The sequence below is a fragment of the Sorghum bicolor genome, chromosome 2 (genome assembly GCF_000003195.3).
Source record: "Sorghum bicolor cultivar BTx623 chromosome 2, Sorghum_bicolor_NCBIv3, whole genome shotgun sequence".
NCBI classification, from domain to species: domain Eukaryota; kingdom Viridiplantae; phylum Streptophyta; class Magnoliopsida; order Poales; family Poaceae; genus Sorghum; species Sorghum bicolor.
Genome location: NC_012871.2, coordinates 4,620,976 through 4,690,832, shown reverse-complemented (window position 1 = coordinate 4,690,832; position 69,857 = coordinate 4,620,976). Strand labels below are relative to the sequence as shown.

At 42.2% G+C, this 69,857-nt stretch overlaps 8 protein-coding genes and 1 long non-coding RNA gene across 10 annotated transcripts in view; 3 read left to right on the top strand and 6 right to left on the bottom strand.

Annotated features, from left to right (window-relative positions):
• Window positions 1-1,172, top strand: part of LOC8081182 (protein lingerer) — a 3,145-nt gene extending 1,973 nt beyond the window's left edge. The window contains exon 2 of the mRNA XM_002461482.2: window positions 784-1,172. Coding sequence (XP_002461527.1) covers window positions 784-886 — 103 coding nt within the window. The 3' untranslated portion in view covers window positions 887-1,172. The remainder of the gene's footprint in view (window positions 1-783) is intronic.
• LOC8060719 (protein ANTAGONIST OF LIKE HETEROCHROMATIN PROTEIN 1) lies at window positions 4,387-6,632 on the top strand. Its single transcript, XM_002461481.2, has 2 exons — window positions 4,387-4,687; window positions 5,224-6,632. The coding sequence occupies exons 1-2, from the start codon at window positions 4,435-4,437 to the stop codon at window positions 6,279-6,281; spliced, it is 1,311 nt and encodes a 436-aa protein (XP_002461526.1). The 5' UTR covers window positions 4,387-4,434; the 3' UTR covers window positions 6,282-6,632.
• On the bottom strand, window positions 8,403-9,837 carry LOC8060718 (non-specific lipid-transfer protein-like protein At2g13820). The gene is made up of 3 exons (XM_002459360.2): window positions 9,331-9,837; window positions 9,158-9,247; window positions 8,403-8,670 (listed from the first exon to the last, which is right to left on the bottom strand). Exons 1-3 carry the CDS (start codon window positions 9,674-9,676, stop codon window positions 8,567-8,569), a joined length of 540 nt encoding a protein of 179 aa, XP_002459405.2. The 5' UTR covers window positions 9,677-9,837; the 3' UTR covers window positions 8,403-8,566.
• On the bottom strand, window positions 17,113-18,471 carry LOC8060717 (non-specific lipid transfer protein GPI-anchored 2). Of its 2 annotated transcripts, none has more exons than XM_002459359.2 (3): window positions 17,973-18,471; window positions 17,763-17,870; window positions 17,113-17,460 (listed from the first exon to the last, which is right to left on the bottom strand). In XM_002459359.2, the coding sequence occupies exons 1-3, from the start codon at window positions 18,367-18,369 to the stop codon at window positions 17,321-17,323; spliced, it is 645 nt and encodes a 214-aa protein (XP_002459404.1). In that variant the 5' UTR covers window positions 18,370-18,471; the 3' UTR covers window positions 17,113-17,320. The 2 variants fall into 2 exon arrangements, with proteins under 2 accessions (XP_002459404.1, XP_021310448.1); XM_021454773.1 differs by having other exon boundaries at window positions 17,113-17,457.
• On the bottom strand, window positions 30,534-32,910 carry LOC8060714 (40S ribosomal protein S18). Its single transcript, XM_002459356.2, has 4 exons — window positions 32,761-32,910; window positions 32,495-32,655; window positions 31,212-31,400; window positions 30,534-30,914 (listed from the first exon to the last, which is right to left on the bottom strand). The coding sequence occupies exons 1-4, from the start codon at window positions 32,761-32,763 to the stop codon at window positions 30,809-30,811; spliced, it is 459 nt and encodes a 152-aa protein (XP_002459401.1). The 5' UTR covers window positions 32,764-32,910; the 3' UTR covers window positions 30,534-30,808.
• On the bottom strand, window positions 35,623-44,853 carry LOC8081181. Its single transcript, XM_002459355.2, has 11 exons — window positions 44,678-44,853; window positions 42,039-44,471; window positions 41,816-41,933; window positions 41,644-41,738; window positions 41,009-41,247; window positions 40,588-40,674; window positions 39,554-39,653; window positions 38,701-38,914; window positions 37,370-38,561; window positions 36,555-36,689; window positions 35,623-35,960 (listed from the first exon to the last, which is right to left on the bottom strand). Exons 2-9 carry the CDS (start codon window positions 44,400-44,402, stop codon window positions 37,393-37,395), a joined length of 4,386 nt encoding a protein of 1,461 aa, XP_002459400.2. The 5' UTR covers window positions 44,403-44,471; window positions 44,678-44,853; the 3' UTR covers window positions 35,623-35,960; window positions 36,555-36,689; window positions 37,370-37,392.
• On the bottom strand, window positions 51,321-53,840 carry LOC110433122. The gene is made up of 3 exons (XR_002450526.1): window positions 53,229-53,840; window positions 52,361-52,445; window positions 51,321-51,594 (listed from the first exon to the last, which is right to left on the bottom strand). It is a non-coding gene; the product is annotated as an uncharacterized LOC110433122 (long non-coding RNA).
• Window positions 54,163-57,800, top strand: LOC8060713 (FRIGIDA-like protein 4a). The gene is made up of 3 exons (XM_021453724.1): window positions 54,163-55,236; window positions 56,243-56,421; window positions 56,688-57,800. The coding sequence occupies exons 1-3, from the start codon at window positions 54,306-54,308 to the stop codon at window positions 57,432-57,434; spliced, it is 1,857 nt and encodes a 618-aa protein (XP_021309399.1). The 5' UTR covers window positions 54,163-54,305; the 3' UTR covers window positions 57,435-57,800.
• On the bottom strand, window positions 63,511-64,631 carry LOC8060712. Its single transcript, XM_002459354.2, has one exon. The coding sequence runs from the start codon at window positions 64,332-64,334 to the stop codon at window positions 63,801-63,803; it is 534 nt and encodes a 177-aa protein (XP_002459399.1). The 5' UTR covers window positions 64,335-64,631; the 3' UTR covers window positions 63,511-63,800.

The window sequence follows — 69,857 nt, the reverse complement described above, 5'->3', positions numbered from 1 at the left end:
CTGCAAATAGTTTAAGCTCTAGCTTGGGAGCTCCACCTTGTAAAGTATTTGCAGCAGGTAGCCTGTAACTGACTGTGAGTGAGTGACACCAATTGATCCCAGACAACCTCAGGATGCAGAAAAAAAATGGATTGAATACCGGCCCATTTTTTTCTGTGGTCCATGAACCATGACATGACATTGATATACAGATTGTGGTCGTGGATCTGGGGTCCCCGATCTTTGTCGATCATTTGTTGCCGGCCCTGAATTTGTCTCTCGAACAGTGATGTTTTTTTTCTCCTCCTTGAATTCGGGATCCCTGGTGAGATTGAGATGGACCATAGGTATTGCCACCGCCGTTGTCTGCTAACTATTCAGTTTCTTGGACGCAATGGGTTCATAATTTTTGTTCCTTTGGACTTTCTTCAAGCATATTTTTTTATTTTTTATTTTGACAAGGACTCCAAGCATAATAGTTAGTCTTAGTACGGCACATACAAGGCAAATTTTGGAGGATAGCTATATGTAATCATGTCTGAATGGACCGATAGCCTGAAATGCTACTTAATTAAATCTCCCGCTATAGCTGCCGCTATAGCCTTTTGAGGTAGGATGCCGCTATTTGTGTTCATGTACAATTTAGCCGCTACATGAACCGCTAAATTGTACATAAACCGCTAAACACCTTAGCCCGCTATTTAAAACCTTTCACAATTCACACACACAGTCAGAGTTTTACATGATGTTGTTTCTTGGATTTATAACAAGTGTATTTGTATGTACATCTATTTCGTCTTGCAGAGGTGAGAAGGAACTCTGCAGCAACCACCAATGGAACGAAGGGCTGCTGTTTGGTGAAAGGGCTATCGGTTCACTGGACTCATCGGTGAAACTGAAGCCCTGACTGAATTCTCCGTCCTGGATTTTGGCAGAGCCTATATATGTTAAGTGATGAACCATCCTTCTCTCCTTGTTGAGAAATTTTGATCTGAAATGGATGTATGACCTGTGCTGGGACCAATGTTATCCGTGATTTGTCCCTGCGTCTTTTGGCTGTACTAGGAACTGATGACAAATGTTGAGCAGTTCAACTTTGTTGCAGTCAGATACTGTTGAGTTGGTATGCCCTTGTTTCATCTGTTATAAGGTTCAGTCTGAGGTTCATGTATTAATTGGAATTGCGCACAAAATCATCCGTGTTCATTGGGAGGAATTCATTCTTCGGTTTTGTTTTGTTTTTCTTTCGTGAAAAAAAGTTTTGTTTTGTTTTTTCTTTTCGGGAGATGGGGAACAACATCTTTTTGTAAGGCAGAAGCAGAATTCTGTGTGTCCACCAGGACCGACCCAGTAACTTTCGGAATTTCATGGGACTTGGAGGCCCAGTAGCATGTTAGGCGCTAATAATGGGCCGCGGTGTCTTTTTTTTTCTCTTTTAATTTCACAAAACGATGGGCCGGTAGTATCACTGGCCGAGGGGCCACCGATCCCATGATGAGCCCGACCTGCCACCATTTCCGGTCAGCGCTCCCCGCGTCCACACGAGCCGCGTGGGCAATAGGCAGCCCTTTTTTTTGTTTTTTTTTTAATTATTTTACACCGTTGGATCTTGTAATGTGTTGGGGCCTTAGGTTGCAAATAGGGGTTCTTGATCACCTCTAGACTAACTGTGGTTCAAGTTAGGATTTTGATTGTTTTTTCTTTACATAAATTTGTCTTCAAAAAGTTGACGGTTTGTGATACTCCACGTTCGAGTGCTTAATCATTCATCTGCAATTGTTGCTTTACATGAGTTCTACCTTTTCAAGTTCTTACTTGTGTTTTTCGATTTGTAGGTACGTATTAGTCTTTGTGGCACGGTCAACGAATTGTAACATGGTTAATAACTAGAGAAGGCATGGCTAAGGTTGTAGGGTTTAGGTCTTGTGATTTAAAGCTAGATCGGTATGTCACTTTCTATCCAAGTCAAAAGTTATCTCCACTTGACAATAGATCGGGACCACCGGTCCAAGTCGAAAGTTATCCACCTGATGATATATCGTGACCCCTCTTTCAATCGCAAACCATGTAAAATGTGGGAAAGGCCTAGAGGCTATCAACAGAGCTACCAATCAGGAGCTTGGCTCTTGCAAGGGTAACAAGGACTAGGAGGGAAGCGTGAGCTTCTCGATATCTCAAAAAAATAGCTGTCAATGGGAGTTTGCATTCTGTAACTCATTTACATTTATACACTTGCTTTCTAGGTTGTGTGCCTTTGCTAGTCTAGCTTGCTACGTTAGTTGATAGGATTGGAACCTAGGGTGCATAACTCTTTGCATTAGAGATAGCAGCACTTAGCAAAATCATAGTGCACATTTAGGTAAGTATTTTGCATATGTTTTGATAAGTAGGTTTTAGTTGGCTATTAGTTTTAATGTTGTCTAATTCACCCCCTCAAGGCATCATGGTATTTCGCATGCCACGTTGGGTCTAAGGGACAAACGAAAGGGTAATGGACCTAGATGTCACTCCCTCAAAAATCACTTTAAAATTTTAGGGATCCAAAAATGCTATTTGAGTGTTGATGGACCTAAATGTCACTTCCCCAAAAGTTAATGAATCTCTAATGCATTTTTCTTTTTTTTCGTACAAATGTAAAAAATGATGTTGCCAAAAATGAATACGGCATAGGTAATTGATAATGCATAGTAAAAGAAGGTTATACAAAACCATACATAGAAATGATAAGCAAAGTCTTCAAACATGCTTGACCTTCTCTTTGAACTAACAAACATGCTTTACTACCCATTAGAAATCATATGTAGAGGTCTACACACATGTAAACTAGTAGGTTAAAGTAAGACGAGGCTAAACAAAAATAATAATATTTTTGGAAATTCCTAACCAAAAGCAATAAATTTCTAAAATAGTATAATATCTTTGACATTTCCATTTTCTCCAAAACGTGGTAAAAACCTCAAAAACTAGATTTTAGCCATGTTTACCATCCATGGCATAATCAAAGAAGGAGACCACTAGGACGACAACTTTGTTAGGCATTGGTTATTCACGAAGATGAATATCATTTTTATTAGGTTTAACAAATTTTGTCAGGGTCTAGTGAGTATATTATTCTGATAATGTAGTTTTTCACACCTGTGTACCATAAAACCAATTTTGAATCGTATGCATGCCTAGATATTACTATGGCTATGACACCATGAGAACTGGATCATTCATGGTCATCATGTATCCCATAGATGATTAGTAGCATCATAGAAACCGAACCATGATCACCCATTCATTCCATAAACTAGTAGTGTTACGATCATCGGTGGCGCCACGATAGTTGGATCATACTCATAGAAGAACCCCATAGACTACTAGTGTTACTACCATCAACGATGCTATGATAGTTGGATTGTGGTCATGGATATATCATATAGACTAGGAACCATGACGCCGTTACAACTGGACTATGGTTATCTATGGATCCATATAGTATTGGCTTACGTTCAGTGGTGATGCCATGGCACTTAGATTGTGGTCATCACGTATTCCATAGATTATTGATGCCATGACAGCTGAATCACAATCATTGATGCACCTCTATATACCAGTAGCATCATGGCCATCGATGACGCTATGATAGCTAGATCATAGTCATCGATACATCGCATAGACTACTAAAATTATATTAATTGAGAACACCATAAAAGTTGGATCATCGATGAATCCAACAGACTAGTAGCATGATGGATGTCAGTGACGTCATGATAGTTGGATCATGATCATCGATGTTTACAGTCCTCATTGACGCCATGGCAACCCATGTTTATAGTCCTCATTGACGCCATGACAGCTGGATCATGGTCATCAACAACTAGATCACGTTCAGTGACTCATCCTGCTATAATTGCGATGATGTCATAGTAGCTGGATTTTTGTCGGGCGTAATTATTTTCCATTACAGTTGTATCATGGTCAAAGGCGTGTCCCATGTACCCCGTGACAGCTATATCACAGATCAAAGGCGCGTCCCTTGTGCCAAAGTTGGCACGACGAATATAAAATAATGTTACTGCAATAGTTATTACATACTACTAAAAATATAATATTCTTAGATTTAGTTTTTCTACATACATTTTGTTTACTATGTATGTAGACGCAATATATATCTAAGTACATAGGAAAATAATGTATCTAGAAAACCAAAATATTTTATAATTTAAAACGGAGGAAATAATAATAAACTAAAGGGGAAAATAAGGGGTGTACGGGCACCACTACGCATTAGTCTACAAGGTCAATGACAAGTGGACCTACGTAATTCATGGTCCCACTTGCAGTCCGTCATGGACTCATGGTGGTAAGATCTCGTTGGGAAAAAGAAAGAAAAAAGAAGTCCCTCATTCACCATGCCAGGTAATCTGGAGCCTGGAGCCTGGAGGGGAGAGGCATGATAAAAGGAGGCGGATGGGGGAGGCGAACGCAGACTGCAGCAGGGGAGGAGCGGGAGGAGAAAGGGGAGGAGAGGTTCAGGGGGTTGGGGAGATGCCGCCCACGAAGAAGATCACGAAGAAGATCAAGAAGGGGAAGAAGAAATCCAAGGATGGCAAGCTCAAGGTCGCCAGGGTGCGGGGCGCGCCGCCGGCGCTGCCGCCGGAGCTCCGCGCTCTCGACACCGAGTGGTGGTACACCTTCCTCAACAAGCAACAAACCGAGCTAGGTATGTATACACCTACCCCAATCTGCTCCGATTCTTCTCTTCCTCTGCCCCGCAGCAGAGGCGTTTTCTTGAACTCTCGTCGCGGGTTGCTGCATTCGACCAAATCTGCACAGGCGGCCGCTCCAGCTGGGCATTACGGCGGCCGCCGCGGGGCGTTTTCTTGAATTCTCGTCGCGGGTTGCTGCATTCGACCAAATCTGCACAGGCGGCCGCTCCAGCTGGGCATTACGGCGGCCGCCGCGCCTCTCTTGTTGATTCGGGCACGCCGCACGCCGCTTGCCCAGATGGGTGTGGGTTCGCGCTTTAGCGTTGTTCATTTCTGGGGACTACAGGCCCGTATGTGAATGTGCCAAGATTTGGGGGTAGGCAGCCTTGGTCTTGAGTCTTGACGAAAGGCTAAATCTTTTAGGCTGATTTTGTGCGGAATTATGAGCTTGCATTTTGCAATCACGCAATGTACTAATGATTCTGTTATGATGTGAAATGATCTTGGTCGAGCTGTGTGTGGTTAAATTTCAATTTTCTCTTTTGGGCAGAACATGTTGTGCCTACAGATGAGGGGGAAGCATTCAGGCACTTCTTCAGGACTTCAAGGAGTACTTTTGACTACATCTGCTCCATTGTTAGGGAAGATTTGATTTCAAGGCCACCGTCTGGGCTGATCAACATTGAGGGGAGGCTGCTCAGTGTGGAGAAGCAAGTGGCAATTGCCATGAGGAGGCTTGCGTCCGGAGATTCCCAGGTGTCAGTAGGGATTGCTTTTGGTGTGGGTCAGTCTACTGTTTCTCAAGTGACATGGAGGTTTATCGAGTCGATGGAAGATAGGGCTAGGCATCATCTGTCATGGCCAGACCAAGATAGGCTGGAGGAGATCAAAGCTGTGCTGGAGGAAGTTTATGGCCTACCGAATTGTTGTGGTGGTGTTGATGGCACCCACGTAACCATGACGCTTCCTGCTGTTGAGTCATCTGAAGATTGGTGTGATCATGCAAAGAACTACAGTATGTTCCTGCAAGGGGTTGTTGATGATCAGATGAGGTTTATTGATATTGTTACTGGTTGGCCTGGCAGCATGACATTCTCACGCCTGATGAAATACTCTGGGTTCTTCAAGCTCTGTGAAGCTGGGGAACGTCTGAATGGCTCTGTCAAAGTTTCAGCAGAGGGTGCAGAGATCAGGGAATACGTTGCTGGTGACTCATGTTATCCTCTCCTCCCATGGCTTATGACTCCATATGAAGGAAAAAATCTGTCTGCCCCATTGCAAAACTTTAATGTCCGCCAAAAAGCTGCAAGGCTGCTTGGAACAAATGCGTTGGCACGGCTGAAGGGATCCTGGAGGATCCTACACAAAGTCATGTGGAGGCCTGACAAGAACAAGCTGCCAAGTATAATTCTTGTTTGCTGTCTACTTCACAACATACTCATAGACTGCCATGATGAATTGCTTCCGAGTGTTGAACTTCCAGAACATCATGATACTGGCTATACTCGAGAAAACTGCGAGCAGGTGGATCCTAATGGCAAAGTAATGAGAGAAAGCATTACAGCACATCTCCAACACCTTGAAGCTTCCAAGTATCTCACCTACTGAGCTAAGTTAGCTTGCTGTATTGCTGGGATTGTGATGATGCATCATTAATCCTTTTTCCCTATGCAATTTCCCTTAGTTTCTGTTATTGTAGTGAGAGTGTGAGACTTTCTGATTGCAATTCAGTAAAGATTCTCTAGAAGTGGAATGGTTCATTACTATAGAATATAGGTGGCTGGAAAAGTACAAGGACTAACCCTCATGCTTGGGTTTATGTTCTTCAGGATAATGCCAGTCCTCATCATGTTGAGTGCCATGATGTTGCATAATGTAACAAAATTCATGAATGGTCTGGTACCTGGTATATTTTTTTCATGAATGTTTTTCCCTATTTATATGATGAGACCTTTTGTTGTTGGAGAGGGCCTGAACTTGATTTCATGAGTTCCATACCCTGATAAGTGTGCAATAGGCAGCTCTAGAGGTGTTATCAGATATAGAATGAATTATTTAGCCCGACAAAGATATATTAAATTGGTCTAGTAAAGATTGCATGATCTTGATTTAGTTATAAGAGATTTGGATGAGATCAATTGAATTTCTGTTTAATTTCATGATTAGCCTGATAAGCAAGTAGATAATAGAATTAACTGGATTGCGATGATGGAATCTGTTACAGGTACAATAATGATAGTTCTCTTATCTTATATTGTGCTCAATCATGATCTGTAATTTCTTTCAATAACAAAGATTGAATATTCTTTAATGCAGCTGTGTAAATGCTTCAAGCGATATTTAAGAGTTTTTTTTAATTAGCTTCAGAAAACTTTTTCGCAAATGAGTTTACTCCATAAAAATAATATGGGCTTCTGCGAGGTTGCTTTCTATAAGTTTTCTTTGTGAATCACTGTTTATCCTCTTTTGCTCTTTAAATCCTTTGAATGAATGTTCCATGAGTATTTCATCAGAATGTTGCTCAAACAGATGCTAATATCCAATGAAGTGAAACCGTTTATAATCTTTATTGCTCTCTTGCGAGTTTTCAAGCAAAAGCTAAGTATGCATTACTGATTTTACATTGCACTGCATTTTAATTTTCAAATGTTCCAACAATCTGCATCTCTAAATTCACTGCCAATCTCTTCCCAACAATGTTTTTAAAGCATTTGAATGCTGGTTGCTGGTGCATAGATAGAGAGAAAACAAGATAACATGTAAGGACTTACAGGCTGCAGGTGAAAATGGAAAAAGGTTTGGCCAGCTCTTCCGCTCCTCTGTTCTTTTGCTGTGTCAGGGCATGATCAAATCTGGCGTTGTAAATTTTTTGCTCACGTACCTTATCCTTACCCCAAAATGATTGAATGCGCACATTTGTTACTAAATGCATAGGTATGTTGCCTTGGGAAATCGGTGATGCGCTGATTCAGTAGGCTTTCTTATTATATGCTGTTCTTTTAGGTATTGGTACTTAGGAGCATTATTTTTTCTGTTGGCTGTTGATTCCAGTCAGATGAAATTGAAGTAAGCCCATTCCACTATATGTACTCACAGTTTTGCCTGATTTAGAGTGGTACTAGTCATCTCAGGCACATACGAGGTTGGTTACTTTTGTTTGTGGTGACTCTGAACGCATCCAATACTTTTCTGCAGGCCTACCTTAGCACAAATAGCAAGAGAATGCCATTCAACTAACAGTGATTTCTTAGGAACCAAAGGCAAGCAATAAAGTATAGCCTTATCGACTAACCATTAGACAACCTATCCTCCTGTTTTTAGTTGGTGGGAACTTTATGTGATCTGCTGAGAAAATGCCTTTTATACGTCGAAGTTTGAAAATAAAACTGCATTTGTGTATAGACTGATAATCCTGTATTTTTATTTTATCCAGTATCCACTGAAAATCAGCTCATCAATTTAGCATGGCATTTTTGTTCAGGGCAATAAAATGTTGAGATAGTCTCTACAATCCACATAATCAACTGGCAATGCCACATTTACCATGCTACAGTTCATTTTCTTATTCTGAAGATTGTTTATTGTTTACCATGGACACTGTTCTTACTTTTATTATTTATGTAGTGATAACTAGTTCCACGTAGCATTAAGTGACTGCTGCCATAAGGATATGTTTTCTGGACTTTATACCACAAGTTTGAGAACTGTAAATCCTTTGGGTAGACTGGCTTGTAGAATGCATGCCGCTGAAATTGTTGAGAATTGATTTTTGAATTTGATGAAATTGTGACGCATAAGAAACTCATACCGTACAAAAATGTGCCGAGAATCATGGTTAAGTACATGGTCAAGACTCAGGAAAGACCTAATTCCCACTGAAGTTGTATGAACGCTTAGAAGGCATAGAGCAACACACAGATGGGAGTAATCATTGTGGCCATTAAACTTGCTGCATTCTTTGAGTTTGTGGAGCTTTCCGTCATTGAGGCTCCATATCCTGCATCAAATAAAATGTTGTTGTCAGGTTTGTTCATATGAGCTTATCTGCCGAATCTGCCAATCATTCAGCAGTGTTTTTCTTTCACAGTAAATCAGCAAACAGTATTTTCAGCCATGGCTTTTCAGCAAACCAGGCCTATTAGTATACCGAGCAAGTTGAAATAAAAGAACCACTACATGCATCTAGCTGCACTGAAATGTCGTAATTTGTAAGCATTCAAACTATTGCAGGTAACCTTAGAAGTGCTGCTAAGTTTTATCATGTAGGGACATGTGGTACACGCTAAAAGGATTCTTTGCATGTCCATCTGAAGTCCTAAAGCAGCAGAAGAAGTCATCTATTTTGCAGCGCAACAAACCATATTTTTCTTTTAACCATTGCAGACGTATAAAAATTTGGTCTTCTGTTTTGTATTGGAATAGCCCAACTCCTGTTTGGTCAGAAGCATCTAAATGAGAACATATAGGTTTACCAATGACTTCACCTTTTGGGGAATCTGCTGTTGCCTCAACTTCTTCCCCCTCTGCTGTTGCTGCCTCATTGGAAGGTGTTGGTGCAGGTGCTCCTTGGACGCCTGAAATCAGGTAAGAATTTAAAGGGGCAAATAGAAATTGATAATGATTTGCATTTGATTGATGATGACATGACATGACATGCCTGTGCAGTGGCTGATCGGTGGTGCTTTGACCTTGCAGACTCCAGGGAGCTCCATCGCCCTCGTCTGGTTGATGGAGATGCCAAAGGACGTCGCGGTGCCATCCAGGACCATGCAGAGGCAGCGGGGGTCGGTCTGGACCACTCCGGCGAGCACCGAGCAGCAGGAGATCCCTGGTTCCGGCGCCTTGCTGGAGATGAAGTCCATGCACGGGGAGAGGGTCATCATCACGCTGGAGCAGCCATTGCCCTGCGCCGCAGCCCTGGAGAAAGCCAGCGCCACCAGCACCGGCAGCACCACCGCCAGACTGGTCGTCACCGAGGCGATCCCCATCGTTCGTGCAGCCATCACCGAGCTGCACGAAGCGATGTTGAAAACTTTGGATGGATCGGTGGCGAGGTTTGTATGGACGTTGAATGAGAAAGGAGGGAGATGCTGTAGCGATGCCGGATTGTTGGAATCCTACTATACCAGGAAGGTTGTCATGCTCTTCCAGGCGCCACACGGGTGGTTGGGGATCGATGGTGGTGAATCCTGGTGGCCTCTACTTGCAATGTCCTATTTATGGAAAGAGTTGCTTGCCTATTTATGCATGAATGCAAGGGTTTGGTTGCTCGAAGCTCGTCTCAAAGCTCCAGCCACTCATTCTTTGATTCATTCATGGTTGGTTGTCAGTTTCGCGTTGTAGGAGTATTTGTAATGGTGCTGCTGAGAAGATATATGTGTGTGATCATGAGGACTTGCTGAGCTTGTAGGCATATCAAGAGTTATTTTTCACACTTGCTGTACTTCAGTCTGATGTACATTCAGGTAGGTGTAGCTTCTTGAATGGTACACAAACATGTCAACATGTGTCTGTCTTCTTATACAAAGGAAGAAAGAACAATTCGTCGATAGTTTCATCACCTGTTTATAACTTCATATACATAAGGAAAAACAAACTTAAGACATGTGACTGAACTTAGAAAGCTCTACATGCGTTTAAGTTCAACTCAACTTAGAAAGCCATCAGGGACGACACAGGCCCACGAAGCCGGGAACTAATCCGTTTTTTTTTTCTTTCTTTCAAATTCTTCCATTTCAGTTAAAAAGTTAGGAGCGATGCGCGCGTGAACTGCAGCACGACACGGCCCACGGCCTTCTTTCTCCCGTCACGGCTAGCTGTTGCTTTGGAGTTTGGACCGCACTCCTGCTCCGGTCAACTTGGCCTGGCTGCCTTTACCACCACCAAGGCCTTGTTTAGTTCTAAATTTTTTTTATAAAAAGCCTTATTTAGTTTTAAATTTTTTTAGAATAGCTATAGTAGTATTTTCATTTGTTTTTAATAAATATTGTCTAATCATAAACTAACTATATTTAAAAGATTTATATCACAAATTATAGATATAAGTAGTTATTATTTTTATCTATATTAAAGCTCCATACATACTCCCTCCATTCCAAATTGTGAGTCATTCCAAGAATCTTAGAGAGTCAAAACATTTTCACGTTTGACCAAAATTATAGAGAAAAATACTAAAATTTGTAACGTAAAGTGAATATACTATGAAAATATAATTAAGAAATAATCTAATGATACTTAGTTAGTACCATAATAATTATTATTTTATAATATAAATTTGGTTAAACTTAGAAAAGTTTGACTCTCCAAGATTCTTGGAATGACTTACAATTTGGGATGGAGGGAGTACGCGTAAGATTTGATATGACGAAAAATCTAATTTTTTTTTATAAATTTTTTTAGGAACTAAACAAGGCCCAAGACCCAAAGCTGCCCATCTCCAGCCTGTCTCTAGAACCCCTTCCGTACGATTTAGAGAAGAAAGAAGAGAGAGAGGCCAGAGAGGGAGGCCCATGGTTGTCTCCTTCGACTCCAATGGGGGTGTCGGGGTGGTGGGGCGTAGGTGTGGGTGCGAGCGTGTGGGAGGAGGTACGGGCGTCATTGCTAAAAAAATACCTCATATTTCAGTGATTCAGTCGACTAATATCTAGAAAGCATGAATAAATATATCTATCAAAAATTAAACCACACGCTAAAGAAACATGACGTAGTTTCGGAAGATAATGGCGTGATCGGTTTGTGTAAGGGCCAGTATGACCCGTCTCTACGAGCCAGGCTTCCGATGGTTAGTCTGGTTGAGTTGAATTGGTGTTTGGTTACTCACACTAATGCACGAGATAAAATTAGGGAAATAACCATCATGACAGTAATTATTATATGCAACTAAGCCTATTCGCTGGAACTTATGAGCCGAATCTACCAGTCATTCAGCAATATTTTTCTTTCACAACAAAACAGCTTTATGTCATGACTTATCGGCCAAACGAACAAGGTTGCTTTTACAGTTCTTAGGGCCTGTTTAGATTGGGAACGAAAATTTTTTGGGTGTCACATCGGATGTGTCGGAAGGATGTCGGGACGGGTTTTTAGAAACTAATAAAAAAAAATTAAATAGATCGTCAGGAAACTGCAAGACAAATTAAGCATAATTAATCTGTCATTAGCATATGTGGGTTACAGTAGCACTTAAGGCTAATCATGGAGTAACTAGGCTTAAAAGATTCGTCTCACGATTCTTAACTAAACTGTGTAATTAGTTTATTTTTTTATCTACATTTAATGTTCCATGCATGTGTCCAAAGATTCGATGGGATGGATGAAAAAATTTTGGGTAGGAAACTAAACAGGGCCTTATTCATCTTCCTAATTGTTTCAAATACAGTAATATCAATTAATATATCCTAATCATACACTAGCAACTTCGTCATCTCTTGAATTACGCACATCATGAGGACATATTTTTGCATGAATGAGGACGAATGACATATTTTTGCATGAATGAGGACGAATGGATAGCAAAAGGCAAGCTTGTTGAGGAAGCCTGGAAGGGATGTGTGTTCGTGTGAACACGGTTGCTGGGCGTGGGTAGAGTTGAGCGGATCAAAAGGTCGGATGTGTCGGAAGGATATCGGGAGGGATTTTTAGAAACTAATAAAAAAATAAATTACATAGCTCGTCAGAAAATTGCAAGACAAATCTATTAAGCATAATTAATCTGTCATTAGCACATGTGGGTTACTGTAGCACTTAAGGCTAATCATGGAGTAACTAGGCTTAAAAGATTCGTCTCGCGATTTTTAACTAAATTGTGTAATTAGTTTATTTTTTATTTATATTTAATGTTCCATGCATGTGTCTAAAGATTCGATGGGATGGATAAAAAAATTTTAGGTGAGAAACTAAACAGGGCCTAAGTATGGCATAGTTCGATTCCAACCGTGCCCGTGCTGACTCAAAACACGTAGTAAGCTATGCTTGGATCGACCTCTTGGCCTGCCCGGCGCCACGACCCGGCCCGCTTTTAACAACAGGCACGGTGTTGACCCGGTATTAGAAAACTTATAGAACTTGAAGTATCAAAATGTGACTTAGGCCTTGTTTACTTACACCTAAAATTCAAAAACTTTTAAAGATTCCCTGTCCTTGTTTACTTCTAAAAAATTTTGCAAAATAGGAATAGTAGCACTTTCGTTTGTATTTGACAAATATTGTTCAATCATGAACTAACTAGGCTTAAAAGATTTGTCTCGTCAATTCCGACCCAACTGTGTATTTGACAAATATTGTTCATTCATGAACTAACTAGGCTTAAAAGCCCTGTTTAGATTAGAGATGAAAATTTTTTGGGTGTCACATCGGATGTGTCGGAAGGATGTCGGGAGGGATTTTTAGAAACTAATAAAAAAACAAATTACATAGCTCATCTGGAAACTACAAGACAAATCTATTAAGTATAATTAATCTATCATTAGCACATGTGAGTTACTGTAGCACTTAAGGCTAATAATCATGGAGTAACTAGGCTTAAAAGATTCGTCTCACGTTTTTTAATCAAACTGTGTAATTAGTTTATTTTTTTATGTACTTTAATGTTCCATGCATGTGTCCAAAGATTCGATGGGATGGACGAAAAAATTTTGGGTGGGGAACTATAGGCCGTTCGCAAAAACTTTTGGTTCGGACACTGTAGTACTTTCGTTTTTATTTGACAAACATTGTCCAATTATGAAGTAACTGGACACAAAAGATTCATATCGTGGTTTACAAGCAAACTCTATAATTAGTTTTTATTTTCATCTATATTTAATGCTCCATATATATGTCATAAGATTCGATGTGACGGATAATCTTGAAAAATTTTGGATTTTTGGGTGAACTGAACAAGGCCTAGACAGGGCTTAAACAAGGCCTTCGATATCTGTGCGGCATTATTGTGCCTACCCGCGTCAGTTGTCATTTCCGAGGAGCGATTGCAGAAGCGTGTGATTCTTCTCCAAGCAAACAGCACTTTAAATTTTTTCCTAAAAGAAAAAATGGTAAGGAAAACAAAAACTTCAAACCAGGCAAATCGAAATGGCAGAGGCCTTGTTTAGCCAAAAATAAAAAAAAATTCAAAATTTCTTATCACATCAAATCTTGTGGTACATAGAGCATTCAATATATTGTCTGATCAACCATAATTTTTCTGCCAACCAGCAGTGTTTTTCTCTCACAATAGCCTACTTAATTCATAATTGGATAATAATTATTAAATAAAAACGAAAGTGCTACAGTATCTCAAAACAAAAAATTTTGAGAACTGAACGAAACCTAATGGGCACATGTATCGTTTTCCACCTTCACTGATCGTTCTTGGGAATCTAGACTAGACATTCCTGATAAATTTTACAAATTTTTTTCAGATTTCCTGTCACATCAAATCTTGTGGCACATGTATGAAGCATTAAATATAGATTAAAAATAACTAATTATACAGTTTATATATAATTGCGAGACAAACCTTTTGAGCATAGTCTATGATTAGACAATATTTATCAAATACAAACAAAAGTGCTATAGTGTTCATTTTGCAAAAAAATTTCAACTAAACGAGGCCTTACATTCTTCCCGGTATGGATGGAGTAATACGCAAAAAAAAATGGTGGATAGAGTTCTTGAAGCCAATAGGAGTACTCTAAAGTATTTGAGTGCTTAGGTATAGGGCTAATAGGACATTTTGCCAAAAAAAAAAACCAAAGACCAATGGACCCAGCTTTATAGAAAGCATTTAAGTTGGCTTGGGAAACCAGCTTACAATACCAGTTCAAAACAGTACTCAAAGCACACTCCGCATAGAAAACGAAAGTTTAGTAAAAACAGCTATTTAAGGGTTCAGCAACGTAAAACACCTGACACATTCTTACAAATGATCTAAACTGAACTTTCTACACCGCTAATCTTGGGCGTTTTGCTCCAAAAGTCTTGAAATCTTTTCCACTGTCTTCATAATCCAACCTTTCTTCTTCTCCCTTAGAAGAATACTCCATTTCTGCATAAAGATTATAGACCGGTGTACCACAATATTAGGATTGGGTATGACTCTATAGTTGAAAACATAGTTATTGTGAATCACCATAAACTCCAGCAAATACAAGAAAAAACAATTATTGTTATTCTACTTCGATGACACGCTACTATTTACGTTTTACAATCAGTGACACATATATTAGCTGCAATTTTGGGAACCTTGATTTTAGTGGGCCCTATGCGAGCTACTGTAAACATGCATAAATATGGGTTTGTTCTTTCCCGTTCCATGTCCTTTCTTTGAGATCCCTTAATATAATGGATCAGCTCACTGATATTTTGTTGCTGCAGTGTAGGGGACATTATGTTCCTCAGTGTTAACTGGGTGCTAAAATTCCTTCTCGATATAAACTCATGTACCCATGCGAGAAATGGAATGGACACAAACAATTCCAAAATATTTTGCAAAATGTGAATAGTACCAATTTCGTTTGTATTTGACAAATATTGTCCAATCATGGACTAACTAGGCTCAAAAGATTCGTCTTGTCAATTTCGACCAAACTGTGTAATTAGTTTTTATTTTCATTTATATTTAATATTTCATGCATACGTCTAAAGATTCGATGTGACGGAGAATCTGAAAAATTTTGCAAAATTTTTTGGGAACTAAACAAGGCCAGTGAGAAAGAAGTATTGCATCACCGTGGAGGAGGAAGAGGAGGGATTGGAGTGTTGATTGAGCTTATCATTGATGGTGTGTGTTTGTAGCCTAGAATGTTAGCTCCATGCATCTATGGCCCCTAAATGAGAGCCCCTACTTAGGGTTTCAGTTTTCCCTACTTTTGAGCCCTCAAATTCAACTATAAACACCAACAATAGCTTCTATATCCCAGCCCTCAAATTCGTGGAACCCACTAGTCATTGGGTTCAATGTTTTCATCTACTTCTCCCTCAAGCCTTGGGTTCACCAAAATACTCATTTCTCCACCCTTTTGCTCAGATCTCTACATTCCTCTCTTTCAACCTCATGTGGAGCTATTGGTGCCGCGTGACGCTAATCAAGCACACGTGGGGCCCGATTTGGTGGATAGCGGCATGGTGTGAGGCACATTAGTCAGACGGCACCGAGGATCATGAGGCGCTTGGGCAAACTCGTTTTGATGGATGGTGGAGGACCGAGATAGCTCGGTTGGCTCGCTCGCCAGGTGTGTCAGTGGCCGGGCGTGAGTTTGGTTCTCTGAATCGACACTCGCGTGCCTCACCTTGGGGTTTTTTCCCGACTCACATGGAGCTACAATAGAATTGTGATGTGCCCATTGTCTATGGAACCTATTGATTTTGGCGATCTTAAGAAGGACGCGATCTTCTGATCTGTATGTAGTTGTAGGTCTAGTTTTGCACGCATAGTGTGAGTGTGATCGTTTAGATCCGAAAAGTTTTTAGATTTCGATATTGTAGCACTTTCATTTGTATTTGACAATTATTGTCCAACCATAAACTAACTAGGTTTAAAGGATTCCTCCCGCGATATCCAACCTAACTGTATAATTAGTTATTTTTTAATCTATATTTAGTGTTCTATACATGTGTCGTAAGATTCGATGTGACGGGAAATCTTGAAAACTAGGCCTCAACGACGATTGACTTTGATTTAACGGGTTCCCAATCATGCGTCGCTGATCAATGACTTCAACGCCCATGTTCCCAAAAAAATAACTTAACACCCAAGGCCTTGTTTAGTTCATCCCAAAAATAAAAAAACTTTTCAAGATTTTTTATCATATCGAATCTTGCGGCGTATGCATGGAGTATTAAATATAGATGGAAACAAAAACTAATTGCGCAGTTTGTCTGTAAATCGCGAGACGAATCTTTTAAGTCTAGTTACTCTACGATTGAACAATATTTATTAAATAAAGAAAATCTAAAAACTTTTTGGATCTAAACAAGGCCCAAGTACGGCACGGGGAGAGTTTCTAGGATTGAGGCCTGAGGGGAGTTGATTGGAGGGCATCATCGTCCCTAATTGGAGGACTTGAGTATATATGGGCCCTATTAGAGTTATATTTTTGCCTAAACCCTTAAATTTTGGTTTAGAGGTCTGGGTGGGACTCGCTCTTAACAGTGTGACATTGCCATGTCCATTTGGTCCATTTTATAGTCCACGCTGCTTGGGGTTCCCGTGCAGAAACTAGAAACTAGAAAACCTCAAACCATCAGTGGTCTTGACAGATAGACCTTAGTGGTTGTCAAATGGCGTAGTATTGTCGATGTGTTTTTGCAGTAGATAACTTTGATGCATTTACGATCGATCCTTTCATAGTTTGTTATTATATTTTGTTCCACACCATGGAGAGTTTTCTTTTGTTTGCTAACTAATGGAGTGTGACTATTTTGCACCGTGTGGAAAACATATGGTTGACTAGGTAGAACAAAAGAAAAACCAAGACATGCATAAACCTGATTATTACTGTTACTGATCAAAACAATAATTATGAATACACAACTCTCTGTACACAGCGCATGACCTGGATAAAAACACTCCAGCAACAATTAAAAGACACCAAATTAAAACAAAGATGCAATGGATACATCCATATACAAGAGTACGTCAGACGAGAAGCACATCCAGAAATAATTAATCAAGCATGGAGTAGCGCGACTGCTACCGAGAGCACGACGACGGCGACGGGGAAAACCGACGTGGCCTTGCCGCCGGTGGTGCTCCCGCCGGAGGATTCCGCGGTCTGCTGCGTCGCCTTCATCCCGCCAGTTCCAGCTGCTGCGTGCATCAAGGGTACAAGGAGCGCCACACACGTACACGTCAGCTATTATAGCTCCCCTAACACATCTGCTACAATTTATACATTTTATATACGTATCCACCTCACACTCATATATATACTACTATTAATCCTTATATAACAAATAATGTACAATTCACTCGTACGTATCTGTTGCATCTACTTTTTTTTTTTGTCGAAAGGACTTATTAATTTTTTTTTAGAAAGGAAAAAACATCTACTGTACAATTTTTGTACAAGTACGACTCAGCACTGCAACAGTTAGATATATACGACGTACCAGCGGGAGCAGCTGGCACAGACGCCGCCGCTGGGCTCGCCGGAGTCGTTGTGGATGGTGTGGTGGTGGCCGGCGACGACGACGACGACGGCACGGGTACCCCGACGGCTGCAAGGAAGACAACGTCGCTGGCCGTTGAATCAACCGTGGCAATGGCAAAGAGAGATCAATAATCGCACTGAGCAAAGGCGGCGGCGGTGGTATACGTACACTTGCACTCGCTGGGCGGCGGCGTCTCGACGCTGCATGCGCCGGGGAGCTCGAGCGCGCGCGTGCTGTTGACGGTGACGCCGAGCGAGGCGGCGCCGCCGCCGAGCACCGTGCACAGGCACCGCGGGCTGGACGCCACCACGCCGGACAGCGCGGAGCAGCACGACGCGCTGGGCTTGGACGACGACGACGTGCTCGACATGTAGCTCAGGCACGGGTACAGGCTCACTATCTCCGTCAAGCAGCTGCCCGACGACGACGACGACGACGATGGCGCCGGCGCCGACGACGACTGTGCCGCGCCGGGGCCGGCCAGGAGGAGGAGGAGCGCGGCCAGGAGGACGACGACGGCCAGCGCCAAGCTGCTGCTGCTGCTTGCTCGCGACGACGACGCCATTGCGGGAACTCGAACTCTTTTTTTTTTGTGGGATCCTGTGATCCGGTCACCTGTGCACGTGTGTGTTGTTTCTTGTTTGTTTGTGCTTTGAGCTGCTGCTTTGGCTGTGGATTCTGCTGGCTGGCTGGCTTTTCGTGTGGTATATATAGGGGTGCATGGTGGTAGATTCGCGGCTTGGGATCGGTGAACTACTCTTTCCTACTAACAGCGCTCTCATCGATGATCTGGATGTTGTTAATTAATTAAGCGACATGATCCAAATTCAGAGGTGATATGTTTTTTTTTTAAAGATCCGGCAGTGCCGGCATTGATTAATAAGGAGAAGTGAACAACAAAGTTTTGCATGCGCGAGTTGCGCTACCCCACACTGCCTAGGCCTTGCAGGGGTTTTTACATGACTTACTACTCGCTAAAGGTTGACTCGACCCTAGGATGCCTCAAGGCTTTACATCCTGCGAGCGACCACTGCAGCGTTGTTTCCTTTATCTCCGATACAATCATCTGGGGTGTCTTTGTGCCTCCTCTGAAAATCTTATCATTTCTCCAATTCCAGATACTCTAGAGGGTTAAGATTAACAAGGTTTGGCATTTCTTTTCATTGCTTCTGAAAGCTTGACTGTACCAATCCTCAAGTTCTAGTTCATGGCCTCCTACCCCAGCTGTTTGGGTTGAGTGTGCTGCAAGCGCTCCATGAGGCTACTGAATGCCAGATCATCCGCGAGCACGGGCATTCGAAGAACAGGTGTTGCGCCGTTTCCAAGCTGCGTTGACAGAGTGCACAGAAATAATTATTTTCCCACCCGCGTAGCTGAAGCCGCGCCGCCGTCCATAGTCTGTTATGGAGAAGCAACCAGATAAAAAATTTACACTTCGGAGGTGCCCAGACCTTCCAGATCAGTGTTGGAAAATTTGAGGAAATTTGGCCTGCAAACTGTGCTACATAAGCTGACTTGGCAGAGTATACTCCCGAGCTGTCAAGTGTCCAGATTATTTTGTCATCCCCGCTCTCATCGTGGTCAAAGCCAACCTCATCAATAGTTGTCCATAGTTTAAAAAACTCACTTAGGAGGTCATGATTTAAATTGTAGGCTACATCTCGGACCCAATTCTGCCCAGTGAGTGCATCTCTGACCGAACGGTTCTTCCTCCTGCTATGTCTGTACAATAGCGGATAGAGCTTTGCAGGTGGCCGACCGTCCAGCCAACTAGAATGCCAGAAGGAAGCTTTAAGTCCATTTCGGACCGTAACCGTGGTGGCAGCTGCAAAGAGGGCCATATCCACTGAATCAACCGGCAATGTTGATGTTGAGCCACTCCAAGGTCTTTCTGGGTTTGTCCATTGAAACCACAGCCATCTGAGCCGCAAGGCTCTGCTAAATTTTTCTAGTTCAATTAGACCCAGCCCCCCAAACTCAATTGGTTTGGCTACTGACGACCATGCCACCTTGCACTTTCCCCCTGTGAGTTCCAAGTCGCCAGCCCACATAAACCTCCTTCTGATCTTGTCAATGTCTTGCAGCAACTGCTTTGGCGGCCTCAATGTGGTCAGCAGATATACTGGCATCGCACTCAGCACCGAACGAGTTAGTTCCCTTCTGCCTGCTTGGTTTAGTAGTCGCCCTTGCCAACCTGCAAGTTTGGACCTTGATTTGTCTACAAAACCTTGCACATGTGCCACTTTCAGCCGGCCCAAAGTTAATGGGAGCCCCAAGTATGTCAGTGGGAAGGTCACTCTCCTCCCTGCAAAATTCTCCAGGATGTCATCAAGGTTCATTCCTGCACATCTGATCGGGGCCACTAAGCACTTCTCAAGATTTAGTTTCAGCCCGGTTGTTGATCCAAACATCTCTAGAATTCCAAATAGAGCAGCAACTTCCTCCTTTATTGGGTTCAAGAAAATAACGGCATCATCGGCATATAAGGATAATCGAAGTCTTGCATTTCTACCATGCAAGGGCGAGAGGGTGCCATTCCCAGTTGCCAGCTCGAGTAACCTGTGCAGGGTGTCAATAGCCAGTATGAACAGATAGGGAGATAGCGGGTCACCTTGTCGTAAGCCGCGCAAATGGTCAATTCGTCTCCCCTCCGTGCCATTTAGGAGGACCCTTGAGTGCGAGGACCTGAAGATAATGGACAGCCACTCCCTCCATCTATTGCTGAAACCTCGGATCTCTAGCAGCTCCATCATGTACTCCCATGACACCATCTCAAAGGCTTTGGAAATGTCTAATTTGAAAAGTAATGCTGGAGTTTTCTTTCGGTGGTATGCCCTGACAAGGTTCCTTACATACATGAAATTGTCCTGTATACATCTTCGCTTAATGAAGGCACTTTGGGCACTCGAGATAAGTTTGTCCATGTGAGGACTTAGGCGTATGGCTAGAGTTTTGGTGAGTAATTTCCCAAAAGAATGGATTAAGCTAATCGGCCGGAAATCCTTCGGGTGTTCTGCCATATTGGATTTTGGGATGAGCACAATATTTGCACCATTTAGCTTGTCCATCGGGCCTGCCCTGAGTTCATGGATACAGTCTATTGGCATATTGTTATTTGACTGTTTTAGGGTTACCTGCATCGATAGACAGTAGTTGCCCTTTGTCACTGCGCTGCCCAGGACAAAATCCCTATTCCAAGCAATCAACACTCCACCCCTTGTATCATCTGCTGGCAAATAATCATAACTAGAGGAGAAATCATATCCCATGAATTCAGTAGCTACAGACCTATCAATAGTATCTAGTTTGGTTTCCTGCAGACAAATTATGTATGGTCTTGTTTTCTGAATAATCAGGTTAACAGCTTCTCTTCTGGCTGCACAATTCAGTCCCCGAACATTCCAATTCAGAATTTTTGCATCATTCACTGTCATTTCAGGTTTGCAAACAACAGATATGGATCGCATGTGGCCAGCAACCTTGCAATTCTATTAAAACAAACATCACAGAGAACATCTGCCCACAAAATACAAACTGGAAGTTCCTTCGCTAATGCTACTGCAACATAACCATCAAACAGCCCAACTGCCCACAGACCATAACAGTCATCAACAGAACAACTGACAAAGAAACCTAACTTAACCGGTTGAAGACCGGCCGGTGCTGGCACTGAACCTAACATAAAGAGTCGAAAGCGCTACAGAAGACACAATGACAGACAACAACTAGGCCTCCATCTCCACAGCATCAGCCTCCTGCACGATCGCTTCCAGAGCCTTGATCAGCTTCTTGTTGCCCACCCTGGTTGCCGCTCTGATTGCCTGCACCGCCATCTCCGGGAGGTCATCTGCATAGAGATCAATGTAACTGGCCACAGCCGCGTCTGGTGCCTGCTGCTGCTGGGAGCTAACAAACTCAAGCTCGCGCATGAGCTTTAGCGTTGCGCGCTCAGCGACTGGAATGTTTGAAGGCCTAGCCGCCTGTCGAAGGCTTGTGCGAGTGGCAGGCAAGGTAGTCTTCTTCTTGGCACGGGTCTTAGTCACCGGCGTCGAGGGCACCAGCTGTGGTGGTGCCTGCAGAATCGGCCCCTCGAGCTCCCTGAAGAGGCCGCTGTAGATGTCCCTTGCCGCCTCAGTGCCGGTCTCCCCTTGCCTCAGGGGGGGCTTGTGCGGAGAGCTCCCAGATGATGCTGCGGCGATGGCCCCATCACGGTCACACATAGGATCAATATCCATCCTGGTCACCATGTCAGAGATATCTCCCAGCGTCGGGTCGCCAATGTGTCCTTCCTTGGGCTGTAGCTGCACCCCTGGCCCGAACACTACCTCCCCGGCCAGAGGGCAGACACTGGTACATAAGATGGAGAGGCCGGAGCGGCACCCACACCCTCTGGCGAGTAGCAGAGATCCAGCAGAGGGGGGAGCTTCAGCTAGCAGGAGCGATGCCTCCATGGCCATGGGGTCCTCGTTGCGGCCAGGCAGGGGGGCTGACCGGGGGTGAGTCCCAGCCCCCAAAAGCCTCCGCGAGAGGGTCACAGCCCGCCAGATGGCTGCAGTGTTGGCGTCGGGCGGGCGACCTCGAACGGCGGCGTTCCCAGTCATCGGCAGCATGCAGAACGACATCGCGTGTTCGCGGTGTCCACCACCGTGGTGACCTCAGCGCGGTGCGGCCGCGCTCAGTGCAGTCCAGCTCCGGCGTCCCCACAGCCCGGCGGTAGGGGTGTGGGGAACGGGACTGCACTCTGACAGATCGGTCAGACGCACATCCAGGGAAGAGCTGGCGTACCCGTGTATTCCGTGGCACGTCATGTCGTCGAGGCGGGCCGTCGTGGTCGTCGGGATCGCGGTCCCGGCGCGGCTGGGGAGCAGCCGGCGCCCTGCACACATCATGACGCCGGGCCGGGGGGCGAGCTTGCATGGGGCGGCCATCCAGCACCCCCGCCGCCCACTCAAAGGGGATGAAGGTAGGCGGTAGGGCTGAACTGCGAGATAGGGAGTCCTAGGAAGAGAGTAGCTAGGGTTGTTGGTAGGTTTGTTGGATGTGTGTGACCTGTAGCGAGCGACTTTATGCATGCGCTCTAGGATGGAGCGTGGAGCGTGCTTCCCGTTACATAACTACGGGCAATACCCATGCATGTTTGAACCAAATAAAGTGGCATTCCACACACAACTAAGGTCTTGCTTAGTTCACAAAAAAGAAAAATTCTGAGTGTTACATCGGATGTGTCGGAAGGATGTCGGAAGGAGTTTTTAAATACTAATAAAAAAACAAATTACATAGCTCGCCTACAAACTATGAAACAAATTTATTAAGCTTAATTAATATGTTATTAACACATATAGGTTACGGTACAGCAATTATAGCTAATCATAGACTAATTAAGGTTAAAAGATTCTTCTTACGATTTACAACCAAATTGTGTAATTAGTTTTTTTTTTTGTCGACATTTAATACTCCATGCATATGTGTAAAGATTCGATGAGATGGATAAAAAGTTTTTAAGTGGGATCATTTAGGCACTGTTTCATTTACACATTGTTTTCCATGCATATGTCTAAATAGTGCCTAAATTAAACTTTTTTCAGTTTTTTCTTAAAATAAAGTTCCATCCATTTGGGATCGGTGCTTGACACATGGGCATGCACCTACCAAGCAATTGTGAATGAATTATTGGCATGCTCCCACGCGCTGGCAACAAACTACTCTCTCTGTTCATAAAAGAAAAAAAAATTACAATTCTCGGTTTTTATAAACCGAGTAGTTTGAACTTTAATCAAAGTTATATAAAAAATCTTAACATTCATGATACAAATTAAATATTATTAAATTAATTTTGGAATATATTTTTATACTAAATTTTATTGAAGATATAAATATTAATGCTATTAATTATACAAGTTTGATGGGCACGAACCTTATAGTTGTATTCTCTTATAGACTAGGTAGTGTGCCCGTGCGTTGCTACGGGATAACTAATATTTTATATTAAAAACACACGGATCACATGATAAGATAACAATAATATAAAAATTAGATATTAATATTAAAGTGATATTTAATCTAAAAAACAAAATTCATAAAATTTATATAATCATAGAGAGCACAACATCATAGGCTTACAAACTCTATTGTATATACCTTTACGTAATATGGTCAGTCACCATGCACACCTCTAGAAAAGGCATGTGAACGATAGGCAACATGATTCCTATGTGTTACAATGGGAAAAGATATTCACCGGGTAACATATATGTTACAATGGGAAAAGATATCCACCAGTCTCATAATGCCTCATAATGCCATGCAATGCACTCATGTTGTCTTTCACCAGGATGCTTGATATTCAAGTTTCAGTAACATCGCAAATCTTCTAGCTACAGTTTCATCCAAAGAGTTTTTCAACCAGAGAGAGAAGCTTTATTAGCTAGCTATCAACGAATTACAATCGGCATGATGTAAGGACGAAGCACATGCAGACACTTGTCCTCACCAAGTCACATAATGTTTACAACGTCTAGCTAAAGAAACTAAAGTATTTGACACTTAATTGCATAATTTCTTTACTTGGGAACACTTCCGATCACTCCTTAAGAATCATTTAACCGATGCACCCATCGAGGACGACGACAAACAGAGGTACTACCTATTGGTCTCAAGTTTTCCCTGAGGAATCAAGTTGTCCCTCCATATCCTTGTACTTCTCACATCACCAATTTTGTACAGCACACCATGTTTATCTCCAAGCCATATCCAATTCATCTCCATGTTTGGTATCTTTCAGCTGCTGGAACATTAACAAGTTACATGAGAGAAATATTTAGCTTTCAAAAGATGCGCACATAGACTATATGGGAAGGCCACCAGCCTCTGTGCTTGTCTAGCAAGTAAAGCGTGATTGAAAAGTCTTAAATCCTTGAAACCCAAAGCTCCAGAGCTCTTAGGAAGTATGATTTGTTCCCATGGTATTGATTGGATCTCCTACTTGCCATTTTTAGCTCCCCACCAAAAGACAATGCTCTTCATCAGGTCATCGCACAAGGTCAATGGAAGTTTGAACACGATCATGACATATGTAGGGAGAGCTTGTGCAACAGATTTGAAACAAGACATGCTAAAATTCATTAGAAGAGTTGTAAAATGACCTATAAGCATCATATATGTTACTCTTTTTATCAAAAACCAATTCCTCTACAAATGCTAAGGAAATGTATGATCTATAACAAATACTAACAAAATTAATGCCGAGCAATACTAAAATACTTCTATAATTTCAATGGTGCCTTATAAGGTCCAACACGGGTCACTAACATGCTAACCAGTCTGGATTTAATATTTAGATCAAATATACAATAGAAAAGATCTAATTGTAAGAAGAGAGAGGGTTTACCTTAAGAGGACAAATATATAGTGACCCATAATTTAGTATTGCAGCGATATCTTAATATTAATCTTGAAATGTAATTAGGAAGAGATTTTACTCTTGAAAAAATAATGGAGTGCACATGGAGGAAGAAACAAATTGCCAAGGTTGCCAAGATCAAGCCGAGACCTTTGGATTAGGAGGTGTGCAGCGTCTTGAAACCATGGCACAAATCACCATTGAAGATGGCATCACGGTTTCAGATGCTATTTCCATATTAGTGCTGCACCTGAAAAAACAAAAGTACAAAATTGAGTTAACTAAATCAGCAAGAGTGCAGTTAACCAAGTACTGTTTAATTCGATGCATTCTGAAAGAGTAATTATTTAGGAACAAAAGTCATAAATAATTTTAAAATTATAAAAAGTGTAATCAGCTACAAAGTGAATAAACCATGTGGATTTACTGCATACTCGCGTCGTTCAAGCCATCTGTGTGGCTGTTTCTTGGTTAAATTCTTTTGAGAATATAAGCATGTTGCTTTTTAGTACAAAACATGAGGCTAAATCTTATCTGGAAAAAACAGTAGTATTGCTCCAATACCTGCACTATTGCAGCTGCTAGTGTCAAGCATAGTATTGCAAGTATACCTGCTTGACCTCAGCTTAATTTTCTTTGGTTTAATATCCACTCATTTCTGTGGCTGGAATGCAAATATAGTTGAATCCAAAACTTAATAAGCAGAGCAAACAAAAATTAATATAAAAACTATAGCCAACTGACCTCTCATCTTGTTAGGGAATCGAGGAGATAAATCCTTAGGGTGCTGCATGTACTTGGATCAAGCTTACTTAGAGTACTCCAGTAAATTTAAGCAGATAAAAAGGGATGGAGAAATTGGCAATGATAACAGAACCATCACTTGGAATGAATATTAAATAGGCATGTATTGTTAAAGATATACGAGAGAACTTGTATTATGTTAACTGATACTGTCTTAATAGAATCAATAAGTGATATGTATTCACATATAGAGAAAAAAACGCCAATACAGAAACATAAGATTCCATGAGCCAAATATTTTCCATGCATAAACAATGAAAGAAAGGAGAAGCTAATTTCACAATGGGTTTCCACATATCTTAGCGATCAAAGACTCATACACTTTGTACTCAACAAACTAATCCTAAAAAGTAGCCGAATAATACTACAACGTTGCAAGCACTAACTAATAAGGTTATGTACTGCTTTGAAATCAGGATAGCATCATCATCATCGCTGAAAAATCTAGCACGAGTTCAAGCTGCTTTTTATCTATGCTTTTTATGATCTCTACATTGTCAAATCATAGAAAATAAAACAATATCAAACTGGCTTATATATATATAATGTTTTTTTTTGAATGGAGCTGTCAATTGCTGAAGTTGGACAGGGTAGGTAGAAATAAAACCATCGTAATGCAGACAACTTCAGTAATTGACAACTCCATTCAAAAAAAACATTAGGTATATGGTCATAAAATACTACCTTCTAATCTAGTAGTAGACACTAAAATATTGAAAAGCGACACTTTATAGAATCCAGTAAATTTTCTACCAAATAAGAATAAACTTTCACTGACACCCAAAACAGAGTAGAGTGAAAAGATCATTATGCAAAAACCACCACCGTCACTCCAAACTCTAGCTAGACAACAAATTACAAGATTAGCTTTTGAATTACCTAAATATCTCTGAGCACCTGGATGCATTTATTGACCATCAGAGTGAGGATGTTGAGCACAGCTGAGCGCTGCAGGAATGTGTTCTACATAATTATGGAGTAGAATCAGACAAAAGCTCACAACGAAATCTGAACAAAAGGTATTTAAACTGCAATTATTTTGACCATAAAAATCTAGCTAAGTCCAATACGATGGATGAGTAACAAAAGATATGACCACGACTTTTACACGAATCATTTGGTCAATTGGCCTCTGTCACCACTGTTCAGATCAATGATAGAGACATAACTATGAATTTTACATGAAATATTTTTTATAGACCTATTAAAATTGAGCAGGCATATTAGGGTGATATGATTTATTTTTTATGCACTATGAGGAATGCATGGACAACCCAAAATCTTTAATCAAACAAATAAGGAAATCTTTAGAGTTTCGAGGCAAGTGTTTGGATAAGAGAGAACTTTTTCATTTCAAGATAAACTGAATAGATTAGAAAAAACATACCATTCAATTAGCCAGTAGATAGCACAAAATAGTATGAGGAAACACATCAAATGGCTTTACAATAATGGAGTAAAGCAACATAGCATGACAGTCCTAATTCATAAACACACTGTATTATGGAAAAACTTGTTCTGATGGAAATACTTGAATGATTTAATTTTGCACTGAGCTTTTCAGTCTTCTCATTTCCCAACTCAGTTTTTGCACCTGCGGTGGGTTCTCTGACACTTGTTTGGTGTCCAGTTAGATGACATCGATGTAAACTGAGAGGAAAGAGGGGAAGCTTCTGGATTATAGGCACCACGGTAACATGATCTATTTTAATTGTTAGATCTGTTGGCACTGAAATTTTTGTATATTTATCTTTTAATTACAAAGGGTGTAGTATTTTCTTTCAAGAGTTAAAAGTTTTCGCTTTAAATGGACCAGGATGCTTATAAGTTGATGTCAAGTTTTAGTTGAATCACAGAACATGATGCAGTGTTCATCCATAAGATATCTTAAGCAGGATAATATTACATCAGCAGCACTCGGAGTTCACCTGACACTATTTCCCCTGTGACTCCCCTATTGCCTTCAACTTCACCATCATCACCAGATTCACGAGTGAGCGCAGGAGAGGAGATTGATGAATGAGGCAAAGGGGAGCCGAAAGGAACTTACCTATGTCATGGAACACATTTTCTGCCCCTGTGGATCTCGCGGATTCAACAGGCATATCACAAATTTGTTGTCCTCCAATCCTCTGTACCAGATCTTGCATCGATGAGTGGCGGCGGGGCTTCGCACCTGGGTCTCCCACATCTGGCCATCGCCGACATCTCACATGGCTACAGTAGGTCTATCAATATGCAGGCGCCGTCCACAGTTGCATCTCAATCTCTACCGCTACCGTTTGATAGATCTCCGGTGAGCCATCGCGGATCTCGATCAGGTCGCTCTTCTTGATGCTGCCTTGGTCATTTGATGGCTCTAGCAGGCGACAGGCGGACAGGGTAAGTGCGGGGGCAGGGGGTGACAGGACGGGGGCTTAGGGACCGGCAATGGTGAGGGTGGGGCGTGGGCGCCGTACGGGGAAGACGGAAGATATGGAGAGGTGTGCGACGTATGCTTGGATGGAAGGGAAAGGGAAAGGGAAAGGGAAAGCGAGGTGACAACGGCGTTGATTGAGGAACCCAGGAGCACCGTGATCTGCGGAGAGGAGGCGTCACGGTATCACATGGGCTCGCGGCGCGCGGGAAGGGCCCACCTGGCAGCGAGGAAATTGTCGCATCACGGAGTCATGGGATCGCACAGGCAGACGGAAGAACCAAAACAAATGTCACACCAAAAATTGTCCACACTTTGTTCTTTTTAGTTGTAGAAGACAAAGGAGTATTATCCGATCGTAGTCGAATCCCGAGAGTAGTAGAGTACAACAGCAGTGCAGGATGCAGTAGAATTTGACTAAGCAAGGATTATCTAAATGAATTCTACTAAGCATGGATTGAAATATCATCTAGTAGATAAAAAATAATGCATTTTATGCTTCTGTTCGACTATATCGGTACGTGGATCTTTCGAAAAAAGAGACCATCCGTCCTGTTTCGTCTAAAAAAATGTTGGCCCACGAACGCCTATCTTCCAGTCCGATTCCAGCGAACAAAGCCAACAATGGATATGTGTCATTAATAATAATGAATTTCATGTTTGGATTCACAAAAAGAAAAGGATAGTGGAGTATACTTTGAGCACATTTGTCGGCTAATTCGGCCACTGACTGGGTTGATTAATTAAAGGGGTCAGGGTTAGAGAAGCAAGGATGGAATGGGCTTCCAATATTTGGCCCATTTATAGCCACTGGCTGGGTTAGTAGTCAGGTGCCACGGCCTTTGCACAACTCCTCTGCTCCAGCACAGCATTTGTATTTTTTGGAGAAGGCTTTTTTTTTCTAAGGGAATAACGTTTCATAGCGACAAGGATTATAAGTGCTGCTAATGCTGCCACCAGAGCAACAATCTCGATCCGAGTCAAATGGTTGGAAATCAGAAAGACCAATCTCTTACAAAGGAAATCACGGTAATTCTTGTATATGAACAAAACTTATATATATGGAACACGTGACAAATACTGGACAATCTCAGAGACTGGACAGTCTCACAAAGGCCTTGTTTAGTTCCGAAATTTAAAAAAATTTCGGTACTGTAGCAATTTCGTTTGTTTGTGACAAATATTATCCAATCATGGACTAACTAGGATCAAAAGATTCGTTTCGTGATTTACAGCTAAACTGTATAATTAGTTTTTATTTTTGTTTATATTTAATGTTTCATGCATGTGCCACAAGATTCGATGTGACGGGAAATCTTGAAAACTTTTTGGTTTACAGGGTGAACTCAACGAGGCCAAAGTCACAAAAATGCTTATCATGCACCGTGACAATAATCACCGACGAACAACGCACAGGTTTTGCCCAAACTAGACTAGACAACCACAAAAATGCTTATCATGCACCGTGACAATAATCACCGACGAACAACGCACAGGTTTTGCCCAAACTAGACTAGACAACCACAAAAATGCTTATCATGCACCGTGACAATAATCACCGACGAACAACGCACAGGTTTTGCCCAAACTAGACTAGACAACCAAACTACAAAAGACCACGGAAAGGCTGCTTGAATGTAAAGTGATTGAAACATGTGCTTATGGCGTCACTAGGCAGATATACAGGTTGGCTCCTAATTCCTTTGGTGAAAACATTTGCTTACACACATTAAGGCCTTGTTTAGTTCACCCCAAAAACCAAAAAGTTTTCAATATCACATCGAATTTTATGGCATCAAATATAGACGAAAATAAAAACTAATTACACAGTTTACCTGTAAATCGCGAGACAAATCTTTTGATTTTAGTTAGTCTATGGATTGGACAATATTTGCCACAAACAAACAAAAGTGCTGTGCTACAGTAGCAAAATCTAAAAAGTTTTCACATCTAAACAAGACCTAAGCATTTATGCTAATTTAAACGACCAAAGGCCCACGGGGCCGCACTAGACAACTTTGAACTATCAAAATTTTTACCAGGTCCAGAAACTACTGAATATCGGAATCGAATCGGGAACACACGGATACAAAACAGATATATCAAAATTTCGTAGAACAAATCGGCTCTTGTCAGCTTTCACTAGCAAAATGACCTCCGAGGAAACACAGCAAAAACAAGCATATAAAACTTTTACCCGTTTCACAGAACATTCAATTCAACCCTCTTGGAACACAGGCAGCAAAAGATTGCTACAATATATAGAAGTCTTGTAAAGCGGAACTCTCATCTATCCTACAGATAATAAACATCCTGTGGCATATCAAAGCACAAATGTCTGCATACAAAAGAAACTCAAGATAAGACCAATATGCCTCAAGGAGCTTATCTCTTCTTTGACACACCGACAGTCTTTCCACGCCTCCCGGTGGTCTTGGTGTGCTGGCCACGAACACGCAGGCCCCAGTAGTGACGCAGACCACGGTGGTTCCTGGATAACACAAGGTTTTTGTGTCATATGACAAACACAACAGTAAAACAGATCTTCGAATCACAAGCATATTCTGTGTGAAGAGCAGATAACAGTTTCAAACAAAGATTTGTTTTCACCACAAAGACAATGGCTTTGTACAATTATGGAAAACATAAACAGCACTAACAGAGGAAAATGCAACTAATATTTTCAACAGTGTCATGACAATAAATATGTGTGCATGCTAACTTGTGTATAGCAGTACAGCATCAATCAACAATAATTAATAACAGAAAAACGTGATGATAGACTGACCTGATCTTCTTCAGCCTCTCAAGGTCATCCCTGAGCTTCATGTCAAGGGCATTGGAAACAACCTGAGAGAACCTACCATCCTTGTAATCCTTCTTCCTGTTGAGGAACCAGTCAGGGACCTTAAACTGGCGAGGGTTGGCAACTACAGTCATGAGGCGCTCAAGCTCATCTGATGACAGCTCACCAGCCCTGCACAAAAAAAAAATAATCATCATTCATTAGTGCTGAACTTCATGCTATGGGGGATTCCTGCAGTAACATACAATATCAGACTGACATCGTAGTAGCACAATTGGCTAAAATGGCACAATTAAAATTTAGTGGGACTGGGGCAGTCATGCAATAAAACAATCTCAAACTTCAGCAAACATGAGCAAACTGGAAACATTGCAAAAAAAAAAATCCTAGACAAGTATTTGTAATTCTACACTGGTTAGTCATATGGATGTCAAGGACTTCACAACACATTTTAAAATGGCGTTCACTGCATTTTCCCAAGTAGTCAGAAATGCTAATTTACAATCCACGCTGAGCCACAGATGACTACAGAAAAGTAGAAAACAACCAGTAAATACAGTATGTTCCACAGTTGACAAGCTTACACAACTATTGCACAAAATGTCCAAAAACTAAGCTAATCCTAAATTCACGATACGTACAGAAGCTGAACCACTTTACAACATGTTTCTTCATTGGATAGAAAAACATTAACAGGCATTTTTACCAAAAAACTGATAAAAAATATAGGTCAGTACTCTATGGCCATAGCATGAACTTTCTGTACCCAGAATGAAATCATTGCTGAGAAATGCATGTCAACAGTTCTGATAAATAGCAGTGGTTTTAGTGCATCCAACAAGTTGGAAACAAATTTCAGCATGCTCATCAATAAATAAAGCCACTAAATTGGCAAATAAATGGTGCTACACTAAGTTGAGCATAAGCATGATGACAAAAGGAACAAAAAGAAAGGATATTTAGATCCGCATAAAAGCACCAATCATCCAGCACTTATACTCGTTAAAACAGGATCTACCAACCTTAATTTCAAAGGCCTAATATTTCAATGAAAATTGAGTGGCGTCTACATTAAAATTCTAACTCACAAAAAACTGTTCGTCCAACCTAGGCAACTGCAGCCCAGTACATGTCCAAATGAGGCGATCCCTCCCCGAGGCACCCCCAAACTCCACAAGAACCCTCCACAATTCGCAATGTCCCCTTGCATCTCTTCCTCTCATCCCACTACTGAACCAACTACAAAAGCCATCGAGAGAACTCACCGCTTGTTCATGTCGATGTCGGCCTTCTTGCATACGATGTTGGAGAAGCGGCGGCCAACACCCTTGATGGAGGTCATGGCGAACATGATCTTCTGCTTGCCATCCACGTTGGTGTTAAGCAGACGCAGGATGTGCTGGAAGTCCTCCCCCGCGATCAGCGACTGCAAAGCCAACAACGCCAACCGCGCGTCAGAACCAATCGCCCGTCTCGTGACGGGCTCACTGGGGCCGATGAGGAGTGAGGGAGGGTGGGGCGGAGCTCTTACCATGGCGGCAGCGGCTGGTGGAGCTCGGGCACGCGCCGGAGTTCGGGGCGGCGACGGGCTGCGGCTGCGGCTGCGCGGGGTAGGGTTTCTCCTCTCGCTGGCGGCGGCGGCGGCGTCGCGAGGCGAGCTTTATAGTTGGGAGGGTGATGGGGGTGGAAGCAACCCTAATGGCCGCGGATCGACGGCCAGGATGGATCCGCTGATGCAGAGTGGGGTTGAGAGGGGGGGTGTGGGTTCAGTGGGCTGAACGGGCTGTTTTGACCTATTTTGGGCCGGCAAGGAGCCAACATCGTAGCCCATCATATAATTTTCTTCTAGTATCTGCCTGCGCCGTCTGAATTTTCCTTTTTGCTTGATTTGATTTGAAGTTTAACTTTTCTTTTGAGTGAATGGTTTGAAAATTGAAATTAATTAACTTAGTTTCAGAATACTGAAAATAAAAACAAATTGAATGAGTACATTTTCCAGTGATTTTTCTGGACAGTAGATAAAAAAATAAAAAGTATCATTATTTATATTAAGATTACTGTCTGTGATGTTAATATAATTATTAAAATTAGGGAAATTCCCCCATGTGTTGTCACGTGACTTGGGGAAAAAATATAAGCATAAACATCAAAGAGTTTGATTGGGAGTAGAGTAATTTCATCATGAGGTTAGTTTATGATGAGTTGGAGATATGAATAATGCAAATAGTAATTTGTTTCATCTATGTATATTGGGTGGTGGGAAGTTTTCTGCAAGGAATACTAGAGCACACAAGATGTTAATCCATCAAGTAAAAAAATAAAATAATACTACATAAATTTGGAGAACTCGAGAGGCCAATTTTCTTAGAGTCTCCGAGAACAATGACCATCGAGAAAATAAAGGCAAACAAAAACCATTTTAGGGCATGTTTGGCTGACGCCCTTGCAGGCAGATGCGCAATGCATCCTAGCCACAGGCACAAGAAATCGGCCCTTAGTGGCTTACACGAGCGAACGTCTCGACCCAAACAAACATGGGGTTTGCCTATGGGGATCTACGGCTGATACAATACATAGAAAATAGAGAAGTGCTACATCATACTCGATTACTCATGATAGTTCTTTCCAGACTGTTGCCTCAATAGGGCATGTTCTGTTGCCTCCAAATAAACCACCAAGATTTGAGGTGGCTGCTTAACATTGGATGGCCAAAACAATAATGATAACATAAAATGTTGTGGTGCAAGATAAAACTTTGTAGTAGGGCCTTGTTTTTTCAGAAATGATTTATTACAGGTGTGCATGCCCTAGAGGTGCACGCACGCACACTCCATCCACACCTCTTCGCGGGCCTCTCTCTTTCCCACTTATACCCGCACGTCTGTATCTATCTTCCACCTCTCCCTCCCCCCCTCTCTCTCACACACACCCCTAGAGATCTCTAGTGAGTTTCTCTTAGTGGCCGTGGAGCTCCAACGTCAACGACCTCCTCCCGGCAGCGACCACTCGCGCTCGCACCCCTACCTCCTCCCCATGCGACAGCTTTTTCTTTCTCCTCTCGGGCAGCGCCCGCTACCGGCATCCATGGTGGCAGCCATGGCGGGTTCCAGCCATGCAAAGGACCTACGAGCTCCTCCCCAACGGTGACCACCTCTGGCGAGCCCGCATCCCACTGCCTTCTCCACACCCCTACTCACGAGGAACTCATCGGCCATGGTGAATCCAACGGATCCAGCCCCAGCCATGGCAGATCTACCAAGGTAGGCCTTCTCCTCCTCCTTCACGTTAGGGTTTCGACAAGCTCCCCCTTCTTCTCTCCCAACTCCGGTGGGGTATAGAATGGTCGGCCAGGGGAGACAGGTAGGACAGGCGGTGGGGATGGTCAATAAGCGATTTAGGGTAGCTAACGACGAAAGGGGTGATCAAGTCAGATCGGGGGGTGGGGAGGCTCACCGAAGCTGGAGAAGATGGCGGCAGTGGGGGAGGGGAAGAGGGTGGCTGCCGCATGCACTAGGGTTCGCCGAACGACGAGGTAGTGGCCGGCAGCAGGGGCGAAGGCACCAGAGCCGACAAACCCTAGATCTAGTCTGTTCTTTTTCCTTTCTATTTGACAACTGAAATTATTTATTTTCTAAAATGGAGTCTGCATCCGAAAATTTGATTTCACATGCTTTAGTGGAGTCCTAGTTTTTTATATAAGGCTAATACCAATCCATGGTTTCATGCTCCAATATCCAATGCTGTCACATCATAAGAAGAATATTGAATTATTAGTTATTAGGGGGAAAAACATCTACAATGCATGATATCAGGTTACTATGTCTAATGTTGTTATAGTAATTAATTAATTTGTATGTTGTGTCTATGAACGTGGGGCAAAACTGTAAACATGAATGCTAAATTGTTGGATTAATGCCAAAACTACAAAGTACTAGAATCCAAAGAGTTTCATTCTCTCTTCTAAATTACTTCTTTACCACATATATAAGCAAAACATTCTACATGACATCTAATAAATAAATGTTATAAATTACAACCAACAGAGAGTAACCTATAAGAGATAAAATGGGTACATTGAGGGATCAGACCGCTTGAAAAGTCGAAATGTGGCGACAAGGGCACATCAACTCCAATCAGATACAACATTTACGGCTACATCCATCCTTCCTTCGGCTGATCCTCTGCAATGTCCATCGCACGAATCACACTGCAAAGATTCAACATATAGTACAGGCAATTTTTCCCCCCATCAAACAGAAAACACACAGGCTGCAAAGTGCTACTAGTAACCGCTAACCGCCCAGTGGTAACTATCACTACCATGTAAAGCGGCAGAACAATCTCGGTTGCTGCCCTGCAATCACAAAAGGAATTTCACAGTGCTACACAGATATAAACAAGCAACAATTTATAACCGTTAACACATGGCTTTTCTTTTTCATTCTCTAATTTCTGTACATGGTACAAAATTCCACATGCATACCATGGCTACCAACTCTTAACAAGGAGTTCGGGTCGACCAGGAGGCCAACAGAAAACTTCCACACATGTATATCTACAACAAAATGTTGACCCAGATTGTGGGTCGTATAGAAGAACCAAAAGTCAGGAAAGCTTCATGATCTACAGCCTCAGTATAGGAGAACCAAAAGTCAGGAAAGCTTAAGAACCAACTGTCCCATGCTTCTCACGGACCGTCCCAAGCTCCCAGCAGTGCCTCGCCCACGCCCACTGTCAATACAAATAAAAACAAGATCTTGTAGTTAAAAGATTGTGAGCAACAAGCAATTGAATGCCAAAGGATTTGACATGATTTTAGGAAATTTAAACAGACAGCAGCATCAACCTAATTTTGTTTCCCATCTAAAGTAACAATTAGCGATGGTTATTTAACAGTTGCTCATCAGCTAGCACATAGTGATCTAAAGAAAGGACCAGGATGGACAAGTCACGCTACTTCCCAGAGCTTCAGACGTTCTTGACCATGACAAGGACGAATGAAAACTAGAATAAGCATTAGTAAGTGGACTTGTAATGCCTAAGGAGATCACTAGTGTCAACTGGGAGCAGTTCCAACAAGTTTGTGACTCAATGCAAATGAGAAGCAGAAGTTTTTGTCACAAACTTTGTTCACACATTATTTCTTTGGTTTTAAAAAGATGGCTCAAGCTCATAGTTATAGATGGACATCTTTACCACAATAACAGATGGCTGAGATTTGCAATGTGTGCATGCTACATGCGATTAATGGTTTGCATGTCTTTAGAAGCATACATAAGATTCATAACATGACCGGGAATATTTGTGATCAAGAAATTTTCTTACCAATAAAAATTCATCCATGCCAGTCTGCCAGCCAAACAATCTCTCCTTTAGACCATCCACGGAGCATTGTTAATCCATAAATGTTACCAATGAGTGCCCACTACTAACTATCCTTGATGTCCATGAAAACAGTTCCTATCAAACAAGGGAGTCAATTTTACTACACTGGTTAAAGAATTCCTAGAATCAAAAGCAACTAGAAAAGATGCATATCTGTGTATGGCCCTGGCACCTATGAATTCATGTGAAAATTTGCTCAAATCAAGCACATGCATCTGCTCAAAATATTGCCTGACACTTTTTTCAGTTTTTTTTCCATAATAAAACTGATACTTAGAAGCTGTGATAAGGATTGTCTGATTTGGTGATTTCTACAGATGCTTGATCATAACTGTGAACTGACATTTTCATGACTCATGCCTGGTTTCAGATGAAGCTTAACTATAACTACAGCAATTCATAGACAGAGATACAGAGTTATATAACTACATCAGAAGCATGCCTTCACAAGTTGCTGCCACAACTTAAACATCTAGGCTAAATCTACTGGTGACCAATATATGAACTCAAGTCATTAACGATACAATCTACTGGTGACCAATATATGAATTAAGTCATTAACGATACAAAAAGTTGGTATGTACTAATAATAGCTGTCTACAGCTACCATATAAGCATCCATAAGTACAACGAAATATGTACACGAAAGTACTCTCAGTTTCTCAGTGATGATGGAAAGCACAAATGTAAGGAACAATTTTCTTAAACTTATATAAGCTGAATGATAAAATATTTTGTAATCTCTAGAACAATACCTTTTATAGCAGAAAATGCAATGTCATGCATTAACAGGTTCTCTAGAAGCTAGGTCATCTTCCATGCTGTTATTACTGTATATGATATCCTCTCCACGAAGTTGACCCTCCCCACAAGTTTGAGTAGGCTTAACCACATTTTCACCAACAGCATCTGAAATGTTGAGCATGGGAGCTGTTATTCCTGCTTCATTGAAACTCTCACCAGCCATTCCTACCTTAATAGTTGCATCATTGATTTCAACCATATCCTTTTTAAGTGACTTTGACTCGGTCAAGGTCACCAACATATCTTCACAACTAGAAGAGTGTTTCAAATCTGGTAAAAGTGAGCCAGTTTTGTCCTCAATAATCTCCATTTGCTGAACATATAACTTCACAGATATTCCATTGTCAACTGCAGAAGCACTGTGATCTTCATTAGTACCTTTATCTCTATAGGCATCCATTGAGGTTCCATTTACAATAGCAGTCTTATCTTCCAAGCTTTTAGCTTCCATTGAGATTTGACTATATCCTACAACCATAGTTTTAAATTCATGCTTATCAGGATTTTCATCCATAATGGCTGAAGGTATTTTAGTGTCCACAGGAGCTGCGTAAGCTTTCTCATCCTCTTGATTAGCACGATGGACAGATGTCAAATTAGATTCAGTTTTGCCTGTTATGGGAGCAGCTCCAACAGAAAGTTCACTAGATAAACAGTTTTCACCTTTCCCAATCTCATTAGATAAACAAGAATATTGATCCACAGTCACCGGAGTAGCAAATGAATTTGAATGGCTGGAATTAGATTTATCTTCACACTTCTGTTCTGAGATAGTATTTTCAGCAATCGATCTCCCATTGGTTTCTTTGTATTTCTCTTCTTGAATGTTTTCTGCTTCAGCCATGCACTGCATGTTGACTCCACAATTAGCTCCAGGAAGTGTATGCAACTTAACTGTCTTACCATCACCTATGGATACCGAAAATGTCCTTTCTATAGTTTTTTTCGCTTCATTTTCTTCTGCAGCAGGAGACTCATCCAATGTCGAGCCTGCAGAGTTTCCTAAAGGATGAGAACTCTCATGACGCTTAATTTCAAGATTGTCAGCGGCATCATGTACACTAGAAACATGAACAGGTGTCACAGATCCACTTGCTTCACCAAGCATTTTAGCATCCATCTTATTAGATCCAACAGTATTAGCTGCATTAACAAAGAAGAATTGCTGAGATATGGGACTATGGCATTACCAGATCAAAAAAAAAAGGAAGAAAAAAAAAATACAGCATCACAATATCCGAACAAAGAGAAAACTTTTCTTGAAACAGTTTAGTATTTAGACCTGTCTTGGTAGTGATCTGTCCATCAACTGTTTGTGTTTGCAGCAACCTCTTCTCTAGTAGACCGGTCCCATTCATAATCAAGAGATTTAACGACTTGATTCTTTGTTTCTTGGAAGGTTGAACAGGCTTAAAACCAAAAACAGTTGTCCAAGTATTCTCCATTTCAGTCACAGCAGATACTACTAGTTTCTGAACATTAAGGGAACAAAGGGCCTACAAAATATAAATTAACCCCAAAAACATGTCAGAAGTTCTGGAAACAGGAATGCAAACATGGGTGTACACACACAAAAAAATTGATCTGATTACAAGTAGGTTCGTGCTCTGCTCTTTTGAATATGAACATCAACAAACAAAAAATGAAAGTAGAAAACTGCCACAGGCTATATACAGAATCTCCTTAGCCTTGCAAAGCATACAAATAGAATGCATACCATTTGACAAATCAGAATGCATATCTACATATGTACATTGCAATACGCTGTGTTATAGTAAACAAAACCAGATGTTCAAAGTATGCCAGTCAATTCTGCAATCATACTAGGGTAGAGATGATAAATCTAACAATCTCAAATCTTTTGAAGAAAGACTAAGAGACATGTTGATACCAGCACATGAGTAAAGACAATATGCAAACTAGGCCTAATTATACAGTTGTATTAACCAATCTGTTAACATCACCAGCCTATGTGAAGGTAAACTGGAAGTCTAGAACAGAACAAGGCAGAAATATCAAGGACACGAGAAGCAACACATGTGAAGTATGAACAAGGAGAAATGACAGTTGACAGCAAGTGACTGCAAGCTCTAGCGCTCACACGAATGCACAGCTGGGAAGGGGAAGTAAATTACCGATTCAATTCCATTCAGTAGCCGACGCAACATCCCTTGGTGCCTATACATGCCTCTTGTGCCTATGAATGGCATTTCCGCTAAATCAGTTCCATGAATCCTGATTCATGCAGGGAAAAAGTGAAGCGTTTTAGAAATGAAACTAAGTTAGGATTCATAAATTCACAAGAACAAGAAAAGAGGGCAAGATTGTAGCATCACACGTAGAAGTTGTTTGGGGTATGAATAAGGAACAAATCATGATAAAGTTCAAGTTTTCAAGAAAACAACGGTTGATTAATGCTTATATGTGTATACAAACTACTTTCAGGACAGCTTGATGGTGAAATGGTAAACAAGCGAGACTCAAAATATCATCTACAGTGCACCCTCAGCACATATTTTCAGTATACACATGTTGCATGCAAAATTTGATTTGAATAATCAGAATAGGAGATGGGGATGGCTGACATTCTGACACAGAAGCTTAAACAATTTGGCCTGGTTCAGGGCTTGGGATGCATGTAACTTTTGCCTTCTGATTAAAAGAGGACATTATATTCTACATTTGCATCTATAATTCACATATCTGTTCCACCCACAAATAAGAAAATTGATAAAAAAAAACGTTTTAGTTCATCATATGGATGCTGGAAAGGTCTAATGAGGGTAGGGGACCTGTAATTGACCAGTTAGCCAGGAGCTCTCTTCTACCATGCCAGGCTATCAGAAATTAAGGGACAGACTGAACATTTTTTAGTATTCTTGCTTGACATAGTGCTAGAATTTCTCAGTGATGACTTCATTTGAAGTCCTAAGAAGCTTTAAACACACAATTAGAAAATGTGCAGCCATAAAGAACTTGCAAGGTTTTACAGAAACTCGTGCCAAACCCTGTTACAGCATTTGTTTCATTGCCCACTGCTACAGAGCCCTTGTCCATAACAAGGAAGCAAGTAGTTTCCAACAAAACAAAACTGAAATTCCTTGCAACCAAGGAGTGAATATGAAATTAGTATAACAAAATATAACAGCATATGAACATACAAATGTACCTTACAGATGCCGCTGATATTACTTCATCACCCCGTTCCAGGATAAATGCATAGAAACCACTGAAGTCTAAACGACTGAAATCAGAACTGCAATATTGTTTTACAGAATTTCAGTAAGTGATTGTATTGATATTTGAAAAATAATTCAAGAAAAATTGTGTGATAAACAATCAAGTGGAATCCAAAGAATATAACAAAGACAGAAATGACAGCTCTAGAAATGTTACAGCTGCTCCCTATGAGCTTCTTCCTAGACATGCTCTTGCAGACTTAAAAGAAAAGTGAAGGGTAAGGAAACAACAAATCCTAGATCCAAGAGTTGTTTGTCCGTTGCATTTGCAGCTAGTTCAGGAAAATCATTCTTCTTGTTCTTTTATGGAGGTATAACCACAATGAATCAAGAGCACGAAGGCATACTTACCCACAATTATATGCAACATTGTGAATCATATTAATTCCACTTCTCTCGTCAATGTGTGGCTGAAAGCACTCATCCAGAACTGTGAAAGCGAGGGCTATCTTGGAGTTGCACTGTGCCATTTTTTCTTTATTTTTGGGGGGCATGGCCTGATCATTAGGAAAACAGTGAACCAGACTCCACGAAAATCCAGCCTCCATATGATTCTTTATCCCAAGAAGCTTGTTTAGTCGTTTATAAATCTGTGTTATTTCAACAAATAGAACAGCCTTAGTGTCCATGTTTATAAAAAGAATATACATATACAAGTAAAAAAACAGCAGAAAGAATCATACAATGCGTTTCTAAAGACAGTTGACCCTGATTAACTGAGATGTGTAAGGAAATGTGAAATTCTATGGGCTAATTGAATGCTAAGGCAAATTGTATTAACATAATAAATACTTTTCACATGTTGCTTCAGCTGCAAATTTGCAGGAGATTTATCAGTAATGTCCTTTAATTGAACCCCTGAAGGATATGATTCAGGTCATCCATGATGCTCAGACGCATCAAGCATCATCATCCAGGATGAAGATTATAATATATGGTATAGTATGCTACCCAATACTCTAAAATACTGAAGCAAAACTTTGCACCTTTCTACATCCTGGACTGCAAAAGCAATCAATAGAGGTGCCAGGTATGGTACAATCAAAGTCTGTCCCAGTTCCAGATGAACAAGTTTGGTGATCTGCGAAGTGCAAAATTATTGTGTAAGGAAATGTACAGATGCACAGAGAGAAGGATGCACAGAGTAGAAAGTCTTACATTTCCTTGAACATTGCAAACAAGAAAGTAACAACTCAGGAGAAGATGATGGCTTTTCTTGGGGAAAACCGCAGAACCTACATAAACAGCTGCGACAATACCAATCGCCAGAGGGGAGCTGCAGAGGCAATTGGCATAAATAAATTAAATAATAAACATAAAAGCATCCAAAAACAGAACAAACAAAAGAAGTGCTGTAGCACATATATATCTGTATGCTTACCTTAATTCCCAAGCAATCCAAATGAAAAGTGGAAGCACAGTGATCACAGCACACCAAATCACCACCATCCCCACAAATAGCACAAGTATCATCATGTTCATCCTCGCCCTTATCTATCTTGTAAAATCCCTTATTTTCACATAGTGTGTGCTTCTCCCATGCATCAAGTAAGCATTGCAACAAAGATACCTTACCACCTTCCAGAAAGATGTTTGCATAGGGCTTCTTCTCTTTTGAACCAGCATGAAGTTCAAACTTCCCTACTGTGAGAATCTTGGAACAGCACCCACAGAAAATACCCTCCCTGGTAATTTTACCTGCCAACATTTCCCTGGTTCTATTGTTGTTCATGTATTTGACCTGCATGTCTTCAGAAACAACCCCCAGATCTATCATCCATGAATATACTGTACGCTTCCATTCATATGGAATATAGCCATCCATGTTATCTTCTGCATCATGGGTACTCCCGCGGACAAGAAGCCCACACCTCCGATCTTTTACCCTATCCTCCTTGTTCTGATGCTTGTTTCTAGAACCTCTATTAGCAAGGATATCTTTTGAGCTTCTGCTTCTGTTTCTGCTAACCCCAGGTTTCTTTTCAGCGCTACAGATTTCTTTATTAGTCCTTCTCTTAACTATATTCTTTTTTAGCAATGCTAGATCATCCTTCGATATGGCATCTGAAGCACCTGGTTTAGTATTATTAAGTTTAGATGAGCGGCCCATATTTTGAAACTGTTCTTGGAAAACTGCATAAGCCTTAGTGATTGACCAATAGCCAACCCCGGCAGGAGAAACATAGACTGAGTCTTCATAATCTTTGTTTTTCCTCTGCCTTAAGTCAATTTTCCACCCATTATCTAAAAGCACACGTTTTATCTTGTTCCTGAGATCCTGCTTGTGTGTGTAGAGGGGTCCTCCCCTTGGCTTCTTCATTCCAAGCTTGTTGAGCACAGGGCCAGATGTGCCTTGCAGATCAACAGCTTTCGATTGTGCCTTCTTTGACAAACTCTCTGACGACCCTTTATGCTCAAGCAATCGCTTTTTCAGATTCTTCTGTTCACTTGGTTTAGTGCTATCATCTTTCAAGCTCAGAGAATAGTTCTTCAATTGTTGCTTTGAACTTTGTTGTTTCATTTTCGGGCCCAAAGAAACTCCCACTACGCTTGGATCACTTTTCCTCAGCGCAACAGGAGAGAGTAGCTTTCCCACAACTCTCTTCTCACCATTTGCATCCTGCTTCCGAAATTCTGCAGGGGCACCACTTTTCTCTTCATATCCTTTATATCTCTCTTTGGTTTCTCCATCTGCCTTGCTGTTCCTGTGCTGAAACTTCTCAGTAACAGTTTCCATGTCCACGGTAGAGTTCTTCATTGGTACCTTGTGGCCACCAAACTCTCCATCCAACTTAGTTTTAATTGCAAGGGTCTTGCCATCACTGGTTTCCTTATCAACCACCTTGGTGTTCTTCATTGGCATCTTGTCATCCCCAGTTTCCTCATCCACCTTATTAACCTTCTTGGACATAAGCTTGCAATCATTACTCTCCATCGCCGCACCATTGTTCTTCGGCAGGAGCTTTAAAACACCACTCTTTGTTGGAATCCTACATTTACCAGTCTCCACATCCACCTCAGTTTGCCTCGACAGAATCTTACCACCACCAGTATCCCTGGCCACCTTGTCATGCTTTGGCAATATCCTTAAAACACCCCTTTTCCCTTGCAACCTTAAAACCTCATGTTGGCCAGAATCAATGGATTTGCCCTGATCAGTTTTCAATGGCGCCCGTCTTTCATGTTTCTGCAGCTCCACGTGTCTCCTCTTGTCACCCAAACTAGATGCTTGCTCCTTCATCTTTGAGGCGCTGCTTGCCTTCATGCCCACCACCCCACCTTTGTCATCCAAAACACGCCCTCCCCTTACCTCTGGCCTCTCAAACCGCCATGTCGGGAGCCCCCGGGGCAGCATTTTCCCCCCAGTTCCACTCTTAGATGCACCTCCACTACGTCCACTGCCATCACCATGAACAGTCTCAACTCTGATCCTCTTGGCAGCGGGCTGCGAACTACTACTCTCCAGCTCAACTCCCGTTTTCTTCTCTAAACCATCTCCACCACTGGACTTAACCCCTGAAACCTTCTCAGGACTAGCAGTCACGGGTTTCTCCCCCGACTGATCGCCACCACCTTGGCTGCCGGCACCGGCATTGCCCACCGACGCGGCACCACTAGCATTCTGCCGCGTGGAGATGCAGAACTCGTCATCCTCGGAGTCGCTGGACTCCATCACCAGCTGCCTCTTCCGCGGCCTAGTCGCCGCCGCGGCCTTCGAGCCGCGGCCTTCTCCGTCCGAACCCATCAAAAGCCTCGCAAAATCGATTCCCAGAAGAGCTCAAACCTCCCGCTCCAAAACCATCGCCAGGCGGCCCTGGATCAAGAACAACGATTTAAAAAACTCAGTTCTTGCGCGCCCAAGCGATATCAATCCAAACCCCAACCCAACAAAAAAAACGCGAGATAAGAAACGCCGAGGTAAAAAAGAAAGAAAGGAAAATCCGGGACGGCGCGGCCACCGAGCGCGTGGGAGGCCGTTCCGGGTCGGAATTCCGCGCGATGGGACGAGTCGGGGATCACCTGGATTGCGGGAGCGCGACGGAGGCGGCGGAGCGGTCGGGTGGCGGCGCTGAAGGGTAGGGTTTCGGGGATCGCGGGGGGATTTGGATTTGGGGGAGGGACTGCGGGAAGCCGACGGATTGGCTTGGCCTGCTGCTTCTCGTGTTCGTCGTCCGGGGGGGGCGGGTCTACGGATTAAAACGGGAGATGGGGAAGGGGCTATTTGACAATTTTCCGTGTAGTGATGACATCGACGCCGTATAGGGCAAGTGGTTTTGCCGTTTTGCGTGTCAGCTTTGGACTCGTTTTTTTTTTCGGCTTCGTTTTCTAACTTCCGTAGTTTTTTTTTCCTTTTTTCTCGGATGCTTTTTTTTTCCAAATTAACGCAAGGATCAAATAAAGAAGGGCGCTGCTAGAACGTGCGCGTGCAGAATTTAAACTCTGGATTTGGATTTTGAGCAAATACACCTCTCACAACAATTATAAGCTGCAAAAAAACCCTCACCCTCATGGCCACCATTGTCCCGCCGCGATGAGCTAAGGTTTTGTCCAACGATGCCCTAACTTACCCGCACCACCACCTTCTTCCCCTCACCTCCTCCCCCCGCTTCCATGGTGCCGCCACAACCATGGCTAGAGCTTTCCTGCCTCGACCTCGTCTGACCACCTCAGCCTCGACCTCGTCCGACCACCTCAGCCGCCGCCAGCTCCCATACACCGCCCATCGACTATTCCCAACGCCTAGCCTACTTGCTTCCCCCTAGTTGGCCATTTTATAGTGTATCAAAGTTGGAAGAGACGATAGGGAGAGCTCATTAGAACCCTAACTCAGTGATCCAGGAGAATGAGAAGGAGAGAGGAGAGAGGAATAAGGCCTATCTGGCGTGGATCCACTGTCGTCGTCACCAGATCCGGTGGATCTGCCATGGCGGATGCACGCGAGCACAAGTAGGATGCCGCTGGTGAGGTGCTCGTGGCAGGGTGTGCAAGCTTCTCCCTCAAATACTGCGCATTTTCTTTTGATCATTTATAAATATAGAAGTGAAATTGGGACATACAACGTCATACAAACATGTATCAACCGCCCCGGTCGAGTTTTTTTTATACAAACATGTATCAAGTATAAACCCAAACTGTCCTCATTTTGATCCATACTAATTACTAAGTAGAAGTGAAAAGGTTGGGTAAAGGAAAAGGTACAACAATCAAAATGCAAGAACAAATCTTGTGGATGTGTGTGCATCCTCATTGAGAATAGGTAACATCTCCATCTTGAAATATAAGAAATAATATAAGAAATTAAAGCATTCAAAATTTATCTCAAATTATAACATGTTTTAGGTGAATTAACTCCTCCAAACCACCAATTATATGCATACCTGACATTATTATCTACCACCAAACTCAACCAAGGACAATATCTCCCTTAGTTAGAGCTCACGATAACTCTCCATTCTCATTTGTTTTGCTAGTGATTGCATCTTTGGAGAGATTTGAGTGTTTCTGGTGCATTTGCTTTGAGATTGCATTAAGTGATGGTACTAGAGATAAGTTTGATATGGTTTTGTTTTTTTACTCTTGGTGGTTACCGCCACCTAGACAACTTAGAGCAGCGGGACTTTGTTGAAGCACTGGACTGAAGATTGTGAGACGCTTTAGAGATGGTTTGCAAGGGGCTATTTGGTTCATCTCACCGAGGGAGGAAAAGAACCACTCTTGTGCAAAGAGAGGCTTAGAGAGCGCCTCATAATTGAAGCTGGCTCAAGCCCTAGAGGAGGCAACCTTGCAGGGTTGGGCTTTGGTAGAGGAGCGATGATCATTGAGGTTGCCTCCACGTGGACATAGCTAACCGGCAAGCCATCAAAGCATGGTATAAAAAATATTGTCTCATGTGTGCATCGCTTTCTACTCTTGATTAGTTTATGTTCTTCAATTAATAAAGTAGAACTATTAGGACTTGTCACCCTAGACTAGTAAAACATAGCTAGATGTAGAATTATTAGGGTCTCTTTTGGGGCTAACACAATTTCCATAATGTTTGTAAGCCTATAGAATTTTAATTTAGGCTATATTCATGTTCCTATTAAGACATCTAAAGATCTCTACATCGTGCTCTTTCTAACGTCTCATTGTTGTTGGAAAACCCCATCCATCATTGTTCTAAGGCCAGCAAGAGACCGTTCCAATGACTTTTCTTCCGCACACAATCTTTTTCTGCTTCAAATTATGCCACTGGTTGCTTGACGAACATGCACACATACACACACACACACTATTTATCACACCACATTGGCACAACTCACACACCCATGAGTATGCCCCCACCATATACCTACTTATCTAGTTTCATAAAAAGTAAGGTGTTGAAATCAATTACTTTTATGTACATTTTCTTATATATAAAGAGATATCTGTAAGTTTTAATCTTATTTAAGAAAATAAAGAAAATCATGACACAAATGATGTCCACGCCTTATTTACATTGCCCGCTTTGTAGCAAAAAATAAGGACTTTATACCATAAGTAGATCTTTGGAGTTTTTTCTTTGGATTGAAGGACCAATCCCCATTCGAAATAAGATGCCATCTAGGAATGTGAAAAAATATTGATTTTTGAACTTGAGTAGATGTTCGTAAAACTAGTAAAGTTTATTACATAAGAATGTTGTCTCCAATATTTTCCTAAGAATAGATAATTTCAAATATTGCATTTTTTGTTACAACTTCAATAACATGTGCTCCATATAATATGTATTTTATGTATTTTTAAAAAACAATGCTTAGGAGTTAGGATTAAAATTTGACCATATAATATGTATTTTATGTCACATGTATATACACCAACAATGCATATGCACGCCCATTGGATCCAATTTACTCATAATTTATTGGACCTATGAGCCCTAACTTACGCAGAAATTTCACAATGAAAACATAGGAACATGCAAAAATTTTGGTACTCCAAATAGGCTCTTACTCCTTAGGACTAGTGCAAATTTATATGGTCCTTGAACAAGCTTTGGAGGGTTTAGCTCTGCCAAGAAAGTGTAACCTCCTGTGACTCTCTTAGCAAGGATATCTAGGAGTTAAGCACAATACTGTAGCACTTTTGTTTGTATTTGATAAATATTATCCAATCATGGACTAACTAGGCTCAAAATATTCGTCTCTCAAATTACAGGTAAACTATGTAATTAGTTATTTCTTTTATCTATATTTAATATTTCATGCATGGGCCGCAATATTCATTGTGACGAGAAATCTAAAAAAATTGTAATCAGGGCCTTAGTGTAGGGTGTGAATGTACTCGTCAAAAGGACATCAATTGCCTCGCGGTGAGCCTATATAGTGTGTTTTTGGCAGAGCTCCATCCAAGTGGCTTTAGCTCTTCTTGTTTCTATGTGCGCTAATGTGCTTTACTGTAGCACCAGGAAACAACTCCAACTCTTCTTGTTTTGGGGGTTATCGAAGAGATGGAATCAACGAAGGTGTGTTTCTAGGGTGAAAGGATCAAGATACCTAAGAGGAGGCTGAATTGAGCTTCTCTAAAAATTTAAGTAACCTATAAGCCTTAATTCAACCCTTGTGTCTAAGTGAGTTCTAGAGAGCTACCGGATAAAAGTTTTGCAACATAGTTCCAATTCTATTCTAGCATGGCAATTCTAAAAATGTAAAGTACTCAAAGTAAATGCTAGAATGTAAAGGATGAGAGGAAGAAGAACACGACGATGTTTTGCCGAGGTATCGGAGAGTCGCCATTCTCCACTAGTCCTCGTTGGAGCACCCGCGCAAGGGCCTTGCTCCCCCTTGGTCCGCGCAAGGACCAAATGCTCTCTACGGGTTCATTCTTTGACACTCCATCGTGGTGAATCACCTACAACTGCTCACAAGCTTGACACGAGCCACCCACAAGACATCCGGGTGATCTTCGTGCCTCTAATCACCACTGAACCGTGTAGGTGATGATGATCACCAAGAGTAACAAGCAAAGAACTCTCACGTGACCCAAACAAGGCACTAGAGAGTGGTAGATGCATACTTGAACTCTTGGAACTCACTAGAGAAAGATTCTCTCAAGAAATCACTCATTTCTCAATCCTCTCTAGGCTCTTGCTTCTCTCTTGCATCACAAGGTATTTCTCAGCTGAACAAAATGGGCAAGAGAGTTTTCTTGAATGAGGTGGAGGAGTATAAATACTCCCCACCATCAAGTACAAGGGTCGGCCACTCGAATTCAACAGAAAACGAGTGCACCGGATGCACTTTATGTTGCACCGGACGCACTTCGCAGAGTGTCTGGTACAACTCTAACGGCTAGTTGTACTTCGCAAAACTCCTCACATCGGACACCCTTCAATCGTCCGGTGTCCTCACGCGTAAACCGATCGGTGAGAGACCAATTTTGCAACCCTCTCTGGGTAAGGGATTGGACGCACCCCATAGGGTCCGGTGCGTGCGCCCGGTGTCTAACCCTAGGCACTCGGCATGCTGGCTCGCCTCCTGCATACACTGGACGCGCCAACAGTCACACTGTGGCGTCTGGTGCTACTACTCAACCAAAATTTCGTCGAAGCGCGAATTTTCCAAAACAAAGTTTGATTTTCTCGATCTAAGGACTTTTCTCTGAGTTACCTAGTACTAGGTTTACCAAGTGTGCACCACACCTAAACCTAACGCCTTGTCTAGGTCAAGCTACCCGTTCGATGTCCCCCTTAATAGTACGGTTAAAGGAAAAAACAAAGTCCTAAACTACTCTAAGTGCCCTTCAATTCCAAATAGCACTTAGACCTAGTCTAGTTTTGATGATGTCCAACAATCCTTTGAAAACGGAAAATGATTTCCACCATTAAGTAGACATTAACGTCTTAGTCCATCAATCACCATTACCATGACCTAACTCAAATGATTTTGCCGCTGCAAAATACGCGTTAGTCATAGTAATCAACATTGTCATTAATCACGGAAACTCACTAGGGGCCTAAATGCTTTCATATAGGGTTCCTTTTGACTCTACTATAGTGTGCTACAGTACTAGACTAAAGCCAGAAGGCGCTTTGGCCAAACATGCCCATAGCTTCACGCATACGGATGTCAATGTGTAAATATCCATCACATATTGACACCCTGTACCCATCTACACTAGAAAAATCCAATACCCACCCTGCACGGTTGCACCCCATAAGTGAAGGGTTTTGGTAAGTTGTGCACTCATGGTAGCGTGTTTAATCTCTCTTTTCGCCTTGCTGAAATTTGGCTGGTACCGCCATTAATGCTGATTTGTTGTGAGAGAAAAACAACATTTCTTTGCTGAAAAGTATAACTGAAGTATTATTTAGATGTAGTTAGATCTATACTAATCAACATGTATTGATGTGGATTGAAATGCAACGTGAACAAAATTATACTCCAATCAACACCCTCAGTACATGTGGATTGAAGTAAATCGATAACACCCAAACGAGGCCCGGCAAGTAAATACTCGCTCGGTATCTGATGGTGGCCGTGGTTAATACGAACCTTACTGTTATCCTTGGAGAGCAATACGGCTGGTACGCAGCTTTACCTCCATCAGGACACGGACGGTGAATCGGTGATGTCCTGATACGCCCTGATGGGCAGGCCACCAGCATGCCATATGCACCCGGACACTGCTCACTGGTCACTCCCTCCTAGTGCTGCCCAGTAGTGCACCCGGACATTTGCAAAGGTAGTACCACCACCATCCTTGTTTAGTTTACTTTGAAATCCAAAAAATTTTCAAGATTCTCCGTCACATCGAATCTTGCGGCACATGCATGAAGCATTAAATATAGACGAAAACAAAAACTAATTACACAGTTTGTCTGGAAATCACGAGACGAATCTTTTGATCCTAGTTAGTTTATGATTGGAAAATATTTGTCAAATAAAAACAAAAGTGTTATAGTAGCGAAATCCGAAATTTTTTCGGAACTAAACAAGGCGCTAGCGTCGTCCACTGCTGGCTGCCCCTGTCCCGTCCCGTCCCGTGCTGCATGCCGTTGCCGTGCAATGCAAAGTTGGCGGGAGGCAGCGTCGGCAGCCCGCCATCCGATCCGGAGAGCCGCAGCCGCTTGTGTGTACGTTCCCCCGGGTGCTCCCAGCACGCGCGCTCCTCTCCCGCCACCGCCACCGCCATCCCATCCCCATCCCCATCCCACGCACGCCACACGGCCCCTGCCCGCCACCAGCCCACTCCGGGAGCAGCGCAGCGCAGCCCAGCCAGCTTTCCCCGCCGTCCCCCAACCACCACCCGCTGACACCTTATCCCCACCGACGCCCCTGTCCCACTCAGGCCTACTTTGGCAGCACAGGGGAGTTTTCCCTGGGAATCTAGTCCTACGCGTGGAAATATTTTGAACACCTCATTCCCCCATCTTCCCAGGGCAGACTTCCACAGGTGCGGAGTTTTCCCTGACGTTGTTTGGCAATAGATTGCCCTGAGCAAGGAAAACGTGAACTGTCTGCACAACAACACTTGTATGAAAGTATGCACTGTTTCTTTTAAAAAAACTGAGAACTTCTGCCAAAGTACGGCAATAAAACTGAAAACAATGTCTTGAAAATAAAGAAAAAACTGAAATTTTTTAATAATATAGAGAAATAACCTCATATCAATGCCGAGCACTTTTCATGAGCATAATGCATGGAAAATCACAATACTAATTATTTGATGTAGTCCAATACATATAAAATTAGTTCCAAGTGGCAAACTTAACTCAGCCAATCCATTCTTCACCAAATCACAGATGGTCACCATCTAGATATCTAAGACATAATTAAAAAATATATGGTTTAACTCTTTTTCATGGGTAGTGTTTGAGAAAAAAAAACTCCTTTCCATGAGCTTCTCACATAGGCACTACAGCTAGCAAAACATTTTTCTTCTCAAATCATACAACACTTCCTCCACAAAGAGCACTGCAAATAAACAAAGGACAAACATTAGCAGCTAAGACACACAAAACAGAACCAACATAATTTTCTGACTGAAAGATAGCATATATCTAACTGAAAGAGACTTTTTCTGAATGAAAGACTAGACAAAAATAAACTCGTCATCTACTGTGAAGAGCATCACTAGTATTATTTTGCATGAACAGAGCCAGTCTACTGTGAAGAGCACCATAGAGTAACAGCTAGCTATGGGTGTTGCATGCACATATGACAGATAACTAGCACACTGGAAACAACCTTACCATTTTTAATTAGATAGAAGAATCTTGCAAATTCTAATTGCTAAATGTCTAAGAAAGTAAATAAAACATTGAGGGCCAACCTATATAAACAATGTAGCTAGCTAGAACCAGTGCATCCACTGAACTGAAACAATATGCCCTTTTAAATAAACCTTCTAAATAAACTGCAAATAATAACTGAAACAATATGTTTCTTTTAAATAAATTGCATTCTATTTTCAGCAAAACCTTCTAAATAAACTGCAAATAATAAACTGCATCGAACATTGGCTTCTTAACAGGAGATGACAGAAGATACACCGGGGTTTGCATGTTTTTATTACTGAAATAGGAGTAGTATATTTTTAGGCATTTACAGAAACAACGCACTAGACAAAGATACAGAAACATAAGTGGATACTCAAAAAATAGACAGATAGACAGATAGTAAACCTTTCCAGGTTTCATATATGCTCTAAAATAAAGAGAAAGGAAGACAGGCAGCGAACCTAGATGGTGATGTACACTAGGAGCACAAGGATGGAGGTGAACAGGAACAGGAAGGTGAAGCTGAAGTCGTAGCCTCTGTAGAAACTGTAAGCACATTGTAGAAATTGTAAGCACATGTACAACTAAACAGGCTCTGTAAACAACAGTAAGTGGCAGTAGCTGGGCATGTCTCAACTAGTTTGGCCTTTTTTACAAAAAATCCTAATGACAACATCTTTCCTTGAAAATAGAAGCAGAGGCAAAAACAATATCCATGAGATTTTGGGACTTCTAAAACCTATGTCTGCTGCTGCTATATTGCACAGTCGATCAAAACTAAAAGTAGACAAAGCATCCAATGTTTTTTTCCAAAAAAAATACAAAAATTGAGCCCGTGAAGCACAAAGATTGGTTCAGACTTATCATCACATGGAAAGACACAAGTATTAGCTATTAATCATTTGGGACTGACTAATACCATCGATGAAAGACACAAGTATTATAAAAACTTAGACCACTTGTTGGTTTTGAATGGTTCACAAGGTTCAGATTTTGAACAGTTGAACTAGTAGCAATTTCAGAACAGCAGCAAGCATACATGGGACAAGAGTCTGAATCTTGGAGGGTAACAAGTAGCTTATATGTATCCATGCATTCATTCATCAAAAAAGAAAGACAACAGGCATGTTTACTTGATTGCAAGAATATCAGGGCTAGAGTCTCTGTCTAGAAATAAGAAAGGGTTTCTAATACACGCCTTTTTACATAAACTAGATATATACTTCTCAGTGTATCCCTTTCTTTTGATTTCATTCGAGATAGCTCGGAACTAATCCCAACCTAGAGCATAGCATATAGCATAGACAGATACAGAAGAAGCTGGGTTACCTTGCTGCCCTGGATGGAGTAGCCTCCAATCCTTTGCTTCACTGGTGATACAGAGGAAGGCCTGACTGAAAAGGAGAAAGGAGAGGGTCAGGTAAGGAGGGTCTGAGCTGCCGTCGGGGAAGACAAACAAAGCAGCGGCAAGGTGGCGTAGATCCGGCCATGATGAGATTCAAATCGCATCCGCCGATTGACTGGCGCGGGACCAACCAAAATGGATGGCGGATCCGGCCGGAAATGGATCCGGTGCGGTGCGTGTAGACTACTCACCCGAGACGGAACGGACGGAAGGAGGGAGGGAGGGAGGTCGCCGGCGGAGAACGGACGGAAGGAGGAAATGGGATGTCGGGGCGTCGTTGAAGGGATGATGGGGTGGATGCGACTCGACGTGAAGCTCTCCCGGATGGAGACCGGCGGCGGAGCTTGGGCGAGCCGCGGCGGAGCCTGGGCAAGCCGCGGTGGAGCCTGGGCGAGCGGCGGCGGTGTTGCGAGAGGAAGGAGTCGGGCGGCTCGCGAGTGCACGGGGAAACTCTCCCGGACAAAAGGGTCGTGGATTTGTTCCCCGAGTAAAATACAGGGAAGCGGGCCGCATTCCTCGACTTCGTGGGCTGCCAAATGGTGCATAATTTTGGCCCGGAGGAGGCTGGCACGGGCCTGATTAGCCCATGGAAAAGGCCGGGATCCCTGCGGGATTCTGGGCTGCCAAAGAAGGCCTCACAGGGACACGACCCCGCTCGCTCCCCGCGTAGGCGTAATAACCACGGGGGCCGCCCGCCCGCCCGCCCCCGACCCACCCACCTCCTTCCCGCGGCCCACTTTACAGTTGCCGCGGCCGCCACGCGTCACGCCACGGTTGGCCCCGCTGCCCTCCCCTCCCCACCCCACCCCACCCACCCACCTCTTTATTCACCCCGACACCCCCCCCCCCTTCCTCCCCTTCGCTTTCCCCTCCATCCATTCCACCCACGCCTCCCCTCGCCTCGAGGGGAATTTCGGCTAGGGTTTCGCGGATCGAGGGAGAAAGGAGAGGAGCGGCTCGGCAGCGGCGGCTAGGGTTTTCCGCGGGTGGGCGGGCCCCGCATGGCCTCGCCGGCGGCCGCGGCCGCGAAGGGGAGTAAGGGCGGGGAGGACGGCGGCGGGCCGGTCACGGGGGACATGGTCAGCGCGGGCTTCGCGGAGCTGGAGCGGCAGCAGCAGCTGCTCGCCACCTGCACGCGCCTCTACCAGCAGCTGGCCGACCACTTCGGCTCGCTCGAGCGCGGGCTCGCGGCCCGCTCCGAGCAGCTCCGCGTCCGCCGCAGGGCCTTCGACGCCCGCACCCACCGCGCGCTCGACTCGCTCCACCGCCGCGAGGCCTCCGTCGACACCTCCGTCTCACGCGCGCTCGACCACCTCCACTCCATCTCCAAGGAGGCGGCGGCGGCCCCGGCCCCGACACCGTCCGACTCCGCTGCCTCGGAGGAAGGCCTCGCCGAGAGCCTGCGCGCGCTGTGCTTGCGGATGGACTCGTCCGCGTTCCTGGGCTACGTCGTGACCCACCGCAAGGAGGCGGACGCGCTGCGGTCCGAGATGCCCGCGGCGCTCAAGCTCTGCGTGGATCCGGCCAAGTTCGTCATGGACGCGGTCGCCGACGTCTTCCCCGTCGACCGCCGCGAGGTGCCGCGGAACCCGGCCGACCTGGCGTGGGCGTGCGTGCTCATCCTCGAGGCCGCCGTGCCGGCGCTGGCGGACCCGGACCCGGACATCGGCGCCGCGCGCCCGCTCGTCCCGCGCGCGGCGCGCGAGCGCGCGAGGGGCATGGCAAGGGAGTGGAAGGAGGCTGTCGAGAAGAAGGGAGGCGTGGAGGGGGCTAAGCCGCCCGACGCGCACGCGTTCCTGCAGCACGTCGCCACGTTTGCCGTCGCGGAGAGGGAGGACAGGCCGCTGTACCGTAGGATTGTCGTCAGCTTCTCTTGGCGCCGGCAGATGCCACGGCTCGCGCTTACACTCGGCCTCGAGGAAGAAATGGCTGGTATATACATACGCTTGTTTCCTGCTTGCTGCTGCCTGCATTCTTGCTCTGTTTTGTTGCACAGATTTTTTTTTGGGCACTACCATAGTTCTTTGAGGGGTATGTGCTTGTGCGCCAAGTGCTGATGTGGGGTGAAGCTTTGGGGTTCAGATGGTTGATTTTGGGGATAACCAAGTGTGCAGTGTGTGTAAATTGTCCTAGATCTAGCATTGAATCGCCATTAGGATTAAGTGGCAGCCATCTTTACTTTATTAATTGTGGATCAGAGCAGCAGCAGCAGCAGCAGCATTTCAATAGGCTCTGGAGGAGGGTAAAAAGGAAATCACTCAGGCAAAAATGAATTGAAAAGTTCCTTCTTTATTTTCCACTGTTAATTACTGCAAGGGTATGATAGTAGTGGTATGATTAGATTGGAGTATGTCCTTTTAGAGCGAGCCCCCTGGGTGGTCTCTGTCATAGCCATGTGCTAGAAAAGGTGGTCTAGTGTTTTATCAAGTGCTCAGGATAACTGTGTCTTCTGTACATGATGGCCATCATGCGCTTGTCTTGGGGGCCATTGCTTTAGCCTTTAGATGTCGTCAGATTCTTGTGTCTACAGTACGTTGCCTTAGAGTGAAAGGCAATTCAGTGTTGCAGTGTCGTTAACAGCAAGTTTCTGGACTCTCTTGTTCCAATGCTGCACATACCTCACTGCAATGCTAGGAAGTGCCAAACAGCCTTGTTTTCTATTCCAAATTCCAAGGGAAACTGCTACATTATCTTGTTATAAATAAACTATGCTGCTACAACACCGACAATTTCATGCCTTTTTGCTGCCAAGTTCATGGCAGTTTGGTTTTGCCTTCCAGTGTACACCTTCACTGCTGCATGGCTGATGCCTTTGTGTGGACAATTTCTATTTCTTGGTCATATATTTGTGTGTTTCCTGAGTGACAGATAACCTTTCACGGTCTCGTTCAGACTTAAGCAGATTAGTCACTACATGTTAATATGTTTTCTTTTGCAGATATCATTGAGGAACTAATTGCTAAGAGGCAGCAGCTTGATGCTGTGAATTTCGCTTACGAGGCTGGGCTTCAGGAGAAGTTCCCTCCAGTTCCTCTTTTGAAGTCCTACCTGGAAGACTCTAAGAAGACATCAACCGCTGCTTCAGATAATTCAAGCACTAGCAGTGGCCAATCAGGGGTTCGTATAAATATAACAGCAATTCTAAAGTATCTCTTGAATTTCTTAATTGAAAGAGCGGTGCTCCTGCTCCCCATTCAACAAAAGAAAAAGTATCTCTTGAACACAGGATTGAATTTTGAGTTTTATTTATGTGCCTAGTGCTATTATCCTCTTTTAGCTACATATAGTTTTAGTTATCTATCACCTCCTTGTTGGGCTGGCTCTGTTTTAATGTCTCTTTGTTTGATGGTACTCTATGGGATCTGATGTTATTTATCCTGCAGAGCAATGCGAACAAGAAAGAGCAGTCTGCACTGCGAGCTGTCATTAAGTGTGTTGAGGACCATAACCTAGAAGCTGAGTTTTCACTGGAGGATCTTCGGAAGCAACTTGAAGAGCTGGAGAAAGCCAAGACTGAGAAGAAAAAGGCAGCATCAAGCGCTACCAGTGGCAGCAGCAGCGGCCCTGCAACCAAGCGCATCCGTGCAAGCAATGGAGGCCCAATGCCTCCTGCCAAGGCAGGTCGTCTCACTAACAATGCTTGTGTGTCTTCTTTCCCAGCTCCCACCACATTTACCCAGTCTCCCTCCCATGCCTCATATGCCACGACCTCCCCTTCCCATACCTCATATGCCACGACCTCCCCTTCCCACACCGCATATGCCACGACCTCCCCTTCCCACACCGCATACGCCATGACCTCCCCTTCCCACACCGCATATGCCACAGCCTCCCCTTCCCACCCAACATACGCCACAGCCTCCCCGTCCCACCCATCATACACCACAGCCTCCCCTTACCCCTATGACAGGCCGGTTGGACATGGCCTCTACTGCAACCGGAGCCCACCGGTGATCAGGGAGCCATATGTTTACCCAGCTGAGGAGGTAGCCAGTGTCAACGTCGGCATTCCCATGCCATACTCCACCCCACCCATGAGCTACCCTGCCCCCTATGGCGGTTATGGCAATGGGATGGCAGCTTACACCAATGGAATGGCTCCTGCCTTCCACCAGGCTTACTACCGGTAGGTTCAGTCAGGAAACAAAACAAGTCGCTGATGAATGACATGACAACAACTGATGATGCCAACGACTCAGAATCGCACAATGGCCCTATTTTGTAGTGACTGACTACAACGGTAGGTTGGGTATCTCATCTTATATGTCCTTACCACTACTACTAGATGTGTTGTGTTTAGCTCTCGTCTCATCTTAGACCACTACCTTTTTTTACTACTAAGGAACCTGGATGTAAATTATGTATGGTATCAGCGAGACTGTCGTCGCATCCTTATGTAATTCTATTCAGAACTTTGGAAAACTAAAAAAAAAATCAGCATGTAATCCTTAAGTACCGGATGTACCATGAACTTAATTAAAAGTGTTTTTAGTTTACTTGTAGTGTCGGTACCTCATTCTTGAGATTTGATTGTGTTTGGTGTGCATGCTCTGTTTGTTTGTTTGTCTTATGTTCAACTGATGTGGTCAGCCAGAGTTAGTTGAGGCGGGAAGGTTTGCCTGTGAACTGGAAGGTGATGGTCATGTTAGATCATAATGATGTGGGGTTGTGGTGGTCACATGGCTCTGCCTAGCCGATTTGGTACCCAGTGTAGTGCCAAGAGCCGGCAGGCAAGCAGATACATCATGCATGCATGTTCTTGTTGTGTACTAGCTTTTACTCTTTTGCTAATAGCATTTCATTTCATTCGATGATATCACTTATACTTTGCTGGCCATTTTCCGGCGGTGGCACCTTGCCGCCTCGCAACAGGAGGTGAGACACCTTGTCTAGTGTTGCTACACTAATGGTACAAGTTTTATTTTGTTCATGAATATAGTTTATGTTTATCTGATTTGTCTATGGCGATAGCTGATGATAATGCCGCTGCTTTGCTGATGATGATTGTCATTCCTGATCTCATGGTCATATGATCACTACTTAATAGTAATATGAGTTGGCTCGCTTTGTTTTGCTGGAGACATCTCTAAAAGTTTGGTCTAGGTTTATTGCAATCGTCCGATCGGCAGGATTCTGTTCATAACAATATAATGTGGCAAAGATGCTTTAGTTCCTCTCGAGTCATCGCCCCCACCACATGCTTCGTGGAATGATGAACGACCTGCTGCTCTCTGATTCATGTTCCCTAGCGGCCGAGCCTTGCTCTGTTGAGTTGGCAGACTCGTACTGGCGTAAGAATGATAATAATAAAATTGAGTCATAGAAAAACTGTTATGAGCTGCTGCTCAGTCCTACAATAGCTGCCATTTTGAGTTTTTTGTCGTAAGTTTGATAAAAAAATACGTATAATATTTATATCTCTAAATAAATTTATTAAAAAACTAGATTTAAAGATCTTTTCGATAATACTAATTATGTATATTATAAGTATTAATATTTTTTAACACACACACACACACACACACATATATATATATATATATATATATATATATATATATATATATATATATATATATATATATATATATATATATATATATATATATATATATATATATATATATATATATATATATATATATATATATATATATATATATATATAATCAAAGTTGTTTCTCACAAAGCGAGACGTCATTTATTTTGGGACGGAGGTACGTGTTGTGAAAATGTTGTAAATTGTGGACTGCCAAAAAAAATGAGCTATAAAAAAGTTGTTGAAAATTATTCCCTTTCTCTATCTCCCTTGGAATCATTGTGAAACATCTTCTCTATTTTCATCCTTTTCAAAAAGACGAAAGCATAAAATAGGGTCTAAGGTGCTGCGACATTTGTACTATGTGTCTACGTGAATAATGGCTCTTGAAAAAGCAATTTCTGATCTCATCCGTTTGGTTAGCATTCTTTTTCTTTTAAATAATGGAAGCACTTTCTAGAAGTTGAACTAAACATGTGATAAGTTAGCTAAACTTTGTTGCATGACTGTTAATATTAGTTGCCACACTTTTATGGCAAGAAATTGACCACCTAATCTTAGACATCTTTGAGCAAGAAAACTCATACTACAACAAGTGGGATAATTGACAAAGAAGTTAGACAGACTAAATCATGATAGCAACTGAACACTGTCGAGTAAATTGTTGCTGAAAATTTACCACCGTAGACAAAACTGTGCAGTAAAACTAGGGCAATTGACTAAGAAGTTAGGTAGACAAATCGTGGTAGCAACTGAACTAGAACACTGTCTAAAACTAGGTACCTAATTAGACTGCAATTCAAACACGGGCACATGGCCTAATAACTGAAATTAAAGCCGTCCGCTTGTAGTATAAGTCATATTTTTTCTGTCAGTTAATATTAATTTTCTCTTACAATAAATCTGACAAACATGAAGTCACCATCCTCAGTCCTTGCATCAGGTCCTCAGTGAAAAGAAAAAAATCTGCTCCCGGCGGATGCAAGACGCCTGGTCTTTACTCCATGTAAAAACCAAACATTCTACTACAGGTAATTCAAGATTCTCTTCAAAGTCTTCAGCGTCTACGGCGACTTAAAGCAATGTGCATTAAAGACAGATTTGGAATGGCGTTATCAAGGTCTGGTCCATGCTGGTATCTCGAATGATTATCATGTGAACCGGTATTCTCAATGCAATATTCTGTTGACCTTTGCACTTTCCTATCATTATAACAAATCTTTACTCCCTCCATATTCCAAAAAAAACTTTACTCCGTCCGTTCTAAATTGTAAGATGTTTCTATATATACAATGTAGACATAATGTATACTAAAGTGCATATTAAAAGCTATGTATCTAGACTAGAAAAACGAAAGCGTCTTATAATCGAGGAGTACCTATATAAATTACATGAATTAAATTATAAGTGTATGTCACCAAAAAATAATCTTAACTAAATCAGCATTGGGTATGGTAGTGGGGAAAGGAAGTTTCAATGGGAGTATTCTTAGCTGCAGAGGTAATTCACTAAGGCCTTGTTTAGTTCATAAATTTTTTTTGGATTCAGCTACTGTAGCACTTTCGTTTGTATTTAACAATTATTATCCAACCATGGAGTAACTAGAGCTCAAAAGATTCGTCTCGCAAATTACAGACAAACTATACAATTAGTTATTTTTTAATTTATATTTAATACTCTATGTATGCGTTTTCTAGCCTTAAATACCATGAATCATGAACTCAGAGTAAAATATGAGTTCACTGTTCACGTGAGTAGATCAACCGTGCGAAATAGATCTGATCATACTTCAGGCTGGGCCTGCTTCAGATCGGGCCAGAAGAAATCCGACGTTTTTTTCCGCATGACCCGTGCCCAACCCGACCCGAGCATCATCATCATTCCCCGTCTTTACATCATGCATGTCCTCAGTGGGGGAAAAAAAAAACAACTGCTCCTGGTGGATGTGAGACGGCTGGACTTTGGTCGCTGTAAAAATCAGGCATTCTAGTGCAGGTAAAATATATATAAAAAAAATGAGGCGTTGTAGTCCAGTTGATTCAAGATTCTCTATGGCGTCTACTACGGCGACTAGGGAAAGCAAGAATGTTCCCAATGACTGGAAATGTTCACCTCCCAGGAAATGACTGGATGAAAGCATTCTGTCACCTCGAGGCCTTGTTTAGTTCACCCAAAAAACCAAAAACTTTTCAAGATTCTTCGTCACATCGAATCTTACGACATATGTATGAAGCATTAAATATAGACAAAAATAAAAACTAATTGCACGGTTTATCTGTAAATTATAAGATGAATCTTTTGAGTCTAGTTAGTCCATAATTAGACAATAACTAAATAAAAACAAAAATGCTATAGTACCGAAACCAAAAAATTTTCGAAACTAAACAAGGATTTTGCAACGCAACTGACTGCAAGGCGTTTCGTCCTCGTCCTCGTCTCGCACCACCAAAAAGTCGCACCAGCAGATGGGGATGGGTGCAGATGCAGGGCGTTTCTCTGAAAATTTTCGGTACCGATCGCCTGCACCTGCACTCCACTCAGAAAAGTTGTAGGAGAACAAAAGTGAAACCTCCCCGTGTGTTTACTGAAGAAAAAGGGAGAACGGCGATGTGTGCAAATGCTTTTAGCAGCTGCACATTGGCAACGAGGCAGGAGCATGATAACTAACTGGAAGCAGAAACAGCGTAAAAAACCCGATCAAATGAACATGCGCGGATTAAACAGTCAGGCAGACACCTGTTGGAACAAAGGAATTCTGCAAAAATTTCCAGCAGAATTCAGTGAAACGCATTCTTCAAGAGTTCCCGCGTAATTCATGGGGAAGAAAAGAAAAGGACAACGTTTTCGAAGGGGCACTTAGCAGAGAAATGGAAAAGAAATGGTAGCTCCAACTTTAATCAAAATTTGTGTTTACCACAGCACCAGAAGTGAGCTAAACAATAGCTCATCCTCCTCCTAGGCTAAGTTCATTCTTTTTCCGAGGATAAGTTCATCCTCCTAGGAAAAAGAATGCACAAAAATAATCCTGAAAGGGGGGAAAATAAACAAACTCCAAAGGGGTTGAACTAGTGGACAGGTATATTTGGAGCACCAGAAAGCCTAGGTAGTACTCTCTCTATCTCAAATTATAAGTCATTTCAAGAATCTTGAAGAGTTAAAGCATCTCAAATTTGACTAAATTTATATGAATAAGATAATAATATTTATAATACTAACTAAGTATCATTAGGTTCTTTATTAATTATATTTTCATAGTGTCTCTATTTGATATCATAAATCTTTGTAAATTTTTCTATAATTTTGGTTAAACTTGAGACGCTTTGACTCTCCAAGATTCTTTGAATGACTTATAGTTTAGGATAGAGGGAGTAGTTTCTTTTCACAAAAAAAAAAGACTAATATTTGGAGCACCAGAATACCTAGCTACTTTTTACCCACAAAGAAAATCAATCCTTCAATCACCTTTTCATTCAAAAATCCTCCAATCACCTAAACGAAAGGGATTCAGGTGGGGTTAAGACTCAAGTAGAGGTTACCAGGTTTGACAAGCAAGCAGAGCATCTCCGGAAAGCAAAAGATGTGATAAAAAAAGCAGTGAATACAATCTAGGATAAAGTTGACAAGGAAATGTAGACCAATATATATGCTCAATAGTTTGATTGGATGCGCGCTCTATGGCCCCCTGAGGATGCAATTATTGCATGTTGTATGGAACCTAAGAATATTTCTGTTATGGTGCGTGCAAAACAAACTCTGAATGTGTAGATGTGTTGTTTGAGTGGATTGGTGATTGACTGACCGGCATCACCAAAGAAAATTTGACGAGATGAAAATAAATACACATAAATTTGACGAGACTGTGACCCAAGCGCCCAGGCTTGAGATACAGACAAGGGGATAATAACAAAAATCAAACTTGATTGAATAAACCGGTGACCACTTAACCTCCAAATCGCTAACACAATCATGTCCATCCATCCATTCAGCACAACAGCTGCAGATGCACATATATGATTAAACCTGCTACACAAGTACAACCCAACACACTAATGGAGTGTTTGTTTGATAAATCAATCCACTCTAGATAGGGTGATGTACCATGGGTCCATTCCTCAATTTTAGTGGAATAACCCTATTCTTTGTACTGGTACAAATTATGAGTTTATGAGGAATAAGGTGGTGATGAATCAACTTATTTTATTCTACAAACTAAACCAAAAAAAAACTAGAGAGTGAGATGATAATAGATCACTTCATTCCATGAACTAAACAACTCCTGAATATTCGCTTGTCTGAAAAGCCATGACTGAAAATACCGTTCACTGCTGATTTATTGTGAGAGAAAATCACAGCTGAATAGCTGGCAGATTCAGCAGATAAGCTCAAACTAACAGGCCTGTCTCTTAGATGATGCCATGAGATGCAAAATTTGGTGGGGGACTCCGGGCTCCAGCATTGAATAATTCAGAGTCAAACTCAGCATTAGAACCATAAACTTGCTACCAAAAATCTCAAGTTAGTTGTTCTCAATCTCACATGAAACCACCTCACTAAACAGATCTACAGTTTGTACTTAAAAAACATGATCAACGGGCTGTTTGAAGCAAAGTATGCTATGCTGCAATGGAATTTCATGCTGAAAAGGTTACCAAGCGCTGCACCTGCAATGGCTCATCAGCATGAGCTGAACTGCATGCTACAAGTGTTTTTATTAAAGCTGGAGAAACTGCTGACAAAGTGCACAATGAAATGACAAAGTTTGGACGGAGAATTAGCAGCAAAGGCGGATCCACAGGCATTATTATTATTACTCTAACTGCTCTGTTTATCATCATCATCATCATCTCGCGCGTGATATCAATATTGATATTAGCAGTAGTAGAAAACAGAAACAGGAGGCGAATCAGCAAAACAGGCGAAGTCGAGAAGAGTCATGGATGGGAATGGGATTATAGGACTATACAAGCACGAGGACGCGGTCCGTGCCACCGAGGGCAGCAGCGGCCGCATCGCCGTCGCCGTCGTCGGGGCCGGCGCCCTTGGGGACGGTGACGACGAGCTCGCCCTGGGCGTAGGTGGCGGTGGCCATGGCGGGGCGCGTGCAGGGCGGGAGGCGGAACCGCCAGCGGTCGAGCTCGAAGGCGGCGGCTGCCCCATCGTCGTCGTCATCGTGGGCGCCGGAGGACAGGCCCCGGACGACGACCTTGGTGACCCCCGGGTGGATCTCGACGGCGTGCGCGCGGGGGCCACCCGCGGGGGAGAAGGAGAACCCGTCGACGTCGACGACGGCGGCGGCGACGAACCGCAGCGCGGCGGCGTCCTCCTCCACGGACACGTCCGCGTCGGCCGCGAACGGGAGCTCCAGCACCTTGGCGAAGATGTGCGGCAGCCGGCGCAGCTTCTTCCCGCCGACCGCGCCCGCCGCCGCCGCCGCCGTGGCGCAGCGCTGCACCGCGATGGTGCGCTTCCGCGGGGCCGGGTGGACCCTCATGGCGTTGGTTTTGGTCCGCCGCGTCGGGGGTGTGGCCGGCGCCGGAAGGAAGAGGGCGACGGCAAACGGTAGGGAGGGAACGGTAGTGGCTGGCGGACGCAAGGGCGCGGTGGGGAGGGCCGGGCCGGGCGGATCGAGGGGGCGGCGCTTCGGAATTGGCGCTCGTCGTGGGGTGCGGGGTGCGGAGGTCCGTCCGTGCTCGTCTGGTTGTGGGGGTGCGTTGTTGGGTGGGGGGAATTGGAGAAGGAAGACAACCGGAGGGCGGACGGAGGAGGGGAGAAAGAGAATCGGAAGCGCTGGGATGTGCGGGAAAACTGTGGGGCCCAGATTTTATTTTGGCTCTCTCTCTTTTTTTTTTTCTTTGTAAAAAAATAAGGTGGAAGCCTCTCTTGATAGGGATTAGGATCCTGGAGTTTGATATTTTTTTTGCAAGACCTAGTTATAGACGTAGATGTTTATATATGTATATTCTATATCTATGTGCATCTCTGAAGAACTGAGTTGGATTAGTAAATCTCGAGATTGACAAAGTCGCCATAGGTGTCGAAGAACCGAATTTGGACTGGCAAATTTCGAGGTTGACGAAGTTACCATAGGCGTCTCAATGTCGATGGAAACGTCGCCTGCTACTAGAAGCATATGGCTGTTAAATTATGAAATAAATTCAAAAAAATACGAGCACCCGTAAAGTTAGGATCTTAAACTTGAGTGGACAGGTTCCACCACAACAAACTTAACCACCTGATCTAGATCAGTTTGCTTAGAGAGTTGATTAATGATACTGAAATGTTGAAATGTCATGAGAGGAAATTTAACTGGGAGAGAAAAACACTGTTTATTCGGTTGACGATGAATCGAACCTTTTGCTATCTTATTCGTTTGAGTTTATCAGCCGAATCTACTAGCCATTCAGCAGTGTTTTTCTCTCACAACAAATTAGTACTTTCTATCATAGCTTATCAGCCAAATGAACAAGGTGACTATGACCTGGATGCAAGGTCAAGTACTGGTAACTATTTAAAATCTGTTTTCTTAATTATATGCAAGGTTGTCACTAGAGCATGTTTAAGACCTGGATTGGCGTTTACATGCAAGGCTATCACTAGAGCATGTCCAAATTAAAATTACTTAGAACAACTCTTAGACTATCTCTATCCTTCCTAATTAAAGAAATAAAGATTTTGGTGAGAAAAAAAATACACTCTAGCAACTTTTAAAATTGGACAAGATATAGAAAAGATATTATTAGAAAGTAGAAAGATATAGAAAGTGAATTTTATAAAAATAACTCTCTAAATAATAATTTAGAGTGTGGATTTTAGAAAACTCTTAGAGATACTCTTATCATCTTAATTTTTTGATAGGATAAATTATATTTCTCCAACAGTTCACTATGGTAACTTCATTCGGGATTGGGGGGAAAAATAGAGACATCCTATCAGTTGGTTGGGTTTCTCTAGGTTCAAGTCTCCGACTTGACAGGGGTGTTCGTATTTTTTTAGATTTATTTTAGGATTTAACGGCGCTATGCTTTCAGTGGTCGTCGACGTGCCCGTCGACAGCGAAACGCCTACGGTGATTTCGTCAATCTCAAGATTTGCCGGTCCAACTCGGTTCTTCGGAGATGCTGATAGGGGGTAGAGTGTGCGTGCGTGCGTTCATAGAGGTGAGTGTATGCTCGTATATATAAGCATCTGCGTTGGGTCTTGCAAAAATATAAAGATGGAGGGAGTACATCGGAAGATATACTAGATCCTTGAAAAAGGGAAAAATAATTAACTCATGCTTGCCTACCTACACAATGGGATCCCATCTCTTGACCAACGGTACACGCCAAAAGATTGATTCTATCAGATCAATTTTCTTTTGATAGGGAGATAAATATAAATTTAGATATCATATGGCTAAGTGAGAAATAGTCACTAGACCTAAAGACCAATGAGGTTTAGGAGTGATGTTAATACTAAGAAAACGAATGAGTGCTTTCTTATTAAATGGATTCGGAAAATTGTGAATGAATCAGAAGACACTTGGTATAAAATTCTCCTTGCTAAATTATATGCAGCATGGGAACTTTTTCACTTCCAAACACAAAACAAAATTAAGCATCTGTTTAAATGGGGAGTTATATTCAAGGTGAAGGATCGAGCAAAAAACTTTTTCCGGAATGATGATTGCCTTTATATTGTCCCTTTAAAAATTGAAATTAAACTCTATGGATTATTCAGAATTTGTGACATATAATCGAGCTATATGGTGGCCGGTATTCCGAAGCAAGAGGGCTGGAACTTGAGCTTCAGAACTTTGACTACTGATGAATTTTTAGGTTGGGAAAAACTGGTCTCTAAACTAGGAAATAAACTACCAACTTAAGCTAGGATATGATAATATTGCTGGCTGGGAGCTGGAAAAGTATAAATGTTTACTGCCAGATCATCAGTAAAATATATCCTTTTTTTTTGGAAATTAGACTTCCAATGGAAATAAATGTGTTTTTGTGGTAACCTTTGAACAACAAATAAACGCCCAGCTACTGTGCTTGCGGGATGGAAAGGGAACATCAAATGTTGCCTATGTGGAGAACCAGAAAATATTATCATTAGCATGGTGCATCCTCAGAGCTGGCTTCATGGGAAGCTGGCTATCGTGGAAGTGTATTTCCCACAACATATATCCATTTTTTTTTTAATTTTGCAGGGTTGACTTGGGCCTTGCGGAACCGACGGAGCAAAATGAGGACATAAAAGAAGTTTCCAAACAACCCTAATTATGGGTCATGTTTGAATTCATTATTTACTAATAGTTAACTGGCTAATACTCCTATCTAATATTAGCTACCTATTAGCTTTTAGCTAGAGGATGTTTGGATGCACAACTAATGAATAATGCTACTAAGGTAACTATTAGCTGCTATTATCTAATTCGGTCCAACTAGATAGTAGTTATTATTTAGAGATCCAACTATTAATTAGCTATTTTATTAGTTACACTTATTTACATCTAAAGAAGATAACTATTACCACATAGTTATTATCTAGAATCCAAACAAAGCTTTATCTTCTCTGCTCTTTCATACCTGCGGAAGTGGACGGTCTTGCCAAAACTAAGGCCCTGTTTAGTTTCCGAAAATTTCTCAAATTTTTTCAAGATTTCTCGTCACATCGAATCTTTGGACGCATGTATGGAGTATTAAATATAGATATGAGATAAATCTTTTGAGCCTAGTTAGTTCATGATTAGATTGTTAAATACAAATGAAGTGCTACAGTAACCAAATTTAAAATTTTTTACCAACTAAACAAGGCCTAAAGGATGAGGACCAATTTTGACATAGCCTCACAACTCCTCTCGCGGGGGTTCTAAAAAAGTTCTCACAGGGACGTGCTGCGCATGAAGCTAAAAAACAAGCTTCTATATCAGCTTTCTGGACATTTGCCATGTCTCTACCTGAGAAGGGGTTCAGTCAAATATTTTGATCAAAACAACTTTGGCTCCAACTAGTAACAGAGCCAAAAGTTTTTAGAAGCCCAAACAATCCTTGCTATGTGAAAATATTTAGCTAACAAGTGTTCTTGGATACAAAGAAATTTGGATTCTTTCCTCAAAAAAAGAAATTTGGATTCGGCTAAATGAAGTTTTCGCGGTGATTCTACTACCATTTGTTTTGCTTCCCTTCTCTTTTAACAATTGTATTTTATTTGTTAATAGTTTTTTGGATGCAATAAATTAAAATGAGTTGAATTTAGGTGGTTCTTTGCCAAAAAATATAAGGTTTTTTGAAGCATACTTTTATCTATATGAATTTCTAAAAAAATATTCTTGTCAACCAGGATCTAACATGCATACCAGCCAAATGATCTCACAAAATGATACTTATTGATCACCTAAAACATTTCTTAAAAAATCTAAAATTGAAACGTTTCTATAAGAATCTAAATAGGTACCAAATGTACCATTACTCTATTAGACTCGATCAAGCCCAGCTCAAATCACAAACGAGCCAAGGTCTTGAGCGTAACTAGGCGCAAGTGGTTGTAAGGCTTAGAACGAGCTCGGCTCGATCGTTTATTAACAAGCTAAAGATTGAGACGATGAGCTCATTCTATATTTGGTTTAGGCTTGTTTAGTTTTCCACCTAAATTTTTTTACCTATTATCAAATCTTTTGACATATGCATAAGATATTCAATGTAGACAAAAAAAACTAATTTGTACAGTTTGTTTATAAATTTTGAGACAAATCTTTTAAGCCTAATAAATCCATAATTAACTATAATTGCTACAATAACTAACATGTGCTAATAACGAATTAATTAGGCTTAATAAATTTGTCTCGTAGTTTAGGCGAGCTATGTAATTTATTTTTAATTAATCTATGTTTGATACTTTAAATATGTGCTGACATATCTGATGTAATATCCAAAAAAATTCACAAACTAAACAAGTCTTTATTTGCAGAAAAAACAAAGTTATACAACATTTTTTTTCATGTAAGCGTCTATATATAAAGATATGCCAACCTTATTAGTTGACCTCTAATTTTATGGAGTCGTGGTCGGGTTAGCTTGGAGTTTGAAACGTGAGAAATGAAGATTGCACGAGGTAAAAAGAGGAAGTGAGGGAGGGAGAGAAAAAGCAAAAGAAGAAACAAAGGCAAGTGGTGCATGTCTAGAGGCTAGAGAGAGAGGACAGTAGGATCGTAGTAGGATAAGAAAGCGCACACGTTAAGATGTGACGTGTGCTCCATTTGCATTGGGGAGGCCATACACGTCACTCTACCCGCGAGTGGTGGCGGGCAACGGCAACCACAACCCAACATGCCCCCACCTGCTAGAGACAACCACGCCAATGCTACCAGTCCTACCACTCCTTTTCTTTTCTTTTTTTAGAAAATCATCCACGACTAAAGTGAGGGACTAAACTTCAAGGTCCTATATACAAAGTATTTTTCAAGGTCCTATCTAGATACAAAGTATTTTGAGGGTTTTAGAAAATTACTATAGTTTTGCGAAATACTTTGGTTTTAAAGTGCCATGAAATATTTGGGTGCAACAATTTAATGATTTTGAATACCATTGTATTGCTGAAACTATAGTTTTTTTTAGAGTTTTAAAAACTCTACTCTAGACCTTCTTTTTTTTTCTAAACCACGGTTTTGCATATTAATGGTTCTCAAAGTTCAGTTTTTTGATACTATAGTTTCTTAATACTACAACATTGAAACAAGGTCAAACTACTTAGCTCACTTGTGTGGACTAAAGTTTTATAAGATTAGCTAAACTTTAGATAGCACTTCACACTTTCAATTTAGAGCCCCAAGAGTTAAAGTGATCTAAAATTTTGTGACTAAACTTTTCCAAACAGGCCCTTGTTCTCTCGGTGGTCTGACTTTGACACGCTCGCTAAAGACTGGTCTTTGGTTCTTAAACTAGAAATTATTGCTTCTACAGACTAGATAAATGTGAGCGGATGATGCATTCAGCATACAAATGACTCATCTTACATTCTTATCCCGGGCCTTGAC

What these genes read in the sequence shown, in the direction of transcription:
- LOC8060719 (XM_002461481.2), top strand. Translation starts at nt 4,435, where the DNA reads ATGGGGGAGGCGAACGCAGACTGCAGCAGGGGAGGAGCGGGAGGAGAA. An exon ending in CAAGCAACAAACCGAGCTAG is followed by an intron (nt 4,688 to 5,223) that starts GTATGTATACAC and finishes TCTTTTGGGCAG; the next exon opens with AACATGTTGTGCCTACAGAT.
- LOC8060718 (XM_002459360.2), bottom strand. Translation starts at nt 9,676, where the DNA reads ATGGCTGCACGAACGATGGGGATCGCCTCGGTGACGACCAGTCTGGCG. An exon ending in ACCGATCAGCCACTGCACAG is followed by an intron (nt 9,248 to 9,330) that starts GCATGTCATGTC and finishes ACCTGATTTCAG; the next exon opens with GCGTCCAAGGAGCACCTGCA. An exon ending in AACAGCAGATTCCCCAAAAG is followed by an intron (nt 8,671 to 9,157) that starts GTGAAGTCATTG and finishes TATTTGATGCAG; the next exon opens with GATATGGAGCCTCAATGACG.
- LOC8060717 (XM_002459359.2), bottom strand. Translation starts at nt 18,369, where the DNA reads ATGGCGTCGTCGTCGCGAGCAAGCAGCAGCAGCAGCTTGGCGCTGGCC. An exon ending in GCCGCCCAGCGAGTGCAAGT is followed by an intron (nt 17,871 to 17,972) that starts GTACGTATACCA and finishes TCTTCCTTGCAG; the next exon opens with CCGTCGGGGTACCCGTGCCG. An exon ending in TGTGCCAGCTGCTCCCGCTG is followed by an intron (nt 17,461 to 17,762) that starts GTACGTCGTATA and finishes TGATGCACGCAG; the next exon opens with CAGCTGGAACTGGCGGGATG.
- LOC8060714 (XM_002459356.2), bottom strand. An exon ending in GACATCGACATGAACAAGCG is followed by an intron (nt 31,401 to 32,494) that starts GTGAGTTCTCTC and finishes TTTTTTGTGCAG; the next exon opens with GGCTGGTGAGCTGTCATCAG. An exon ending in GAGAGGCTGAAGAAGATCAG is followed by an intron (nt 30,915 to 31,211) that starts GTCAGTCTATCA and finishes TGTGTTATCCAG; the next exon opens with GAACCACCGTGGTCTGCGTC.
- LOC8081181 (XM_002459355.2), bottom strand. Translation starts at nt 44,402, where the DNA reads ATGGGTTCGGACGGAGAAGGCCGCGGCTCGAAGGCCGCGGCGGCGACT. An exon ending in TTTGCAATGTTCAAGGAAAT is followed by an intron (nt 41,739 to 41,815) that starts GTAAGACTTTCT and finishes TGCACTTCGCAG; the next exon opens with ATCACCAAACTTGTTCATCT. An exon ending in GCAGTCCAGGATGTAGAAAG is followed by an intron (nt 41,248 to 41,643) that starts GTGCAAAGTTTT and finishes GAAATAACACAG; the next exon opens with ATTTATAAACGACTAAACAA.
- LOC8060713 (XM_021453724.1), top strand. Translation starts at nt 54,306, where the DNA reads ATGGCCTCGCCGGCGGCCGCGGCCGCGAAGGGGAGTAAGGGCGGGGAG. An exon ending in CCTCGAGGAAGAAATGGCTG is followed by an intron (nt 55,237 to 56,242) that starts GTATATACATAC and finishes TTTCTTTTGCAG; the next exon opens with ATATCATTGAGGAACTAATT. An exon ending in CTAGCAGTGGCCAATCAGGG is followed by an intron (nt 56,422 to 56,687) that starts GTTCGTATAAAT and finishes TTTATCCTGCAG; the next exon opens with AGCAATGCGAACAAGAAAGA.
- LOC8060712 (XM_002459354.2), bottom strand. Translation starts at nt 64,334, where the DNA reads ATGAGGGTCCACCCGGCCCCGCGGAAGCGCACCATCGCGGTGCAGCGC.